Raw genomic sequence first — 72,089 nt, forward strand, 5'->3', positions numbered from 1 at the left:
TATGAAACCTTGGGTGTACCGCTGATAAACAATAGTTAAGTAGGTGTACCATTGATAAAGGCTCAAACCTTGAGTGTACCATTGATAATTTCCCTTTATTTTTTAAGTTTAAATTGATTGGAATAGAAGAGAAAAAAGTGATGGAATCTAAATTAATATTGTGAGAGTAAAATTGTAATCCCATAGACAATTTATTGTATGGAGAAATTTTTGTAAAATGCATCATAATTTAGGAAATTAAGTTATTTTCAAAGATTTTACATGGAAATTGCTCTACAAAATAGGTCTTATTTTGGATGATGATTGATATACATATGCTATTAGTATACAGTAGATTACTCTTGCCTGCTGAATTGTCAAAAAAAAAAAAAATTAAATAAAAAATTGTAAGTCCTGCATTTCAAGGTATAAGCATGATACAAGATAATTATTTCAGGACAGCATGAAGCAAAGAATAGTTTCTATCCAGATCATCAATATACATGAAGTGGTTAGATTTTCACTGCTGAAGCCGCTGGAGCACCATATGGCTGTAAAGTTTGCAGCAAAAAAATTTAATCGACTGCTGTATCAGTGGGAACATCAGCAATTGAGTCCTCTGTGCCTCAGAGTGAAATAATTTCTGCTGCTTGAGGGCAATCGTTTGCCAGTAGTTGCACACACAGGACCTCCAGAGTGTTGCCGAGTTCTTAAAAATTGCAACAGATGAAATGCAAAACGAGCCTACAAAAAAAAAGTATTTTCCTAATTTACGAATATAAAAGAACAAAGGTCTCAAAAGAAAATTGAAATAAAGAAAGTTTTGGGCTCTAAAAGATAGTTACTGATATAGAACCTTCGTTCTGATTGATGCAAACAGTATCAACAATTAATCATTGAGATCCAGCAAGCAAACACACTCGATATGTGGAGTGTGAGGGAACATGTCTACAGGTTGGATGCTCCTTAATTTGTAGCATCCTTTTATTTTCTGCTCCACCTGCAAAGACACCATATATGTAATTCAGGCAGCAGGAAATCAACCCCGGAAACAGATTCCAATTATAGAAGATTAATCAAATACCGAGCCATGACACAGGTAATCAAGGTCGCGAGCGCATGTGGCAGGATTGCAGGAAACATAGACGATTCGAGGAGCTTTCAACTTTAACAGAAACTTGATCAGCTTCATGTGCATTCCAGGACGATTTGGATCTGGAATATTGAAACATCATTTGAAAAATTAGAAACTAGCTAGCTCATACAAAGATTACATCTAACTGATTACTTATATATGTGAAACAAATGGCCAGCAATTGACATCAGGCAAATGACGATATATGCATATATCCTAATAGTAACTCCCTCCATTCCAGTTTATTGTCAAAGTTGACAAATTGTCAAAGTTGACAAAACACGTACACTGAGGTAATAGAACCAATAATTTTCATTTCAGTGGAAGAGTGCCATAAATGCACAGGGTGACAGTAAATATCTTAGAAACATCCTAAAACTGGAATAGTGCCATAAATACACAGGGTGATGATGAAGAACTGGGATAGTCTACTGAAACATCCTAAAACAAGAAGCATCGTAATCAACTTGAACAAGTTGAAATGGGTGAAATACATTTTCCCAGCCTCATAAATTAAGGGAAAAAAATCATAGTTGGGATACAAAAACATGGAATAATTAATAAATAAATACAAAAACATAATTAGGAGAAACAGCACACTGGTGGGAGCAAACTATGAAATTGGATACTTTACCTGATATCACTACATCAGGTCTAGGAAAATTCTTTCCAAAGTTTTCATCAATTTTATTAAGGTCTCCTTGGACAAATGTAGCATTGCAGATTCCATTCAGGTCAGCATTTCGACGAGCATCTGCGATGGCTTGAGGAACTACTTCATAACCATAAACATGTTTGGCCCTGAAATTATAAGACAAATAATGAGTATTACTGCATAGTGTATATTACTCTCTACAATAAAGTCAAAGCTATGATGCCAAGATTGCGAACCTTCTGGCAAGTGTGAGACCAATGGTGCCTGTTCCGCAAAACAGATCCAGCACAATTTCGGAGCCATCACCTCTGAGACCAGCAACATCCTCAATTAGTCCATAAAGAACCTCTGCCTGAAAAAGTACGAAAATTTGGCATTTAGACCAGGAAATAATTAATAATATTACCAGCAAGGTCAGAACTCAGAAGGACTCTACTTGTTAAAATCCAGTCATGCAGAGATTATTAATATCATTGCAAAAAGAAAGAAAGACTATTAATATGAGCACATACCTGCTGTGTATTTGTCTGGAAGAATGAGTTGGCAGAAATCTGAAACGTCAGCCCTCTCAAAACTTCAGCAATAGTAGCTTTCCCATACAATACATGCTCCTTCTCCCCAACTGAAGTGCTCCCCACTGAGGTATTTATGTTGTTCACAATGCTTGTCTATTGATCATGAAAAGGAAACTTAATTATTACTATGTTTACAAGCAAGTAAAACAGTATGAAAGAATAGAAAGCTAGGACTTTCTCCTTCAAAGACGAAAGTGAACGTCACATTATCACAAATATTCAATATAAGAAGTGAAAGAACGGAATGCAAGAAATAAGAAGAGGAAATTTAATACCACACAAATGAAAGAAGAATAATCAACTTTCAGAAATGAAGACCTTAGCAATTGAAATTGCCATTCTTTGTCAAGAAACAACCTATCCCAAAAGCAATCCTAATTTTATTAGCTAACTTTTGCCTTCCCCAAAATTAGAAGCCATGCTTACCACTCATTTCATCTCTCAACCAAAAGGTTCACATCTCACCAACAAAAGTTCTCAAAGTCTCATCAAATGATTGCACATCAAACTACCAATTAAAAAAATAATACATGTACAGAGAACAGCGTATCAACATCACTATTGTTAGGATAAATATTTGTGTATTTGACTTCCTTGAATAGGAACTAAGGCCATAGTGCTGCACACATCTCCTCCAGGAAGTAAGCAGCATAGCTTGATCAACCTTAAAACTGTCAATACCACACAGACAGAAAGAAAAAAAAAAAAATGTATTCCAGCATTTAATCTCCATTACTTCCTTCTGCAAAATGCCTTTACAGATACCACAACTCAACAATCAAGGATCTACAAGTAACTCAGTTTATGCAAATTTACCATATCAAGAGAACACCATTGATCTAATTCGACTCATCTTCTGTGTTTTCTCGCCTGGATCCTCATGACAGGCACTAATATGATTCTATGTTCTCGCACTAACACAGGAATAGTTACTCATTTCATATAATCTGCACTATGCATCACATATTCGCAATGAGATCAAGCGACAAGAAAAAAGCATTTTTTAGCTGCCATCATGTCATTGGAGCATATTGACTTAATTGAAATATATTTAAGAGAGAGTAACCCCTTGACTCTCTTAAGTTTTGTGACCTTTGTTCTGCTACTAGACCACATAATGTCCTATCAATTTCTTGAAACATCCTTGTCAGTACTCTATTTTACAAATTAGCAGGAACAGATTCCATATGTAGCTCCAAGCCTCATTCCCCTGACATTTCCATGGCCAACAATGTAAATTCTAGACCTAGCATAGGTTTATCTGACTTGAAGAAAGGGACAATACAATTAAACCCCCAACACCTTGTGTTATTCAAAGTAAAATAGCCACCTATCCAATCTTGATATTATTTGGTCAAATCTAGTGGCATAAAAAAGCTGAATTAATCCAAACCTGATAATACTTAAACCAAATTGAACCGCAAACCTAGTTGACCTAAAAACTTACTTAAAATAAATAATTACTATAATCTCATGCTTCATATCAAACATAATGCAAATAAACCAATAAGATATTATATGAGTTGTTTATTTTATATTGCATTTCTATAATCTCATGCTTTGTATCAAACATACTGCAAATAAATCATAAAGAAATAATATGAGTTGTTTCATAAAACATCCACAAAATTTAGGTAGTTGATTATGAAGATGAAAGATAAATCCTATTTACAAATTACATGCCTAACCAGGCTGTGATGAATCAGCAACAAGCCCTACAGCCACCACTCAAGGTGTACACAAGGAGAACGAAGAACCGTGACTGGGGTAATGACTTGGCAGGGGACCAACAAGCAAACAAAAGCAATTAACATTCCACTAAGGGGTGTGGGCAACAAGGTGAGAAGGGGAACTGCTCTGCTGTGACTGTGGACAGCCAGTGAAGACAATATAGCAATTAAGGATTGTAGTACTTTTTGTAGTATGTTTATATATATAAAGAAGTAGGGCTTAGCTTTGATGTTCTGTTGAGTATTGAGAACTTTGTGAGAGCTTGGTAGCCTGAAGTTACCTATTGAGATTGATAACCTCAAGTTATCTTGTTAAACCTTTGGCTGGAATTCATGAAAGCTTGAATCTTTCAGCTAATTTCTGTATTTGTGTTCATTTCCTCATACTTGAAAAGTCAGTTCATTACACAGGTACTTTTCCGCCATCAGGGGAGGGTTTGAGAAATTGTTTTGAAAATTTGGTCGGTTTATTTTTATTTTGGGCGAGGGGAGGATTAGTCTACGGCAAATAAAAAGAACGAAATTTTCCAAGGCCTGTTACTGATTAAAGAGGTTTGAGACAGATTAGAGTAGAGCCAAGTTTAATAACTAAAAGTATCCTTCCAAAATTCTTTGAACCTGCACTATCAGGAAGGATGTAGTTCTCCATTCTCACTCTCATCATAGTAAATGGAAACGGAGCCAAGCAGAGGGAGTATTTTGAATTTAGGAGGGTAGGTGGCCCTTCAGATGGAACCCCAATTGACATCAATGCTATTCTTCTTCCAAGCTTTCATCTAGAGATCAGATAGACCATTCCCTGTTACTTATGAAGCAGAGCACCCTATCAGATCCAGACCATCCAGTAAAAGGGATAACGGTGACCCTGATTTTGACGTGTATACGAAAAAGCAAGGGGTAGAAAAGGGGCTGAGGTCCTATTGAAGATAAGAGAGACTAGCTCTCCTCGCCGAATGGAGAGGGAACTGAATGAAATATATTAGAGGATTTATACTCTCCAATGGTCCATCCAAAATGATATCATTTCCATCACCCAGGCACTATTGAGAGTATTTAGCTCAATGATTTGCTTAGGACAGTCTTAGCGATATTTAACCAATTTGGTCAGGTCCAGGCATATCATCTCAAAACCATTACAGTCAAAGTCATCGTGACAAAGTGAATGTACTAAGGAAAATAATTAAGGAAGAAAAAGAAACTAAACCATTTCCCTAATATAAAATAATACAACCTAAATACTCCCTCCGTCTCATAATATAGTGCCTATTTCATTTTGCATGATCTTCATTACATACTCCCTCCGTTTTTAATTACTTGCCCCATTTCTCCATGCGCGGAGTTTTAGGAGAAATTGGAGAAGTAATAAAATATGGAGGTAGTGGGGTTGGTGGAAGAATAAAAAATTATAAAAAGCAAAAGTAGTTGAGAGAATTGGAGGAGAGAATATAAAATTAATAAAATATGATTTATATTGGGTCCACTAGTTGAGAGAAATGAATTAAAAATTATAAAAGCTTTCCAAATAAGGAAATGGAGCAAGTAATTAAAAACGGCCGCAAATGGAAAGTGGAGCAAGTAATCAAAAACTGAGGGAGTACCTTTGACCACAATATATTTGACTACATAATAACAAAAATTATAATTGATACTAACAATATTTCACACAGCTATGTTTTTTGTATATACAAATGAGAATTTTAAATCAAAGTTTTATAAGTAAGACAATAAAAATGAAAATGGGCACTATTTTATGGGACAGGGAGTATTCTACACAGATATGAACATTAATTCTACTTCCTAGCAGAATCTAGGAAGGATAGAAAGGAAGAAACAAATAATATCTTTCATCATCAACAACACAATAAACATAAGAGGTTTGATAGCCCCACATCTTTCTACAAGGCTACAAGCACATACAATTTTTTTTCAGTAGACTTAAATGTTTTTACGAAGTGAGAGCTAAAAATGGCTCACCACTCACTTTACAAGAAAAGAGTAATGATTAAATTTCATAACATAATAATAATGTCTAGAATAGTAACTATAAATATATAAATGCGACTAACCACTTCAGTGATGGCCGAAACTTTCTCAACTAGAGGCTCTAATAGCTCTGGCTTATACGCAGAGGTCACAAAATTGACCATAATTTCAGGCTTACCACTTTGGACATCCCTGCAAAATGAATGACCATCCATAGTAAGATTTAAATATCAATTATCTAACGAACTCCAGCAATTTCGAGTCCAAGCAGAAGGATAACCTTGATTGCTTTTGAATAGAAAGGCACATGTTAGAATGTCACTGACCTTCTAACTCCTATCTATGAAAGCGGCAATGACACAACTGAAAACATACATTTGACACTGCACCCATAAGCCTAGACCCAATTTTTTCACATAGTAGGCTAAATTTACAATTAAAAATATTAACAGCAACTTTCCAGATAAATTTTTATCCAATACCTGCAAATATCAGGACAGCCTTTGTCATCTCTGATATCCAGGTTTGTTTAAGTTCCAGAAAAGGTCAACACTCTCTTAAAATTGACTTTTCTAAGAGTTAGCAATTAAATTTTGGAGACTCGATAAGTGCAATTTACATATGTATATTTATCATTTGGAAGCAAGAGAAATTGGCTAAGTTGAAAGTATTCAAGGTCATTCAGATTTCAGGTTCCAGATATGGATGGAAATAGAAAGAAAATAAGATACCAGAAGTCATGGATCACCAGAGATCCCTTTATCCTCTTAAATTGACATGTCTCCATGGAAAAGGTTTAGGTAAGGATCAGTGGATCACAGCCTAAAGTCAAGCTTCAAATATTACAGTTTAAGAAAGTATAAATCTAATTCTATAAAGCCTACCGCTTTAAGCACTCACAGCCCAGAATTCATGAAGTAATGTTATATTACAATAGCTAGCCCTGCTCTCTTCACCTTATTTTTGCTGGATTGAAATTATTCTTACTAAACTAAAATTATTTTTGCTGACCTTAAATTACTTTTAATGAACTGAAATTATTTTAAGTGTACTTAAATCATTTTTACTAATTTAAACTATTGATTCTCTATTATACTACGTATTTGTTCTTTAAAGTTACTGATTTTTACTGATTAAAAATTATTTTTACTATTTTACTGAACTGAACTAAAATTATATTTACTAAATATTATTATTTTAAGTTGAAGAGAACAGGGCCTAATTGAATATTGACATCTTGTTGTATGCAATAAATAATGCTATCTAGAACAAACAGAGAATACATTGATGGTAACTTAGAAATAAGAAAATCCAGTTACCTGCCAGTTCTTATCACTAGATGCTTGAGAAACCCAGCATGGGTATGAACATTATAAGGAGAGAGGCCTAAGCTCTGATCTCTCCAGCAGTCTTGAACTGCCAAGAGAAACTATTATCAGAAATTCAAATTAACTCTGAAATAGATCATGAACCAAACAACTCTATATCTAACATGATCATGGCATGTGAAGATGACATACAACCCTCAGCATATTAAACATGAAAAGGATGTAAACAAGAATTGATCTTTGCATTAAGGGACTCAAGAAAGTAATGCTTGACATAGGTAGTAGTAGCAAATGTAAATATATAATTCTAATCCAGAAACAAAACTGCATGAAAAAAAGAGCCAAGTGTTCATTATCTAGAGACCAAAGTAAAATTTAACTTACTGCATCGGCAGGCTCACTTTGTAACAAGCACTTGTTGATATTGAGTATCTTGTCAAAAAAGCCTGGGGCATGAAGTCCAAGAGCATAATCGTTCACACTACCTTGTTCTTCTTCCCAAAGTTCTTGAGGTATCCATCTTTGATTGCTAAATGAGAACTCCATCTGTCAAAGAGTAACAATATGTCAATATCCCATTAAGTTTGATATTAAGTAGTGTAAACATTAAGTTTCAGCATAATTAGATTATTAGAAACATTATAGAAGTGTTAAAGGAATAACTTTACAAATAAACAAATCCGCCGGATAATAATATTAGAATGCTAATGCAATTAGAGGATATAAGCATATAAACAAACATATACATCAGTACATATGAGTACATCTAAATTTTACAATGACTTCTCATCATTACCCAGTAAAAGTACTAAATGTACTATAATTACACCTAAAATTTTATATATAAGTAAATGGCTGGTGATCTCGACATAGGACTGGCAGTTATTTATTTATTTTGTTAATTAATGACATACATTCTACTTCCATAGTTCCATCTGTTTTCACCTTTTTTGTTTTCCTCTGTGTGTGTGTGTGTGTGTTTGTTTTTTTTTTTTTTTTTTTTTTTTGGGGGGGGGGGGGGGGTTGAGCTGCTTCAACATATATCACAGTAAAGAGTTGAGGTTTTCTAACCTTGTTTCTGTAATGAAACTGGTTTGCACAAGGAATAATGGGCTTTGTGATGCTGAGAAAATCAGGTTGTGCATCAGAAAACTTCCCAACGTGTAGCATTATTTCCCAAACTTGTTGCTCTTTATATTTTAGTTGGGCTTCATATGACAGACTCTGTGTCTTACAGCCTCCACAATATGAAGCATATTCACAAGGAGCATCCACAGCATCGTGGTGAGGAGATAATGTCTTCACCTTTGCCACCTAGAAACAATTCAAATAAACAAAAGAACTAAAAATAAGTCAATAAATGTCATCACAAAAATATAAAGAGGAAGTTAATAGACTCAAACAAACTTCTTAAGTTCTCAACAATCAAACAGTACAGCATAGCAGCCCCAAAGCAAGAGGCAGAGGATAGAACCAACTCAATTATCCTTTCCTAGTGAAATTGGTTAACTCACACAAAAGGTTGGAACTCAGAACATATGCATACAAATTAAGGGCTGCCAACAGTATCTAAATAACTAGGATGAAATCGCGTTAAAACCAGGTATTCTTAGCTAGTTTCTCTGATTAGCAAGAGAAAAAATATAAAAATTCAGCTTAATTTAGGGATTTATGAACAACATGTTGTATTAATTGATTGGTTGTATCCTAATATTAATTACCAGCTTTTGAGAGGTTGCTCTCTCCCAAGGAGTGATTACAGATTACTTTTCTCAAAGAGTATTACTATCAGCATCCTCCAATATCCATTACATCAGCCTTCCCTACTCTTGCTCACCACTTCAACGTCCCACAAACTCAGTACTGATTTCACTTGCTACCGTTAGTACTATTTCGGTAACAAACTACTAAAATAATGAAATGGAAGCACCATTGAGCATTTCTAATCAGATTTCCTTTATGCTAATATTTCTTGTCAAGCAAAAGTTGACAGCCCTAAACAGGATATCAAAGCCAAGCAGACATGTCGATAGTCCAAGAACAATGAAAGATAAGTAGATAACCACTTGACACAAATTTCAGATAAATGGACATAAACGATCTTCAGAACTTAGCTCATCATTGCATACAGGGGTAACACCCTAAAATGCATTATCCAACTCTTGTACACTAAACTTTGATCTAACTTTCTTCATTATTAATGTAAAGAAAGAAAGGAAAACTGTATCACATGGATAACATCATTCTCAAATGCTCAACATGAAACTCCCACCTAAGCTACTCCACAATTGCAAGGAGACATTTCCAATGATCACCTTGATTGAAGAGGAAAGACACTCACATCCATCTAACCTACTTCAAATTCAAACCTGGCTTGAAGTTCAAAACTCTAAATTTGAAGTATATGGAAATATAAATAAAAAGTAGCATTATAATTCCATATATTCCAAAATCATTGCACAAACACAAAGTTGAGGCTGATTATAACATGTAAGAAGGCTTACCACCCAACTTCATAAGAGTTCACATTTATGTTCCTATCATACTAAGTCGAAATGAACCAATCATACCGTCTTTTACAAGAATTTATCGACAACTCGATTTTCATCCCTTATTACTTCAAATAATTACAACAAGTAAAACACAATATTCCATATCAATTCCAATCAAATAAACTAACTGTTCCAACATTGTAACATAATTAAATTCCAACCAAAAATATAAATAAGAAGTAGCATTATAATTCCATAAACCTCAGCATAGTAAAACACAAATTTCCATATCAATTCCAATCAAATAAACTAATTGTTCCAACATTACAACATAATTAAATCCCAACCAAAAAAATTCAAAAAGTAGTATTATGATTCCATATACCTCAGCATAACTACCCTTTTTACGGGTAACCCGACCCAGAAAGCGTTCACCAGGAAGAGCACGATCACACATAAGAACAAACCCAGTTTCAGGAACTTTACAAACCCCTTTTGCTTTAAACGCCAATGTCTCACAAACTAACTCAAGGGTTTGCCCTCTTTTGGGGTAAAACGATGCGTTTTTGTTGCTGGGTTTTGGAGGGGAGTTTGATGGGGTTGAAGGGTGTTGCTCGGAGTTTTCTTCTTCTTCGGCAGTAGAGATTGAAGCGGCGGAAATGGAGGAGGAGAGAGAAAATGGAGTTGGGGAGAAATGGCGGAGAGTGAGAAGCCATGGACGTGTTCGTGGGTTTATGGTTCGGAGAGTGTGAGTTGTAGGTATGGTTATGGCTGCCATTGCTGAGTTTGGAAGTGTGTTAAGCTTGGTGCTTCAATTTTGGAAGAAGATATGTATCAACTTTTATACTAGTTAATAAAATACAAGTACTTTTGTACTCCGTATATTTTGTGAATTTTTTTTGTTTGACCAGAGAGAACCACAAGAACGAGTCATGATGATCCATCCAAAGATCTCTTTTGAGAATTAAGTATAGAAAAAAAAAAAAAAAAAATTGGGCATCTTAATGTCTTTTTTTTTATGTTACTTTCTTTTAAGAAAAAAGGATAAAAGAAAATTTGTTAAAAAAGACCTTTAAAAAACACCAAAAAAAAAAAAAAAAAAAAATTCATTTTTAGAGTTTTTGGCAAAAGAAAACCTGTTGTAACCCTATAACTCTCCCTTGATCATTTCAAAATTAAATTAAATTATAAATTAAAAAAAAAAAACCCACACCACCAGCCAGCCACCCCCTCCCTTTCCTCCTCCCCAGGCAGCAGCCCCCCTCCCCCAACTAGGAATGACAATGGATTAGATTCGGTTTGGATGGGGCTAAATCCGAATCTGATCCATTCCGTGGACTTGGGTCCGAATCCGAATCCAAATCCGATTGACCCGAGTCCGATTCCGAGCCCGAAACCGACTCACATTTTAAAGGTCCGAATCTGGTTAGTTTATTCAAACATTCGTATTGATCCGAGTATTGTTTGTATTGTCTCTAATAACTTTTATTGCATCATATTAGTGCAAATTTTTTTTTAAAAAAAACCTATAATTTAAAATCTAAACATAACGTATGTAAATTATAAATTAAATTTGTTACTATCAAATAAGAAAACATCTCAAGGTATAAATTGCTACCAGCTTATCGGCTTATCCTCATACAACAACAAAGTAACTTTTAAAATGTCTTTCAATTCGTATTCGGATTCAGGTCGGACTTTAAGCAAGCAGGTCCAAGTTCGATTCGCCTCCTATTCGAATTTGGATCTATTTTGTTGGATTCAGACTTTTAATAATAAAGGTTCGATTTGGAACTTTTTTTCTTCGAATCAGGTTGGATTCGAATTGAACTCGAATTGAATTGTCATCCCTATTCCCAATTGAGCCGCTGCCTAGAACCCCCACCCTAGTGACCCACCTCCATTGCCGGCCGGCCCTCTTAAATTATTGTAATCAAAACATTGGGAAGATAAAGAAATATGTCATTAGTAAGAAGATTCCTAATAAAAAGAATATTTTGAACAACAGAAAATGGATCATTTTTTTGTTTCTTTAGAGATGTTATTTTATTGTTCTTTCTAGAAAATAATACAAGTGTTAAAAAAAAAAAAATATATATATATATATATATATATATATATATATATATATATATATATATATATATATATATAGTATAGTACGCCATTAAGCATACATTTCAACATTTGTTATAACTTAAGAAAATGGGACACTACAATGAATTCTTGATTAATCAATTGAATTTAAAATAGATTAGTCAAATGACCAAACAAGCACTAAGCCCATCTCTTCCCATTTTTGCATACAAGCTGTATTTTTTCTACTGCTTTCTTCCAAATTATCACAACAATTGATTTCAGCAGCAACTTATATTCTTACAAATTGTGAGAAAAAGAGAAACACAGAAAAAATGGCTGAAGGCATTGCTTAGTAGTCTTGGTTCCTCAGCACTGAAGAGCACAACCTCTGCTTGGGGATACAAAGATAATCTAGAAAAACAAACCAACAGCGTCACCATGATCAAAGCTGTGTTAATGGATGTAGAGGAAAGACAAGTACAGGGTACTACTACTCACAGTGTTCGTGACTGGGTGGACAAGCTTAGAGCAATAGAGCTACTGCTAATCAAGCAGACAACTTATTCGATGAGCAACACGGAAACAGGTCATGAGTGGCAGTATGTTGACCAAAGAGGTCTCCAGAAGAATGGCATCAATTAAAGGGGTTATTAAACAATGGAAAATTTGGATGTAGAGTTTTGGTTACAACACGATCAAGGGAGGTAGCTCGGATCATGGGAGAATATTATGGTTTGGGATATCTCTCTGAAGAGGACTCTTGGTCTCTTTTCAGAAAAATGGTATTTGAACCAGGAAAGGAATATAATGATCCTAATCTTGTTCGATTAGGAGAACGTATTGTTAAGAAGTGTGCAAATGTTCCACTTGCTATATGAACTCTTGGAAGCCTTCTAAAGGGAAAGGGGGAAAAGAAATGGCGTTCTTGTATGGATAATGAGCTTGCAAGGATAGATGAAGCTGGCAACATCATGTCCATACTGAAATTTAGTTATCAGCACCTTCGTTCTCCATTGAAGTATCGTTTTGCCTCCTGTGCTTTGCTTCCGAAGGACACTACAATAAACAAGGAGAAATTGATTAAACTTTGGATGGCACACGGGTTTATTGTGCCGTCATATGAAAATCAGAGTTTTAAAGATGTTGGTGAGGAGTATTTCAATCATTTGTTGCAGAGGTGCTTCTTTCAGGACAGTACAAGAGATGAATGGGGTTGCTTCAAGAGCTTTAAAATACATGGCTTTAAAATACATGATCTAATGCATGATTTGGCTAAAGAAGTAGCTGGGGTTGAGTGTGTGGCTGCAACATAGAAATGAAGGATGTCACCAAGAGAGCTTATCATCTATTTTTGGATTGCAGTCTGAATTCACCATGCAAAATTCCGTGTTTCTTGCCAAATGCAATGTGTTTGCGAACATTTCTTCTGCCTGAACATGTAAGTACAGGGTCATACTTCCGCACATCCTTCTGTAAGTTTGTTTCTAGCTTGAGATTCTTGCGGGTGTTGGATCTACATGGACTGGAAATTGAGAGTTTGCCAAAATATATAGGTAAATTAATACATATGAGGTATCTTGACCTCTCCAATTTACCTATAAAAAGACTTCCAAACTCGATCACAAAGCTTCTAAATTTGCATACTTTAAAACTTGATGATTGTCTGCAACTTAAAGAGATTCCTGTAAATATTGAGAAACTTATCAATCTTCGGCATCTTAGTGTGAGCAACTGTGAGTTGGCTTACATGCCTCATGGAATCTGCCAGCTAACCTCACTTCATAGACTAGATTGGTTCCTTGTGAAGCTTGAACCAGTAGCCTACTGTTGTCCATCTTCCAAACCAAGTATGCTTCAGCTCAGTGATTTGAAAGCTCTCAATTACCTCGGTGGACAGTTAAAAATTTCAATACGTGGAATTTCAGCAATTCTTCCATCAGTTTTCGGCAATGGAGGCAAGCTTAACAGGAAAATGTAACCTTTTGGGGTTACATATATAGAAATGGACCTTGATGATGGAAGGAATGATAAAGCAATTTTGGAAGGTCTCCAACCCCATCATAATCTGAGGAAGCTGCTAATCGAAGGTTATGGAGATGATAGCTTTCCAAACTGGGCAAGCCTGGGTGGACTGAGCTTGGCTCTTCCAAACCTTCTTCACATTGAACTAAATAATCTTCCTACATGCCGGCATCTTCCCTCTTTTGGAGAGCTTGCGTTTCTTGAAAAGCTTATTTTATTGATGCTTGAGAAGGTGGAGTACATGGAGACTGGCAAGCTATCTCTACCTCCTTCATCAACTTCTCAACCAGCAACAACATTATGCTTTCCATCCCTTAAGAGGCTTACATTGTTTCGTATGTATGAGTTAAAAGGATGGTTAGAAGCACTGGGTGAAGAGAACCAACATTTATCATGGCCATCATTCCCAAAACTCTCTAAGTTGTCAATAATTAATTGTCCTAAGCTCCAAAGCATGCCATTTTCTCCTTTTTTTTGATGACTTAAGGATTGTTGATGTTGGGTTCAATCTCCCAATGGCAATGCTCAACAGTTCTTGTTAGATTATGTAAATAATCTTGTGTAATTTAGTCTGTAAATTACTATTGTATCCTTAGTCATTAGCTCTAGAATACTCGTGTATATATATTGATCATTAATCAATGAGAAAGGCACGGTGAATATTCTCATATTCTATTATGGTATCACGAGCTTAGGTTTTTCGATCCGAAACCCTAGTTCTCTTTCCGCTCTTCTTCTTCTTCCCCTGTTCTTTTCTTGTTCGGCTGCTACTCCATGGCCGACACTCAGAAGCTTCACCCTGCCACTCTCGTCACTAACATCAAAACCTGCATACCTATTGTACTGGACTATGATGGCACCCAATACAATACTTGGTATACCTTATTCGAACTCCATTGCCGCACGAATTTGGTACTCGATCATATTAATCCCCCTGTTGTTGATGACAAGGACTCTGAAGTTTCTGAGAATGCTCAAACTGCTCAATGGCAGCGACTTGATGACATCGTTCGTCAATGGATTTACAATACTATCTCCACTGACCTTCTTAATTCCATAATCGATCCTGATGAAAAGGTCATTGATGCGTGGAACCGATTGAAGGAGTTTTTCCCCAATAACAAGTCAACTCGGGCATTACATCTTGATGCGCAATTCACCAACACCAAGCTCGATCAATTCGATGGTGTCAAACCCTATTGTACTCGCCTCAAAACCTTGGCTTATAGTTTGAGGAATGTGGGTGACAAAGTCTCAGACAATAGGATGGCGCTTCAACTCTTGAAAGGGCTCTCGGAGGAATACAAGCCCTTTCGCACTTCGGTACGGCATCTCAATCCTCTGCCTTCTTTTGATACCTTGCGTTCGATGCTCGAACTTGAGGAGCAAGGCAATGCCGCTGATATTGCTGTTGACTCCCATGAGGAAGCCCATGTCTCGCAATCACCTTCCATGATTCCAAAATCAGGCGGAGAACAAACCCAATCATCTGGGAACTCTCGGGGTTCTACACCTCGTAATGGTGGTCGTAAAAATAACAAGGGCAAAGGGAGTGGACACGGTAAAGGGAAATCTGCCGCCGCCGGCCACGGTGGTCGAAACGCCCAGCCGCAACAACAACAGCACCACAACGGCAGCAACTCGTCGCAGCAACAGCAGGGGCAAGGATGGATGTTCCCTCCTCAAACACCATATTGGGGATACTGGACTAATCCTCCTTGGCAGACTCCACCCTGCCCGTACCCCAGTCAGGGCCCAGGCCCAATTCCCTGGTCACCAAGGCCGAATCAGCCATATACTCAAGGAGTCCTTGGGCCTCGTCCCCAGCAGGCCTACGCTATGACAGGTCCTCCGTCTTCTTCTTCGGGTTGCACACCGACCAACATCGACCAAGCAATGCATACTATGTCTCTTACTGACCCGAGCTACTATATGGATATAGGAGCAACATCCCATATGTCGAACTCACAAGGTACCTTGTCTTCATACATTCCTTTGAGCAAACATAATAATAATTTTATTATTGTTGGTGATGGTAGCAAAGTTCCAATTCATGGTTATGGTCACGATCATTTACACCAAAACACACTTACCCTAAAAAATGTCCTACACGTGCCCAAACTAGTTAAAAATCTTATTTCTGTTCGAAAATTCACTATTGATAATAATGTTTCCATTGAATTTAATCCGTTTGGGTTTTCTGTGAAGGGTTTGCAGACGGGGAGCAAAATAGTGAGATGTAATAGCAGTGACGATCTCTATCCCTTCTTCACCGATCGTCACCTCATTTCCACTTCACATCCGTCAGCTTTTACGATTGTGTCTCCTAGTGTGTGGCATTCCCGTTTAGGCCATCCGGGAAATGTCATTCTTAGCTCTTTGCGTAGTAATAATCTCATAAATTGTAATAAGGCTTCTAAACATGTTTGTCATTCTTGTCCTTTGGGAAAATTAATGAAATTGCCTTTTTATGATTCTATGTCTCATACTACGATGCCTTTTGATATTGTTCACAGTGATTTATGGACTTCTCCCATTATTAGCTCTCTTGGTCACAAATATTATGTTCTATTTCTTGACAATTACACGAACTTTCTATGGACTTTTCCTATCGCTTCCAAGTCCCAAGTTTACAACTTATTTCTTCGTGTTCGAACATATATTAAAACTCAATTTGAACAGGAAGTAAAGGCCTTCCAATGTGACAATGGAACGGAATTTACTAATACTCCATTTCAAAAATTTTGTGAACAACACGGCATGGCTTTCCGATTCTCTTGTCCATACTCCTCTCCTCAAAATGGCAAAGCTGAAAGAAAAATCAAAACGATCAACAATGTTGTTCGTACTCTTCTTAGTCATGCATCTATGCCTCCTACCTTTTAGCATCATGCCTTAGAAATGGCCACTTTTCTCCACAACATCCTTCCTACAAAGATCCTTGGCTACAAATCTCCGACTCAAATTCTATATCAAAGGCATCCTGATTATTCTCACCTACGGGTCTTCGGATGTCTCTGTTATCCCCTCCTCTAAAATACACAAACTTCAATCTCGTTCTACTCCTTGTGTTTTTCTTGGGTATCCATCTAGTCATCGGGGTTACAAATGTTATGATTTATCGAGTCGTAAGATTATAATATCTAGACATGTTTGGTTTGATGAGTCGGTTTTTCCCTTCTCTACAATTCACACTCCAAACAACCATACATATGATTTTCTAGACGATGATTTCAGCCCTCTCCTACATCCCATATTGCATCAACAGGTTGTACCCAATGCCACGCCTAGGCAACCTGCTGCCCCCTCATCCACACACGCTCCTGCTACGGCTGGAGTGGGGCAGCAATTGGGCACTCCATAGCCCACTGCCACTCACAGGATGGGCGAAGCAGTGCAGCCATCAAACGCACCCTCCTCATCCCACTCCTCTCCTCATCTGGCCTCATCTCAGCCACGCATTTCCCCTCTCTCTTCGCCACACTCACAGCCGCATATCTCCTCTCCCCACTATCAACCACCTATCACTCCTCACCATCCCATGGCTACTCTTAGCAAACATGGCATAGTCAAGCCTAACCCAAAGTACTCAGATCATGCTCTTCATACTACTCCCTCCATCTCCCCTATTCCAAAGAACCTGGTCCATGCCATTCGTGACCATAATTGGAAAATTGCTATGCAGGAGGAATATGATGCTCTCATTGCTAATGGTACTTGGGATTTAGTTCCGAGACCGTCTAATGTCAATGTTATCCTCTCTTTGTGGATTTTTCACTAACAAATTGAATGATTTAGTTATGCTCCCAACAGAAAATTTACAAATGCTCTCTTCTCTCTGCATTCAGTCCACCAAACTTGAGACTTTGTCAAACCTCGAACCATTATGTAAGGGCTTATCTTCTCTTCCATGCTTGGAAATTTGTTGCTTCTCTGTATTGAAATCTTTGCCTCAATGTTTGGAACATCTTACTTCCCTTAATGAGTTATAAATTAAGTTTTTGTGAAAAAATGGACTTGTCCACAGCTGGAATGGAAAGTAATAGACCTTGGATGGCTCTTAAGAATCTTTGTTATTTGACACTAGATGTACTTTCGAAATTATCAGCTCTTCCTGAAGGTCTTCAATACTTGACATTTCTTCGGTCTCTTAAAATCTTGTACTGCAAGAATTTGGTTGAATTACCAGAATGGATAAGCAGCCTTGTGTCTCTTCAGATTCTCAAACTAAGTTATTACCACAACTTAGTCTCGCTGCCAGAAGGGATCAAACTCCTGAACTCCTTGGTACAACTTGATATTGTAGACTGCCCTGGATTATATAGAAGATGTCGTAGTCCTAATGGTGAGGATAGGTTCAAGATCCAGCATATTCCCTTCCTTAGTGTTCGAAGTAGTTTGTAATTTCTGCTTGTTCCTGGGATTCAACCTGCCAACCTATAATTTAATTATGTATGTTTAAAGGTAAACATGTATAAATGTATTAGTTTTCCACTTCTTATCATATTTGAAATGAACTTCTGCTATACTAGGTTTGATTTTATGCAGTATAATATTGCTCACTTTAAGATATTTTGTTTTAGTTGTTGAGCTTCACTAGCTTATTGAACTTCAATTACCATACAGTGATCCAATGGGCATTTGACTTATATAATCAGCTTCTTTTATGGTCTGTAAAATTAGGCACAAGAGCTTAATAAATTTTTTTCTTAGATGAAAAGACATTTATGTAAGAGTTGATCTATTGTTATGGCTGCTTCTAAAGAGACGATCCATTGTTTATGTTTAGATAGGGGATTCTGTCGTAGAGTTGAGCTAAATTTGCATAATCTACTTTTATCTCCAATTTTTAGAGGAATAGCCTTATGATGTACTGCAATCAGATTGTACTTGTTAGAAACAGAATTCGTGGTCTGGGAGCTTATTATAAATATAGGTAAGCTATACGGATTAGACAAAATCCTGAATGGGTAAGGTTCAAAACCAATATGTGATTTCGATGAACTTTATAGGTACGACTAATAGAACTTCAAACCAAAGTGCAAAGTTTATGACTGCAGACTGCCAAATGCCAAAGATGAAGTTTGTTTGGCTCCAAGGTGAAAATTGCTGTTTGTTTGAGATTACAAATATTTTGAAATTTATGGTGCACGATACTGAAAACAAGGCCTAAAAGAAGAAAAGGAGCTAGAGAAATTAATCCTGCTATTAAGAGTAAACAATGAAGTGCCACAGTTGCCACTGCCCTTTTCTGTTTTTTGAAGGAATTTTGTAATTTTCACCTAGGAAAATGAAAATACTACTACTTTGGCTCCAAAGATGTGGGTGATTTTAAGGGAAGGAGATGAAAAACTAGAAAAATGCTTATTAGAGAGATAGTGTTCATAGTATCATAGTGCCCTGTAGGTGCTTAATTAGATCTAGTGATGAATTTGTTAATTGGCATATCTGTCATCTTCTTGCATGAGAAGTATATAACTCTTTTGATGTTCCCTTTGTTCTGGAATGACATTTCATCATTTGACTTCTAACATTCAGATTTGTCACATTTGTACAGTTTGTTCATGTTAGGTTCAGGTTTCCTACACTAAGTTATTGGTCTAGTACTATAGTTGCATTGCTAGTTGGTGGTGTTGATTTCTGTATTCTTCATGTGTTGGAATTGATAGTGCGGAAGTGTAGTGGGTTTGAATAATTTTAGAGGAAATATTGATGTTGAAGATTTTGTGAAATGGAGACTTGTATTATATGAATGAGATTGTTGTGGTTGTTGTGTTACATTGCTCACCAAGAATGCACCCATATTTATACTAGTACTAGGTTGGTGCATACATGTCTCTAGATTATTCTAGCTTGGTCCTTAGTCTAGACTTTTCTAGGATATTTTACTTAAGATATTTTATAGGACATTTCTAGATACATTAGATATTTAAATATTCCTAGAGTTTTCTAGACAAATATATTATATGGTAATCTACAAGATTTTTCTAGATTAATCTTTTTAACACTCCCCTTAATCTGAAAAATCTTGAACGCCAAGTTGTCTTCTGAATTGGAAGAATTTATATTTTGGAAGTGCCTTGGTGAATATATCTGCGAGCTATTCTCCTGTCCTGCAAAATTGTAGCTCGATCTCTTGTTTCTCGACCAATTCACAGATGAAGTGATGTCGTATCTCAATATGCTTCGTGCGACTATGGAAGACTGGATTTTTGGTCATTGCTATGGCTGACATATTATCACAATACATGGTAGTTGGACCTTGCATGCCTTGTTGTAGATCTTGTAGAATTCTCTTTAACCAAACTGCTTCACATGCCGCGCTTGTTGCTGATATGTATTCTGCTTCTGATGATCGATGATAGTGCCACCGTGGCTTGTTTCTTTGATGACCATGAGATAGACTTAGATCCTAGCTGGAACACAGTACATATCCACTTGTACTTCTTCGATCGTCAATGCTTCCAGCCCAGTCGCTGTCTGTGTAGCTTGTGAGCTTATAATCGATTTCGGACTTGTACATGATTCCATGGCTTTTCGTTCCTTTGATATTCCGGAGAATCCTTTTTGCTGCTGCTAAGTGAGTTTTTCTTGGTTCACTCATAAACCTTGAAATGATGCTGACTACATGAGCAATGTCGGGTCTTGTGTTTGTAAGATAAATGAGAGATCCGACCAAACTTCGGTAGAGTGATGCATCCACTTTATCTTTGCCATCATTCTTGGAGAGCTTCTCATTTGTAGCCATTGGTGTAGCCATTGGCTTACAATCTCTCATGTTGAATTTCTTAAGCATATCTTCTGCATATTTCTCTTGTGAGAGAAAAATCCTTCCTTGGCTTTGCTTCACTTGCATGCCTAGGAAGTACTTCATTTCTCCGAGGTCTGTCATTTCAAATTCTGACATCATAGCCTTCTTGAATTCTTCTATTAACCTCGGGTTAGTGCCCATGTAGATGAGATCATCTACATATAGACATAAGATCAGAAAATCTGACCCTTGAGTCTTGATATAGAGTGATGGCTCACTTGGGCTTTTTGTTAACCCAATTTGGAGAAGATAGCCATCAATTTTGCTATTCCATGCTCGAGGAGCCTGCTTGAGCCCATAGAGGGCCTTTTGAAGGCGATACATTTTATCTTCTTTGCTTTCGATTATATATCCTTGTGGTTGTTCAACATATACCTCTTCTTCCAGCTCCCCGTTGAGAAATGCTGACTTGACATCTAATTGATAGACTGGTAACTTGAATTGTGCAGCAAGGGCGAGAACTGACCTGATTGTCTCCATGCGAACAACTGGTGCATATATCTCGTTGAAGTCAATGTCAGGCTGTTGTGAGTAGCCTTTTGCTACGAGACGTGCCTTGTGTTTTTGGATGGAGCCATCTTCATTGAACTTGATCTTATAGACCTACTTGAGGCCTATAACTTCCTTGTCTTGTGGCTTCTCCACGAGCTTCCATGTGTTATTCTTCTCTATCATGTTGATTTCCTCGTTCATGGCGTTGATCCATTTTTCTTCTCTGACAGCTTCTTGAAAGTTTTGTGGTTCGCCTGTGAAGAGTGCCATGATTGCATTGATAGTCTTCTAAGTAGCCTGGGGGACGCCTTTCTCGATGTGATCGTCGTACTTCTGGTGTTGGACTTGATTCTGATGTTGGACTTGAGCTTGATGGTGAACTTGGACTCCTTGATGAAGGTCTTGGACTACTTGGTGATGATGTACTTGATGTTGATTGTGTTGGTGATTGACTTGGGCCTTCACCTTGATCTGGGCTTGTTGGTGGAATGCTTGCTAGAGGAACTTCTGAAGTGTTCTCGTTCCAGTGCCATTGTGCTCTTTCGTCGAAGATGACATCTCTTGAAATGATCAACTTTTTGGATTCGGGCTGATAAAGACGATATCCTTTAGACTCGTCACTGTATCCAATAAAGTTACATTTTTCTCCTTTTCCATCTAACTTATCCCGATTCTCCTTCGGGATGTGGGCATATGCGATGCACCCGAAAACTTTGAGGTGCTCAACTCTTGGCTTTCGTTTGTGCCAAGCTTCATATGGTGTCATGCTTCGTATTGCTTTTGTGGGAGATCTGTTGAGGATGTAGACAGATGTGTAGACTGCTTCGGCCCAAAAATATTTAGGTAGATTTTTTCCTTGCATCATACTTCATGCCATTTCAGCAATTGTCCTGTTTCTCCTTTCCGCAACACCATTTTGTTGTGGTGTGTGTCTGACTATGAGCTCCTTTTTAATTCCTTGTGCTTTACTAAATTTATTGAATTCATTACTTGTGAATTTTCCCCCACGATCGATTCGTAGAACCTTTATTGAATGCCCACTTTGTTTTTCTGTGAGGGCTTTAAATTGCATGAAATGGGATAATGCTTCTGATTTTTTCTCCAAGAAATATACCCATATCATGCGTGAAAAATCATCATCAAGCAACAAAAAATATCTTTTTCCGCCTAAAGACGGATTCTTGGTAGGGCCCCATATATCAGCATGGACAAGTTGTAATAGAGCTCTAGCCCTCCAAGATGTAGTTGGGAATGGTGATCTATGAATTTTGCCATAAATACAACCCTCACAAATTTTCTTTTCATTAGTGATTGGTGGTAGCCCAATCACCATTTCTCTATTTTTTAACAGTTTTAAACTGTCAAAATTTAAATGCCCAAGTCTCAAATGCCACAAGGTGGATTCATCCATTATTGAAATTAGGGCAGTATTAGACTCCAGTTTCATTTTAAGTGGAAATATTTTATTAGGAGCCATTTTGGTAGTAGTGATTAATTGCCCTTTTTTCTTATCATATATGTGGCATTGATTATTGTCAAATTTCACCATATAGCCCTTTTGGACTAATTGGCCCACGCTTAACAGATTTTGTGCAAGTTTAGGGACATAAAAGACATCGGGGATGAATTTAGAGGAGCCATTTTTTGTTTTAACAACAATTGTCCCTTTTCCGGCAACTTCTTGCTTACTACATCACCAAGTGTTATTTGTGATTTTATATTTTCATCAAGATTGACAAATGAATTTTTATTGCCGGTCATGTGGTTGGAACAACCACTATCTATGTATCATAGATCATTTTTCTCTTCTTGAGCATTTAAACATGTATAAAATATTTGATTATTATTTTCTGTGAAATTTGACTCTTCTTTTTGACGAAAATAACAATCTTTTTCAAAATGAGAGTGTCGTGTACATCTTTTGCGTTTTACCACAATCTTTTGTATTATGGTCATCTTTCTTGCATAATATGCTATAAGAATTATTATCTCGGCTCCCTTGATTTTTATAATTTTCTCTCCCTCTACCACGGTTGTTAAAAAATCCTCTTTTAGGTTGAAAATCTTTTCCGTGGCCATTTTTATTTCCTCCATTATTAGTAAATTTTAATTTAGCTTGAAAAGCTTGTTCTAATGGCTGCTCATCAAATCTACGCATCCTTTCTTCATGAGCTAATAGAGAGCCCATTAGCTCAGTCATGGTGAGTGATTTTAAATCTTTATTACACTCTTCTATAGCAGCCACTATGTGATCAAATTTTTTGGTAAGTGTTCTTAATATTTTTCGAATTATTTTCACATCTTCAATTGTGTCTCCATTAGATTGGATTTGGTTAACAATATTTGAGACTCGATCAACATATGTTTGAATTGATTCACTATCTAACATTTGAAGGCTATCAAATTGTCCCCACAAAGATTGAAGTTTAAAGAGTATTACCTTTTCCGAGCCTCTATATTTTGTCTCTAAAATACTCCATGCCTCCTTTGCCGTTGTAGCAGCCATAATCGTAGGTAGTATTGTTTCATCTACGCTACGATAAATTAAGGAAAGGGCATAATGATCCCTTCTTTTGTTTTGTTTGTATTGGGCTTTCTTAGTGTCATCCTAACAAGCCTCTTCATTAGCATCTTTGGGTTTCTCATAACCATCTTCAATAATTTCCCATATATCTTGGGTTATAAAGATGGATTTCATTTAATTTGCATACTCCATTGATAAAATTTCTCCCCCTTAAATGAAGGTACCCAATTAACTTGGGAATTAAAAAGGTTTGTGTTTGTGTTTAGGTTTGTGTGAATTTGGAGTAGGATAGGCCATTTGAATTAATGTTGGGTTTGTATTGATATGGAGTTTGGATGTTGGATGAAAGTTGGAGGCTTTGGATTAACTTTGCTCTTGATACCAAATGTAGGAATTGATAGTGCGGAAGTTGGGTTTGAATAATTTTGGAGGAAATATTGATGTTGAAGATTTTGTGAAATGGAGACTTGTATTATATGAATGAGATTGTTGTGGTTGTTGTGTTACATTGCTCACCAAGAATACACCCATATTTATACTAGTACTAGGTTGGTGCATACATGTCTCTAGATTATTCTAGCTTGGTCCTTAGTCTAGACTTTTCTAGGATATTTTACTTAACATATTTTATAGGACATTTCTAGATACATTAGATACTTAAAGTGAACTGCTATTCGTCGTTCCCAATTTACAGGGTGACGCTCCCATTTTGGAGGAAATGACATTTTTGCCCTTATGTGAATTTGGCCTATATAAGGCTCCACCACCTTGTCACTTGGCTTAAAAAAATCCCGAGCCCACCACTTGGCTTTAAAAAATCACGCGCCCCCAAAAATCCCGAGCCCACCACCAAAAATCTTAAACTGTTTACGGGAAAAAAATAAGCAAGGTGTAGCAACTGGTCTTGGACGATGAACGATGGTGACGATCGTACGCCCGAGGCTTCGTCGGAAGAATTTGTAAGTCGCTGAATTTTTTTTTTTTTTTATAAAGTGGAGATCCGCCCAAATATTCCGGATGTCCTGTGGAGGATCTGCCTGAAATTTCCAGATCCTCCAGAGGAGATCCGGAAATTCTAGGCGGAAGTATACATCCGCCTAGAATTTCCGGATCTCCAGTGGAGGATCTGGAAAATTCAGGCGGATCCTCCACAGGACATCCAGAATATTTGGGCGGATGTTTAATTTTTTTTTTTTTTTTTTTTTTTTTTTTTTGCTTATTGTACGTTATTGCTTATTATTATTATCAGTATTATTATTATTATGATTTTCATGGTTATTATTAACATTATTATTATTATTATTATTATTGTTGTTGTTGTTGTTGTTATTGTTGTTGTTGTTGTTGTTGTTGTTTTGTTGTTGTTGTTCTTATTATCATTATTATTGTTGTTGTTTTTTTTACTATTGTAAAATTATTATGATTATTGTTATTGTTGTTGTTGTTACGATTATTATTATTATTATTATTATTATTACTATTATTTTTATTATTATAATAATAATAATTATTATTATTATTGTTATTATTACTATTATTATTATTGTTATTGTTATTGTTATTATTATTGTTATTATTATTATTATTATATTGTTATTGTTATTATTATTATATTGTTATTGTTATTATTATTATTATTATTATTATTATTATTATTATTAAAATACTAAGCTTGGCGTGTTTTTTGTGTTTGTCATGTATGTTTATAGGATTCGGAGGTTGAAGAAGGCGGTGACGTTGTGAATTACAGTGCAAATTTTGTGACAGACATGGTTTTTTGAACGTTTGAGGATGCAGTTAAATGGGCGGATGCTGTTGCCATAAATCTGGGATTTATTTTGGTGAAATCATCTTTCAACAAAACTAGAGATGGTTGACCATATCGGTATGTGAGATGTGATCGGGGACGCAGGAGTAAGCCGAGAGATCTTGAGAACGCAATTTGGAAGGACACAAAAACCAAAGCCAATGGTTGTCCTTTCTACATCAAGATATACTACGAGTTCATCACCGACAGTTGGATTATCCGGGCGAAAAATGATGAAACTGGGACCCACAACCATCCAATGATTGCGTATCTAGAGGGGCATCGTAAAATCAGTGGGTTGAGCCCGGATGCGAAGCAGGTTGTGCGTGACATGACGAAGTCTAAGGTTGCACCGCGTAACATCATGGCTACTATTGCCGAGCAATTTTCTGATGATCATCCAAACATCAGACACATCTACAACTGCCGGAATGACTTGAGATCGGAGATGTTTGACGGGAGAGGAGTTGTTCAGCAATTTCTACATTTGGCGAGACAGAGTCAGTATCTTTACTGGGTCATGTCTGATGATGATGGCGTTTTACAGCACGCCTTTATGGTGCACCCAGTCACGGTAGAAATCTTTCGGACGTACCCATATGTGATCGGTATGGATTCCACTTACAAGACCAACCGATACGGGATGCCGTTCTTTGAGATAGTTGGTGTGACACCGACAAATCAGAATTTCCTCGTTGCTTACGTGTTCATGCGCAACGAGTGCACGACAAGCTATCGATGGGTTTTGCAAAGATTGAGAGTCTTGATGGGGTATAATAAGGAATCGTCGGTTTTGTTGACAGATCGTGAGCTTGGGCTATGTGCGGCCTTAAGGGAAGTGTTTCCAGGGACCCCGCACTTACTTTGTCGATGGCACATTAACAAAGATGTGGAGGCTCGGGTCTCTGCTATGTTCAAAAATAAGAAGATCGGTGCGACTTTCAAAAATGGGAAATGAAAATGTATCATGGATACTGCAACCAAGGAGGATTATGATGCTGTTGTAGATATAATGAAAGATCGGTGGGCAAGTTATCCAGCGGTGATACAATATGTTGAGAGAACATGGCTTTGTCATAAAACGAAGTGTTCTGTTGATAACCTCCATGGACCGACCCATCCATTGCAATTAAAAAAACAACATATTAAAAAATTACAAGTATTTGTAGTGATAATTATAGTACCAAAAAACACAAGTACTACGTAATCCGTATTAGTTCTCTCAGGCAGTGCACGACTCCCATGTGATGATGCAACTGGAGAAACAAGAGGATGAGAAAATCGGTACAGCCATTGCATGTAACCAGGACCGACCATAGAAGCACCACCACCAAGTCTGCTGAGGGGACCTAACACCACACTGAAAGACGCACCAGGGACAAACCGAGTCCACATCACAGATATCATCTCTGGCGGAAAGTCTACTCGATACATCTTCAAGTTCGTCAGTCTCTTTGCCTTCTCAGGCCTGTTGATGGCTTGTGGAATGTCCTGGACGTATCCAAGTTGTCGAACCACTTGATCAGGCATATTTGGCTCAATGATGCTACGGTACTGGATGCAGCCAATGAATAGAGTAGCAGGCACGCGTCGTGCTGGATCAACTCCGTACGGTAGCCAGTTAATCTCATTGTCAGTCAGATGATCTAACTTAACATGAAAAGCGAGGAGGCTCTCCATGCTCTTGTTGGGGCACCCCGATTCGACATCCCAGGTAGACGCACGAAGAACAGTAAGCTCTCTGGTCAAGGTCCCCTGTTAAGGCCGAAAACACGGAAAGTACTCGTAGATCCACGCCTGCAGAAGCGTAAGAAAACCAGCGATAGAATCAGCATCTTTTCGTGATGCTGTACCCAACTGCCGATACATATATGTTAGCACAGCAGAACCCCAGGAGTACTCACTAATCTGAACATCCTCAACAAAAAGCTCGTTGAGGAAGGAAGGATAAATACAGTTTCCACTCTTGTCCAAAAACAAACATCTGCCAAGTACTAACCACAAGTACGCCCTGTAATGGATACTGAAGGGCCTCTGCGCCTCCAAGTTCGACTCCATTATCCTCTCAGTCAGCACCCCGCTACCCTGCCATACGGTTTTAGTACCGCACTTCTCATTCAGCTCTTCCGCAGTCATATCCATGGTAATCGAGCACACGTCCCGTAAAACGTCCGTGCTAGGAGTAGTGGAAACCATGGAACCATAAACACGAAGCCCTAGAATATGATACACATCATGCAGCATGATCGTGATCTCCCCAAATGGCATGTGAAACGTGTTCGTGTCTGGTTGCCATCTCTCAACAAAAGCAGAAATCAAGGGCCAATCAAATCGCCTGAACATGATCCCGGGTAGGTGAGATAGACCACTGCCATCAATCAGTTCCAGTTGCTCCTGCGCAAGACGACCTCGCCAGTTACCCAATTCAGAACACAATTGTGTCCTGCTCAAACACCGCAGAACATTTCGCTCCTGCCCACCCCATATATATGCAGCTACGTGACCCCCAAAACTAGGAATAACAGTACCATCCTCAGGCCCACCTGGCATCAGCTCCTGTACTACCCATGTCTCTGATGAGCTAGTAGAAGGTTGACCAGGCTCACTACTACCAACAAATCCCCCATGTTGAGCCCTATACACGGTCCTATAATCCTGAGGGTCGTACTCTAAATCTCGATCAACATGACTAGCTCGCTCGCTCGCTCATCGTCCGATGAAGGCACTCTATCCGACGAGTACATGGGGCGCTCCCATCTGACTGATGCTCCCCCGACCAAGTACCAGCAGACCCGTACTGCTGCTCATGATGAAACGGTGCCTCCGAAGGTCCTGCACCACCTAACTCCCTCCTAACTGATGCATTCAAACGTCTTGATCTTGCATGTCGAGCACCCGAACCCTCAATCTACATTAAATAAGTACAAAATCAGATTACATTAATACTTACACACACAACTATGATATCAAAGTTGAATCACTAATATTCAAATTCAAAAATATCATTTCAAAACTATAATAAACCAAATCAAATAAACAATAATAACAACATTACCAAGGATCAATAATAACTAATAATAATTTGACAACAATAACAATAAACCAAACCAAAACAATAATAAACCACAAAATCGGCAACATTACAACACAACAACAACAACAACAACAACAACAACAACAACAACAATAATAACAATGGTAATAACAACAACAATAATAACTTCAATCAATTTTTTATAAAATTTTAATCACGAAAAAATTACATAACAACAATACAAACAATAACAACAAAAACAATATAATTATATTAGTCAAAAAAAAAAATTACATATCAATAATCATGAGGAAAAAAAATTCCAAAATTAATAAAAACCATAATACATAACAATTACACATAACAATAACAATAAAAACAATTAAAATTATATTACTCAAAAAAAATTACATATTAATATTCACGCGGAAAAAAAAATTTCGAAATTAATAAAAAACATATGCATAACAATAACAATAAAATAAATAAAATTATATTACTCAAAAATAAAAATAAAATATTAATCACGAAAAACATGAAAACAAAAAAAAAATTCGGAAAACCCAGACTTCCGCCTGAAAAATCCGGAAGTCTGGGGAAACTTGTGAGAAAATTTGAGAGAGAGAGAGAGAGAATTTTAGAGAGAGAGTGTGTAGGTTGTGAAATGACTTGTGAGTTTCGAAAGTGAGTTTTCCGAGTATTTATAAAGGAGGGGCAAATTAGGAAATTCAAGAAAACAAAGCGAGCGTCACCTTGTAATTTGTGAACGACGTTTAACAACACTCTTAGAGTTTTCTAGACAAATATATTATATGGTAATCTATAAGATTTTTCTAGATTAATCTTTTTAACATCATGATGTGCATTCGGTAGTTGGTTTCCATTTTTGAGTCTGCAAAGGGGATATTGCAATTGGTTTCTTAATTGGGCATGTACAAGGTTTCAAATTTCAGAGTTTTCACCTCAACATCAGAATGGTTGATTGTGTCTGAATTTTTTGCATCCATTATTGTTGCACTACCTTATACGGAATTACGGAGTACGTTGAGTTTATGATTTAGCTTTACTGCTTTAGTCTTCTCATCTTCTGTTCTGTTTCTGTTTTTTTTCATTTATTTTTTTTTTATTTTTTGGGAGGGCTACTTTCTTTACCTTCCACCAAAAAAAGCTCAATACAAAATGCAGTGAGTTACAATATATGGAGTAAGTGAGTAACAGGACAGTGGGAGTTTTTTTTATTTTTGAAGAAAAAAAAAATAATAAAAACAAAAAAAAAAAAAACCCTCAGTAATAAAATTTTATGCAAGCAACTGTATGAGACATTAATCTTCAAGGCAGGACTAAACACTAAAGTAAGGACAATGATCATTACAATTTCAAAATCTTATAAGCAAATACTTCGTACAATACTAGTCATGGAATGGGCCATACACAAGAAAATAAAAAATAAAAAAATCAATCTGATAACAGAAGTTGATTTTTTTTTTTTTAAATCACAAGACAAAAGTCCTATGTTACCCATGCTTTTAATGCGAAAAATGTTCAATTTCAACAAAAAAAGTAACAAAACAAAAGTATTTTTTTATTTTAAAAAATTAAAAGTACTTACAAATGTTAAGATAACACTTGGCAAAGTATAATTCTACCAAAGTGCCATACACATGCTGTCAAGTGTCAACATTCTCCTATCTCTTCCCAATCTTCCGGACAATTCTCTACTCTTCATTATTCTCAAACCCGTTTATCTTCAATTCAATATTTTTTCAGTTTCAAATAAACGTATCATTTAGTTTCAAAACTGATGTAATTTGTGTGATTTATAACAATAATCACATTTAATTACCAAAGCTGTTTTTAAACGTTTTGTTAATCTCTTTGTTGTTTTCCTGTCATACTATACCTCTCTTATTACCTTACCAACTTATAATCACACATGGTATGATCACAACAATATCCTTCTTTTTCTCATCTTGGACACCTCTTGTTATACATTCAATTTTGTCGATTTCGAACTCGTAGTATGATTTGATTGGATTATATTATTAGAAAGATTGTTCCTTTTGGTGGTGGGTTTGATTTGATTGGATTATATTGTTAGAAAGATTGTTCCTTTTAGTGGTGGGTTTGTTATGTTAGTGTGAATCATATTGTTGTACATTATAGGGGACACCCATTTTTAGGTGATCTCATTTTGTGTCGTGTTTGTGTTCGTGTTTTGTTGAGGCTCTGAGGCTCTTATGGATCAAAGGACGGTTTTGATCAATGTGATAGAACCAACTAGTCTATATTCATAAACCCGGATGCCAAAATCCCAAATTTTTGGCCATTTGTTTTGAGGTAAAGATCCAATTATAGGAAAGAGCTTGTTCTGATTAAAATGCAGGTAAGGATAATGAACGGCGATAATGGGAAAGACGCCGTAAGTTGTGCTAGAACTGTCCCAAACAAATCTTGGTCATTCAAGATCTTGTACTTTATTTTGATATTCTTTGTTCTTGGTCTTGGAGTTTGCATATTAAGTATGAATATGATCAGGTATCTTGGGTTGCGAAACATGGTGTTGAGAGAATCGTCGAGGTTAGAACCTTGCGATGATGCTACAAATACTCTAGAATGCTGGAGAAAACCGCCTTCTAATCTTATGCATAACATGAATGATACTGAGTTATTTTGGAGAGCTACATTTGCTCCTCGAATTCAAGAGTATCCTTACAAGAGGGTTCCGAAGGTTGCATTCATGTTTCTGACAAGGGGACCTTTGCCGCTTTCACCTCTTTGGGAGAGGTTTTTTAGAGGCAATGAGGGACTTTATTCCATCTATGTTCATTCACTGCCTGGCTATAGAGCAAATTATTCCCGTTCTTCGGTTTTTTATGGCAGACAGATTCCTAGCCAGGTATACAATACTTTCTCTGAGTTTGTTAGTCCTGTTTATTAATGTGGCATCAATGTTGATTGTTTTAGATGCTTTTGATATCGTCTTATAGTATCGTTGTTCTGATTATCTGAAGGCAACAGCTTAGTATGTTCTGTTTATCTGAAGGCATTAATTTACTTGTTTTAGTTCACAGGCTCAGACTAATGTTATTTGAGTTTCTGGCAGCTATAAGTTGTAATTTACATTTTTAATGCATTAGACAAGGACTTTTAAAGAGGGGCAAAAAAACAGCTTAAATAGCTTTTTGAACCAAAGATGCTTGTAATGTTCTGGATTATTTATTCCTATACTAGGCTACTTTCATTGAAGGGTCCTGTGTTTCGTTATACCATGATTCTGCCTGTACCTGAGAACCTCTCAAAAAGTCGAAAGCAGAAATTCTGCAGTCAATAAAGCTAATGTGAAAGATTGTTCCTGGACAGGAAGAATGATTTATCTAACAGAAACTTTAGTATTAAGTTGGAATGTAATAGTTTCCAGTTTTGACACTTCAGATTTGGGTATAGGACAGTCAGTTTCAACGGAGATTAAGTTCAGTACTTTTTAGGGTCTTACTGAACTAGTCCTCTGTCCAAATTGATGTACAATCTTACTATTTAGGATGTCCGGAAAAAAGCTGTTGTTTTAACTAGAACAACGGTTTATGATTGAATATCCTTCATGATACATCCTCCTTAGTTATGAGAGGTTGGGTTAATGTGACAACTATTTCATATGAAGAGTGTATACTGTTAAAAATGCTCTAAGGCTGAGCAATATCTACCAACACCAGACAAACTATAGTGGAGTAAACAAAAATAGGGGATGTTTTAGGCAAGGATTAGTTTGTTCACTTTGTTGTAACTTACATTTACTTGGACTAATCACTATCATCAACTCGTCAACCAAATTCTGTGGCACTGAAGTGAACATCAAGATCAATTCAACACTAAGTAATGCAGAATTCGTGCAGGGAAAAAAATTTAGGGCTGCATCTTTGAAATAACAGAAATTAAACCTCTGTTCTGCTATTACTTTCAGTTCATTTAGGACTGTTTTTAGTGTGGTTACTAAAAGTCTGTGCTGGTGAACGTCACATTTTAAGTATAAGTGATACAGATTGACAGATGTTACTAGAAGTGCATGCTGTGAAAAGAATTTCTTGAACATGTTGTACAAGCATCTTTCTCATAGGAGTGTTCTGGTTATTGTTTTTTCAGGTCACAGAGTGGGGGAAGATGAGCATGTGTGATGCTGAGAGGAGACTTTTGGCAAATGCGTTGCTCGATCTGTCCAACGAATATTTTGTTCTGCTTTCAGAGGCCTGCATTGCTACCCGTAACTTCACCATTGTTTACCGTTACATTTCAAAATCTCGTTACAGCTTTCTAGGCTCCTATGATGAACATGGACCCTATGGAAGGGGGCGATATGACAAGCGCATGGAGCCTGAGGTCACCCTCGAGCAATGGAGAAAAGGTTCCCAATGGTTTGAGGTTAACCGTGAACTTGCTCTCCGGATTGTAGAGGACAAAGTTTACTATCCAAAGTTCAAGGAATTCTGCAAGCCTGCTTGTTATGTGGATGAGCACTACTTCCCCACAATGCTAACGATCCTAGTTCCACATTTGCTAGCAAACCGAAGCCTTACGTACACAGACTGGTCTAGGGGCGGACCCCACCCAGCTACATACGGCAAGAAGGATATTTCAAAGGAGTTCTTTGACAAGATATTAGGAAGGCGAATGTGCTTCTACAACCATCGCCTCGTCTTTCTATGCCAGCTTTTTGCTCGAAAGTTTGCACCCAGTGCTTTAGAACCCCTTTTGAGCTTGTCATCTGAAGTTTTTGGATACTGAAATAGGGAATAGAGACTGCTGGTACCTAGAAAATGTTACAGTAACATGCTTCTGAACCAACTGTGTTTTGTTACTCCTGTGGATACAAGCTTACCCTTTTTCGGGGAAAAGTGAATATGTAGCAAAACTCTAGATTACACGCTTCAACAGGATGGTTACATACATGTATTTAAACATTTGATGCCTATATATAGAAGAGCCTACATACACTACATCATGAAAAAAATTATTTGTTCTAAAGCTTAATGAGATGGTTAGGGTACAAGTAATAACTTGCCAATCGTTCTTTTCCTGAACTGGATAGATAACAATTAGATAAATGCTGAGCTAAATTTTATTTAAAAGCTGAATTTACTGCAGAATAAGCACCCGCATTGGACCACATTTCATGTGCGTCTCAAAATGGATTACAATTCATCATGACGAGTTCTATCATGTTCGAGGTTTTTTATCCCCTTTTCGAGAAGGTATCTCACAGCCAGTGAGGCGTGAAGAGATGCACCATAAGGAAGCACATTTTCGTTAAGAACAAACAACGGGTTATGCTCTGAGCCTGTTCTGCCTAGCGTCTCATTTTGCAGACCAACAAAGAACAGAAGTCCTGGATTACTTCTTGATAATGTGCAAAATCCTCAGATCCAGTCAGGGGCTTGGCCTCTTTCACATTATGAGAGCCAATCATATCTGTTGCAACGCTACTGAAGAGCTTATGCAAGTTTTCGTCATTAATGGTCGGTGGGTATGTGACTCCAGCATCAAAGAAATCGATAGTTGCAGTGCACCTTTGTACAGCAGCTTGGCTTGTTATAACCTGTAATGTAATGCAAATATTAGATGGGGATGATAGCTTGCAAATTAATTACCATGCATCAGACAATCAGAAAAGCACTGTGCTTAAAAAGTGCAATATACGAATAGATCTTCAATCCTTTCGTGGACTTAAAGAAATACCTGGAATGGTGCCCAACAACTGATGGCATTTATGCAAAAGTCCCAAAATAAAAAAACAAAACAAAACAAAACACAGCCAGACACAGACACGCACACTGGATTAAAGACCGTTTGTATACAATCAACACTAGCAAAGTACCGGAGATGATAAAAAGTATTTTTATTATCTTGTAGAGTGACCCACTCAAGGCAAAAATCAGCATTCACTAACTAAATTGTATTTCAAGAAAGCAAGAATATCAGAACCTGGATACAGTACGTATTAATGTAATAGAATATCATCTAGAGAAGTTCAGGACAGTGTCATGTTATGTTTATAATATTATCTACAAAGTATTAATTACTCTGGCCCTCAAGGTCTGTCTTAGCCATATGAGCACACAAAAATAATATTAAAATAAATAAATAAAAGCTTGTAACGTTATTGTTTAGTTCACTATTATCTTCTGAATACCTTATATGAACGTAAAGGTGCCCGTTGTTCTCAATGATGAAAATGTAGGTCAAAACAAAAAAATGATCCCAAAGAAATTATTATCAACACAGAAAGGCCAATAGAGTATTATACCTCTCCAATTCTTTGTTTAAGTCGTGTAAGGCTTTCCTTTAACAAGGCTCTGAATGTACCACCAATAGTGACAGAATCCGGTATTACATTGAATGCAGCGCCTCCTTGGAACTTCCCTACTGTAACAACCTGCACAAGAAAACCTAATTTTCAAAAATATATGGGAAGAATACTACAGTAGAAGATGATATACCTCCACAGTGAGTATGACAGCAGAAGAAACAGACGGAATAACTTTCAGTTAGAATACCAAAGGAAGACCTCATTTCAATAGCTGATTAACTTTAAACACTTCAATAAAATAATATATTTTCAATGGATAATAAAATAGAAAAAGGAAGAACATCTTGATATTCTGATGCTCATAGTTGAGGGCTAGAGGACTATAAATTATAATTGTCCGAACCACTCATCAATATATGCTAACTAATTATGCCTTCTAATCTCAATTATTCCCACACAAGTTGGTTAGACTGAAAAAGATATAAAAATTTAGCAAATAAGTATATTCTCAAATACTATCTGAAAATTCATAGATCACTATACTAATGGGAAAAGTTATAATTTAAGAAGCAAACACAGGTGATTACCCTGATAACAAAGCCCAATCTAACAATTAAAACTAAGTGGTAGTTAAGAAAACAGATTATTTGAGAATCAAGGGGATCAGTTTTACTAAGAAGCAAATACAGGTGGCTACCTAATAACAAAGCCTAATTTAACAATTGAAACTAAGCGCTAGTTAAGAAAACAGATTACTTGAGAATCGAGGGGATCAGCTTCACGAGAAACAATATGCTGTAAGCTAACAATCACATTCGAAGCTGCCAATATGGGGTCTACTGAGTGATGAGGAATAGCAGCATGACCACCTTTTCCAGTAATTACAGCTTGAAAGAATCCACTTCCGGCCAAGAGTGGACCAGGCCTGGAGGAAACTTGACCAACAGGTAAGCCAGAATTAACATGCAAAGCAAATATGGCTTCAACATTCTCCACTGCTCCTGCCTCGATCATTCTCTGGGCGCCGCCATATCCCTCCTCTCCTGGTTGAAAAACCAAAACAACTGTTCCCTGCAGTTTTATGAAAGGGAGCAAAAGGCATAAGACTTCAGGGAACTAAATAAGTATTAAGATTTAAGAAGACTGCTCTAATTCGTATATCGAAATCTTCATCATTGAAAACAGGTAGCTGCACACCAGTAATAAAATATCAATTAATTACAGTGCTATGTCATTTGATTGCACTGGTCAAAATAGGTTAGCCAATTTCTGCCCCAAATTTATACAGCATTCTCAAGAAAGCACACAAGCAGTACATTTAACATTTTTACAGTCAATTTCGAACAGATGATAGCGAAAGCACCTTTTCACAAGAAGATTCTCAAAAGTTGTCTGTCCAAACAACCGAAAATGATACCAAACTATAGTCAAGTAAGTCAATTCCTCATGCCTATCTAACTGCTTATAGTCAACTCAACTATATGATAGTTTGGACAACTTGGTTCTTGTAATTAGTTAACATGTCATCCAATTAACTTAAGGACAGAACAGATATTTTTTCACAAAAGTAACATGCTATTTTCTGTGGAATTGCTTTTAAAGCTTAGAAGAAAATCCTTAACTGCACAGAAAAAAGAAAGATTTTACTACGTACTATAAATAATTCAATTTACTTTAGGAGCTACTGCATTGCCCTGCCCCTGAAGAGCCATTGAACGCTTCAAATTGGCCACACAATTAGGCCACATAATGGAGATAAATATATGTCATATTGAGCATCAACACATTTATAGCTACATAATTCCACTATTTACAGCATCAAGTCGATAATCCGCATAAAATGAAGCTATTCAATGAGGACGGATGAAACTGCGAGTCACGAAAGCAAATTCAGCAGAAGCAAACCTGTAACTTGTGTCGATTCTCTTGGAGGATCCTTGCAGCACCAAGCAACATGGCAACATGAGCATCATGCCCACATGCATGCATTTTCCCAGGAACTTGACTCTTGTGTTCCCACTCCACCATTTCCTGCAATAAGCATGAGCATAGTAAGATTCAACAATTATTGACTTCCCTCAATCTCCTCTCCCCAAAAATCATCAAACCACATATGTTTTATAAATTAAAATGTAAATCGCATTTTATCATTCATCAGTAAAAAAACACAATTCCAAGAACATCACATTCATTGTTTCAAGAGCTACAAGAGCAATGGTGTGGACGGGATTAGATCACGTGTAGAGGTCACAGACTCACGCCTTTACCAACTAGCGTTTACCAACTAATCTACCACATCTATCCATAAAATATTTTAAATAACATCCATAAACAATTTATTATTCAACACCCATGTCCTACAATTATTACTAATAAACAATGAACATTAATGTTTCGTTCAATAAAAAACAATGAACATTAATGTAAAATTAAAAAGATAAAATATAAATAAATTACACAAAATTTCAATTAAAAATAAACAATCAAACAGTACCTCAATAGGAAGAGCATCCATATCAGCCCTCAAAGCCACAAATGGAGGTTCCCCAGTTCCAATAAACCCAAGAACACCAGTAACAGCAACTGGGTACTTGTAATTTATACCCAATTTATCCAATTCCTCTCTAATAACCCTACTAGTCTCAAATTCCTCAAACCCCAATTCAGGATTTTCATGTAATTTCCTTCTAATACCCACCATCCAATCAAAAACCTCAGATTTCTGGGTTTGATTAAGGAAAAACTTTGGGATCTCTTCAAGCTCATTTGAGGATAAAATTGACTCAGATTGTATGAAATTTACAAGAAAACAGTGAAGATTGAAGATTGCAAAAACCCATTTGGAAAAACCCATGATTTTGGTTTGGTTTTGTTTTGCAAAATGTTTAATGTTTGATCAAATAAATTCTGTATATAACATAACAAAGATTAAATTTTGTTTCTTGAGGTGGAATAGGGGACCAGATTCTATGGAGTTGGCGCACTTTAAACAGTAATTAGAGGAGAATAATAGGCTGAAATTAATAATGGTAGTAGAAAAGTTGATGAGGGATGTTTGATGGAGTTGAATAAATTATGTAGAAGTGGGTCATAGGAGTGGTAGTTTTTGTGAGTTGTGACTCAATTTTTTGATAGACTCTTCGCTATAGTTGCTTGAATTGTAGCATTTTTATCATGTGCTTGAATAAGTTGTTGAGATATTTTTATAAATTCTTTCCGTTTAAAATAATTGACACGTTAGACTTTTTATCATTCTTATGAAATAAGGAAATTTTGATTTTAATAATCCCAACTTTGATTTTCTTTAAATAATCCCAACTTTTGATTATTCTTGAATAATCTTAACTTATATAGGTATCTTCCTAAAATAATCCAAAGTGTTATTTTTTTTACTTTTGTTGATCCCTTTTGGGACTATTATGTAAAACAAAAATAAAACTTCGGATTATTATTAAAAGATACCTATATATGTTGAGATTATTCCAGAATAATCAAAAATTGGGATTATTTAAAGAAAATCAGTCAAAGTTGGGATTATTAAAACCAATTTTTCCCTAAGTTACTCTCTCCGTATTTTATTACTTGTTTAATTTCTTCATACATAGAGTTTTAAGAGAAATAGTAGAATTTTTATTTTATTGTGGAAGTGGGTTGGTCGAATAATAAAAAATATATAAAAAAGCAAAAGTGAGTATAAGTGGAGAAGAGAAAGAATATTAAAATATGATATGATGGGACCACTAGTGGGCAGAAAATAGTAAAATAATAAAAATATAGTTAAAAATTTGGAAAATTTAGTAAAAATAATCTCAACTTTCAAATATTCGCCTTAAATAATTTCAGCTTTGGATTATTTTTAAAAGTTATCGATTACCTGTTGAAGAGGTATTTTTTTTTTAGTAACACGTGTTAGCACGTGATTAGTTGGAAAAAAAAACTAAAACAAAAAAAAACTAAAACAAAAAAACCAGCCTCAACCCACGACAACCCCCACCACCACCCCCCAAATTTTTAGCAGCCTTCTCCCACCACCCAGCTAGGTACCCCCGCCCCAAACAGTCGTGCCCAGCCCCCATCCCCATGCCAGCACCGACGCTTCCCTTCTCCCAACCCCCTAAACCACCAAAACCATCGCACCCACACACCGAAACCGCCAAGAAAACCCTCCCACCCGCCGCAAAAACCCTTGAATCGGCCGTCCCCTACACTCATAACCAAAGTTATTAAAATCGGGATTCTAATTTGAATCGGAAGGGGCTCTCAGAATCGAATAGTAAGATTCTACGGACATGCATAATCAAGGCGTCATATCCAAATTTAATTAAATATATTTAAATTGTTTCGGGTGGTTTTCTGTGTCTTTCAGGAGAGTTACAATTCCAAGACTGGATTCCAGGCGCCTGTACTAGCAAAACGACGGAGACTCCGATTGGGTGGGAGTTCCGCCTCCGACGATCAAGTTAGAACGTGTTCGGATGTAAAAAGTGCGGAATGTAAATGGGATCAGGTTCCTCTTAGGGGAGGAATGATCATCCGGCTATAGCAAACAACCACACTGAATGATCATCCGAGTATAAACTTTCAAGTGTGTTTAATTCTGCAATTAATGCTCTCATTGAATGTTAGTGAATGTTGTTCCCCAGGTGGGAACATCTCCCTTTTATAGGGTCTCGAAGTACGTGCCCAGTCCTAGGTTACGGAAACCTAGGACTGATTGGGCTGCCTAGGAGTTTGGGCCTTGAAGGCAACCATTCCTAGTTAGATATCTGTCTGGCACGTGCCGTGCCCTGATTGGTCCACTTTGGACTCACTAAGTGACACGTGGCAAACTCTAGTTGGTCTATGTGGATGACACGTGGAGGGTCTTTATTGGTCCACGTGGCAGGGTAAAAATCCCCTAATCATTTGCCCCTCACAAGGTGACGTGGCTTGCCACGTGGCGCCTGTGACAGGTGTCACATGCGAATTGGAGGACGGTTTTTTACCATTTTCCTTTTTTTATTTTTTATTTTTTTATTTTTGAATTTCAGGGGTGCCCCTTGAAATTCTTACCCTTTTATATAAGGGTGGCGCCCCAATCATTCGTCGCACCTTCTCAAAATTTTCAGACATAGAATCTCTAGACTTATTAGGAAAGAACTTGTCATTTTCTGAGAGAAACGACTACCGCCTATCCCTGATCGCCTGTTTTTACAGCAGTTCGAGACCTTTTCAAGCATCTTCAGCACTTTTAACCCAAAGGTAACCGCCTGCTTTTCTCTCGTACTTTTACTTTGTTTCTTTCCTTTTTGAAAATGGTTTCCCAAAAGCACATGGCTCGGCCTAAGGTTAGTGATCATCCGGTCACCGGGGACGGCTGAATCTAGAACTAGGAGTGCCGACTTCCCCTTGCTGGACCACACTTTGCGAAATTCTCCGAGTCCGACTGTCTATGTGTCTGTGCAGGACACCATGGCCAGAATTAAGCAAACAGTCAGGCAACAATACACGGACGGCTCCTTTAAGACGCCTCTTAGTGAAATCTTGGATGTGCCGTCTGGCACCCCAAGTACCCCCAATGATTCAATATTAAATGAATCAGGGGATGAGTCACAAAGAGAAATCTCGAGCTCTGTTGGCCAGGCCCCTCAGGCGGACGCTAGGTCCGACAGCTCGGACAGCGAGTCTGAGCCTAGTATTTCGGACAGCGAGAGAGTCCCTTTCTGTGGAAAAGGGGGAGAATTGGGCCGAGCCGTCTGCTACCCGCCGAGTGGATTTTGCCGCTTATTATCATCACGTTCCCACGGGCAGGCGAAAAGCAATGGCTGATAAAATAAGGACTTTTAGAGCTGAACATGTCATAGGACATGGCATTATCTTAGTTGTGCCGGATGCCGAGGACACCGTGGTCTGGACAAAGGTGTCCAGCTACGGGGACGCTTTGGCTGTTATGAAGCGGCCATTCAGGCTGGCCTTAGATTTTCCCTCCATCCGGCCGTGGAACTAATCTTAGATGGATACCAACTGGGTGTCTGGAAACTTGCCCCAAATTCTTGGTTTAATATCCTGGGCTATGTTGCCGCCTGCGAAATGCTGGAAGTAGATCCCAGCTTTGAGGCATTCGCCCACATGCATTACCTCAGCCGAACCCCAAAAACAAGCGGGTCCGACTGGTACACTTTTTCAAGCCACAAGGGCTACATGATGACCATTGGGAAGGAAAACAAATGGAAGGACTGGAGAAACAAGTTCTACATTGTATCCTGCCCTGACAAAGTGAAGAACAAAAAATACAACAGGTGGAATCGGAACCCACCTCTGCTATTAGGCGGATCTGAATTACTGCCTGTTCCAAGAAAAGCCAAGGAGGAGATCTTGGACAAAGGCCTCTTCAAGGTGACCATCCAGCCTAATGAGGAAACCGGAGTGAGAGAGGTCATACCTCAAAGTTATATTCCTCATTATAATTGGCTATTTGAAGGGAACTATTTGGTCGCCTGCGGTCTTAGCGTTGAGAGGTCGAGAGGTAGTTGGCCGAATGCTTTAGTTCTTTAGTAAGACTTTGATTGTTTTATATATCTTACTTAACCATTTAAAATTTCTTGTGCAGAAAAAACAATGGAAAAACTCTCGGCCACCAGGAAGCCAGCCGCCTACTACCGCTACCTTTGGGGCAAGCGGAAGGGCGAGGAGACGCCTGCTACTCAAACGCCTAAGGTGAGCCTTTCTTTAATTTGACTAAGTCTTGATATACTTTTCCCGCCTGCTTCTTACTCATGTTAGTTTATGCGTAGGGAGATTAAGTCAAACCTTCTCTATCTTCACAGCGAAACCCAAAGCTTCAGAAGCAGACGACCGCCGATGTGATGACTCCTGGAAGGTCCAGGAAACATGTGGCGACCCAGAGACTTGGAATGACCCATCCTCCTAAGTCCCTAGCTGCCCCTGAGGCTAGCCGGCCCCAAAAGGAGAAGGAGGTGGCCGAAGGTATTTCAAGCTTTAGTCCTTTGCCTTACCCTTGTAGGGTAAAATTTAATTAGCAGTCGACCAGTACTTCTGAAAGCAGCCGATCTATTGGCCAAATTTACACCAAGCATTCACAAAGTGTTGATTGTGCAGATGCCCCTCAGAGGTCGGATCTTCAACAGCTGGACAAGACCATGCTGAGAGCCATCTCCCATGAGGACAGGGAGTCGGTTGGAGGAGTCGGCACCCTTAACCTTGATGCCATCCTCGCTTTTCTTGCTGAGGTATTTTTGACTTGTAATTTTTTACTTCTTTTTTCTTTACACAACTCTTAGAGCCGCCTGTTACTGATGCTCTCTTTTGCCAAATGCAGTCTATGCTGCGAGTGCACGGTCTTCGCAGGCCCATCAATGAGAAGACCAAAGAGGTAAAAGCTGTGAATGCTCGGGCCGCCTCTTCACTAGATACGGCCATGTTTCAGATTGCTCAAAATGAAATATTGACGACTGACATACTGTATTCACAGGCGACCGCCAACCTGCAAGTCAAGGCTGATTTGGACGCTGCGAAAAGGCGGGTCTCTGAGCTGGAGCAGCAAGTCAGGGACCTCAAGGCTAAGCTTGAGCCCTTCAATGAGGCGGACCAGGAAGCAGCCGGCCTCCGCACCCGGGTGGACAAACTCAAGGCCAAGTTGCAAATCCAGGAGGTCTAACTCGCTAAGAAGTATACCTCAAGGGCTGAGGAGGAGAAAGAGGCCCTAGTCAAACAGATGATGAACGACTGCGACGCCATCATGAAGATGACTTGGGAGGCTCTTTTCTCGGATGCTGGCTATGACGGCTGGAAGCATCAATTCGCCACCTCCTCTTAAGAGTACAATGATAAACTCTTGAATCAAGTTCAAGAGGAAGAGGAAGAAGAGGAGGAGGAGGAGTCTGATTCGGCCGAGGGACCCGGTCAGGAGGAGGAGGAGGATGCTAAAAAGGAACAGGAGCCGACTGGGGAAGAGAAGGATGCGGCTGCTAATACTAAAATGCCTCCTCCAGAAGTTTAAGCCTTGGGTAGTTTTTTCTACGGCCGGATGGCCATGTATTTACTTCTTCGACCTGCGTGCCGTATGTTTCGATGTATCTTTACCGGCCAAGGGGTCGAGTTTAACAATTCCTGCCGGTTGTACCGGTTAACTCTTTTTGTCAGTCATAAGGCCGACTATATTATGAATCATCCGACCATTTGGCCAGTTTCACCAATTCATACTTGCTTTGAATTTTTGCATTCCATAAATTTTTGCTAAGTATAACTTGCTTTTTGTATGAATGCTTTTTTCATTATACCGACTGTTTTTGCCCCTGGGCGGCTGTGCGCCTGGTTTTCAAAGGTAAATTGATTGACATGGAAATTTTTGATATTTTAGGTATTATGACTGATTTCCAAGTCAATCAATCACTATGGTGATTGCCCCAAAACCAGGCGGACGGTCGGCCATTGTAGAGGCGGGTATGTATTATCAGGCCATCGGCCTCATTGTAGTTCTAAGACGAACACGCTTAGCTGCTAAGTTCTTATACTTAGATTATTTTGTTGATTCTAAATTGGCCGTTTGTATTGTTCCTGGTCAATAGCAGAAGTCAAATGGTATATCTAACCAACATAGCGACTGCTTGTTATATTACAGGCGGTAGCTTTTAATATTCTTGGTTTTGTTAACCTAAGTAGGAATAGTGGCCGAATACTGACTGGTGACAATAAGACAAGTGGTTTTGTTCGTACCATTTAGGTTCCTTTTTAGGTTACTCAGACCAACCGACTGTGAGTTAGCCCTTTGGGTTAATCAGTCTTTGTCACTTGATTTTGAGTGTACAGAAGAAGCAGACGGCCAACGACCGCATGTTGATTCGCATGTTTAGATGCTAAGTTTTGGACCTTAGCTTATATCCTCAAATTTAGCTGACTGTGTTGCCTCTAAGCAACAGCAGTCGGTATCCGACCCAGATATTACAGATTGCCGCTTGTTTTTAGAACAGTCGGTAGTCTTTTTATCCTAGTCTAATTTGATCAACTCAAACGGCTGTGAACTTGACAGTCGGTAGGGTCGTTCGTTTTTAAGTTGATAGAGCAATGTTCCACCCAAATTGGAGATGCTCTCTGCGACGAATTCACCCGGATGGATGTCACCGGACGCCTACTCATTTTGGAACAGACGTATATTTTATATTATCTGGCCATTGGCTTCAACAGGTTGTTAAAAGGAATAACGCATAGCTGCTAAGTTTTTAGACTTAGCTTACATCTACTCATGTTGGAGAAGACTTTAAACATATTAATAAGGCCGCCTACATATTGTGCAGACGGTACATAAAGATAAAAAAATGCAACTTTTCATTGATACTTTAAAGTACAAAAAATTACAAGTCTTAGAAGTAGTACTTTTTTAAGTTGTCTACATTCTAAGTTCTGGCTAGTTGCCTGCCGTCTGGTGTTTCCAGGCGGTAGGTGCCGCCTCTTATTTCTTCATAGATCCGGTAGGGGCCTTCCCAATTGGGAGTCAGCTTTCCCTGCTCATTGGCCCTACTAGTTGCCTCTATTTTTCGTAACACAAAGTCCCCTACTTTCAAGGGCCGCTTGTGTACTCTTTTGTTGTAGGCTCTCGTCATTCTTACACGGTAGATCTCATGGCGCAAGACAGCATTGCCCCTACGTTCCGGGAGTGAGTCCAATGCTAGCCACATGGCCTCCCAATTTGCCTCCTCGTCATATAACATGACTCGAAGAGTCGGCTTATAGTGCTAAATAGGCAAGATAACTTCCGCACCATAAACCATGAGAAATGGGGTTTCTCCAGTCGCCCCTTTTTCAGTCGTCCTGATGGCCCATAGAACATGCGACAATTCATCCGCCCACAGGCCGCCAGCGCTTTCGACTTTCTTTTTAATGCCATCTGAGATTAATTTGTTAAAGGCTTCAACCTGACCGTTTTCTTGAGGAAGGACGACTGATGCGAAACAATGAGTGATCCCTTGGTCTCCCAACTAATTATGGAGGGTAGGCGTTTCAAACTAAGGACCATTGTCAAAGACCATAGACATGAGTACCCCAAACCGGGTGATAAAATTTCTCTAGACGAAGGAGATGACATCCTTTGTCTTAATGCCTTTGACATCCTCTGCTTCTACCCATTTAGTGAAGTAGTCAACAGCAACTAGAATATACCTCCGTCCGCCTGTAGCAGGCGTATATGGTCCCAGTATGTCCATGCCCCATTTGGAAAATGGTATTGGGCTATGGATGGCCGTTAGATCAGTGGCCAGACGGTGTATGAGTTTGCCAAACCTTTGACACTTGTTGCATTTTTTCACCATTTCCATGGCGTCTGCTTCTAAGGTAGGCCAGAAGTAACCTTGCCGCCTGGATCTCTTTGCAAGGGTCCTACCACCTATGTGGGAGGCGCAAAAGCTTGAATGCAAGTCTTCTAGAACCTCTCGTCCCCTTTCTGGGGTGACACATTTCAACAAAGGTTGAAAGTAGCCCTTCTTGAAAAGTTTTCCATTATGAATTTCAAAATTGGCTGCATGCTTTTTCATTGTGACCATCTCTGGATAAGTATCCGGCAAGGTGTCATCTGTTAAGTAAGCCCGAATGACATCCATCCAGGTTGAGCTTCGGTCCAGTACTCCAATGGAATCTTCTTCAATACTTCTTTTTTCCATAACTTCTCAAAAGACTAACCTAGGTGCATCATAAGAGGCGGATGATGCCAGCTTAGAGAGAGCACCCGCTTGATTGTTCTCTAACATGGGCACCTGACTTAGATGAAATTCATTAAGTTTCTTAGCTTCTTCCTTGACCGCCTGCAAATATTTGACCATGGCCAGATGGGTGGCCTCATAGTCTTCATGGTATTGACTAACAATCAATTGTGAATCAGAGCAGGCGTTAAGTTTTCTTGCCCTTGCCGCCATGCACATGCGGATGCCGGCTAGTAGGGCTTCATATTCTGCCTCATTATTTGAGGCTTGGAACTTGAATCCTAATGCATAGTCATACTTATCCCCTTCAGGAGATTAACATATGACGCCTGCACCACAACCGTTCATGGTAGAGCTCCCGTCCACATATACCTTCCAAACCTGATTAAGGTTTTCAGGATCAACCGACCTTATCATTTCGACAATGAAGTTGGCAAACGCCTGTCCCTTCACTGCCTTCCTTGGTTCGAAGGAGATTTCTAGGCTTTGAATTTCAATCGCCCATTTGATCATTCGGCCAGATGATTCCATGGTTGTCATAAGCCGCTTGATAGGTTAGTTTGTGTAGACCACAACCGGATGCGCCAAGAAGTAAGGTTTTAACCTTTTGACTGCCATGAAGAGAGCAAGTCCAAACTTTTCAACCATGGGGTACCGTAGTTCTGCATTTCGTAGAACATGACTGATGAAGTAGACCGGGAGCTAGGTGCCGCCTCTTTCAGCAAGGAGAACAGCACTAAGCTTATGGTCTGAGACGGCTAGGTACATGTACAACACTTCCTTTGGCAAAGGGCTAACAAGCCTTGGCAAAGAGTGCAAGTGTTCCTTCAATCTCTAAAAGGCCGCCTCATCATCCGCCCTCCATTCAAACATAGTCTTCTTTTTTATGGCTTGGAAGAAATAGAGGCACTTGTCGCCTAACCGACTGAGAAATCTCCCCAATGCCGCCAGATAACCTGTCAGCTTTTGAACTTCTTTTACAGTGCGGGGCGACTGCATGTCTATGACCGCCTGTATTTTTTCTGGGTTGGCCTCTATCCCCCTATATTTTTCTGCATGTCTAGAAAGTAGCAGCGCATTTTTAAACCAAACGGCATCACAGTATAGCAAAATAACCTCTGATCAGTGACGAATGTCGTCTTCTCTTGATCTTTTCCACAAAGGTATCTGATGGCAACCTGAATAGGCGTTCATGAAACTCATCAAGGCATGACCGGCTGTAGAATCAACCAAACTGTCAATCTTTGGTAGAGGATAACTGTCCTTGGGACATGCCTTGTTAGAATCTGTGTAGTCAACCCACATGCGCCAGGTACCATTCGGCTTCTTGACAAACACAACATTGGCAACCCAATCTGGGAAGTAACTTTGCCAAATGAACCAAGCATCCAGCAGCTTTTTTACCTCGGCGGTTGCCGCCTGACTTCTTTCTTCACCATGGTTCCTTTTCTTTTGCTTAACCGGCTTCTTTTTAGGATCCACAGCAAGTTTATGAACAGCAAGATCCGGACTTATGTCTGGCATCTCTTTGAATTCTTTTAACAGATTGTGCAAGTCTGCACCCAAGCTTGCCAAAGTAGCCGTCCCAACCTTAACAGTTCGCTCTGTGTGTCGTCCAGAGCAATATCAATGTGTTAACCATCCGGCTGGGGACGGAGCTCATCCGACCATTCCCCGATCAGTGATTGCTATTGTTTTTCATTTTTAATGGCCACCAACTGGTCGACCTTTCTCTTTTTGGCCCCTGTTGTGGGAGCAGGCGCAGCTTCTTTGACCTTATCTAGGTCTACTGGTTTGTCACCCTGGTCGGATGCGGCCATAGTGGGCTTTACATTAGAGAGATAACATTCTCTAGCCGTCTTCTGGTCCCCATTCAGGGAGCCGACAAATCCGTCATCTTTCTCAAATTTAAGGAGCATAAAGGAAGGAATTATAACAACCTTGGATTCATTTAGAGTAGGACGACCCAATATCAAGTTATAGGCCTTCAGCACTCAACGACCAAGAAACGGACAACCATGTGGAGTCCTTCTCCCTTTTCCCCTAGTTGGATGGGTAAATCTATCCGGCCTACCGGATGCACAACTCCACCTCCAAAATCAACTAAGGGGTGAGATACCTTGTGCATGCTTTTAGGCTTGTACTTGAGCTTTGCCAAGCACTTGTGGCTAATGAGATTAGAGGAACTGCCAGTGTATATGAGGATTCGGCCTACCTTTTGGTTGGCCACTTTGCACTCGATGACAATGGGGTCAAAATGCGGCCTCCTAACCTTGCCCCTATCTTTCTTAGTGATGATAACTTTAGGGAAAGTGTCCTTCGATGCCTGCCCCTCATCAACTAAGCTGACATCCAGCCGCCTGATGTAGTCCTTGGTACCCGGATGGTTGGGACGCCTCCAGCAAAGCCGCCTGCTATTGTATAGATTGGTTCTTCATCAGTGTCCGAACTATTAGCAGATTGAGGCTTCTTTTTGGATGACTGCCCATGGTTAGTTTGTAGAGTAACCTTGGACCTCAGAATATAAGACTTAAGCACCCCTTTTTTCAGCCAGACGGTCCAACGACCGCTTGAGACTATATCAGTCGTTGGTGTCATGGCCAATGTCCTCATGGAAATGACAATATTTATTTTTGTTCCGGTTTTTGGCGGAACCTTTCATAGCAGCCGACTTCTCAATGGTCACCCGGTCTTAGATCTCCATGAGGATGGAGTAACAATCTTTGTTAAACTCATACTTGGGGTTGTATGGTTTAGATTCTTTCTTTTTCTTCTAGGACGGCTGCTCAGAGCTGTCGGCCGCTCAAACTTCTTTTCTCTTTTTATTCTCTTCTTTCCTAGCCGGCTGTGGTGACCGACTCTCTTTTTTGTCAGACCGCTTTAAGTCCGACTGCTTACTGATGCTGCAGAGTTCGGTCGCCTGTATATAGGCGTCCGCCTCCATCAGTGCCTCTTGAAAGGTAGCAACCCTCTTTCTGACGAGGTCGAACTTAAAGGCCGACCCGTCTTTCAGACCTTTGAAAAAGTCTGTATAGGCCACTTCATCAGACAGCCCTTGAATCTGAATTCTCATCAGATTGAACCGCCTGATATATGACTGAAGCCCTTCTCTATCTCCCTATTGAATGGCACCCAAGTCAAGACTTGTTATTTTAGCAGGGATGTTCATAGAGAAGTTGGACGCAAACAAGTACACGAGCGTCTTCAAATTGTTGATGCATCTGGCTGGCAAGTTGCCGAACCATCGTTGGGCAACGCCCTTCAATGTGGCCGGGAAGCATCGACACCAAACAACATCATCCAAACCTTGTAAATACATGAGGTTGGTGTAGGCTATGAGGTGATCTGCTGGATTGGTGGTACCATCATAAGTACCTACCATAACAATTTAACCTTGGCCGGCTGTGCCGCCTCGGTTATCTCCTTGGAGAACGCTGAAGGTTGTTCCCCAAGATTTAGCAGAAAAAGCTGTCAGTCCAAAGGTTGGACGTTTTGTGCCGCCTGCACCCCAAAGAGTGTCGGTTGCATGTAAGGTTGTCCATACGACATGTATGGCTGCTGAGGCACATACGGAGCCGAATGGATTATCTAAGGGCCAGAGTGGACGGACAGGCCTGACTGACCCTCTCGGTTTGATTGTGAATACCTTATTGAGGTATTCTGAAAGCTGTCTGGACAACTCGATGTTGAAGCCGACTCAGACAGCTGTTGGCTCTTCTTTTGCTAGATTAACATCCGAGCATCAGAATAAGTCTTCTTTGTGCCATCCGACTGGACTTGCCGAATGACCTTCCTCGTCCCTGTCTCAGGGAATCGGATCTTTGTAAGATCGATCAAGGGCCGCTTCCCTTCCTTTGATTTAGGATGCGGAGTGGGTTCTCGGTCCTTGATAGATGTTAGGTTTTCAGTGAATTCAATAAGAAAAACACTTAAAATTTGTGTGGGAACAAAACCTAGATTATATGATTACAATATAAATTGTAAATATCAAATACAACACAATGTATTTCAATCAAGTATTATAAAGAACTAAGAAATTAAAGAAATTTCTAAAGACTACACTAGTGTGAAGAAATTAAACTTGTCTTTCCTCCAAGCCGACAACACAAAGCATGAACATGAGAATACCGATGACCATGTGAGTCTCAAACCTTGATACACTGTCAAAGGCGTGTATACACTTTCCTAAAGAGGTTTATTTCCCCCACACGGTGCTTGGGTTAAACCGAAAATCCTCTTTGAGATACAATTGACAGCCAATTTGGTTCTTTGCACTAGAAACGAAATACGATGAACAATTCACAAAGTTGGCTAAATTTCAAGAATTTTTCTCACAAAAGTTTGCAAGAAGTTTGAGAGAAAATGTGGAGAATAATGATGGGAAGAAATTCGTAATCTGAAAAAACTCTATATCCTTTCGATAAAACGAAAGATATTAAAAGCTAAGAAAATAACCACAAAAACCGCAGACAAAGGAAGCAGCGCGGGCGCGAATCAAAGAGGTGAGGGCACGCCTATCCATTTCTTCCAAAATTTTGCATCTTTCCGGAGACTTGGCGCGATTTTGACGTGATTTTATCGTGGGCCGCGCCAACCTTGCGCGGGCGCGCTGAACAATGGCACGAGCGCTCTACTCTGACACTCTAAATCATCCGAAATAAATCAAATGATCACAATTCTCTCATACACTCTAAATCATCTAACAATCCTCCCCCATTTAGAGTGTATACCTTTTAAAACATTCTCCACTTCAATTCACATAGCCACATCTCATGCATCAATGTTAATGTCCCTTCGGATTGAATTAACACCTAGTACAACACACTTAACGATGATCATATCCTATGATTTCCATATGGATTGAATCACACGGATATATCCAACCATTCGAAGGTGAAGTACACACAAGACAAATCGAATTAATCATCACTTGACACTTTTAAACAGCCATGTGTCCGTATCTTTCATAAGTTCATCAAAGTCTATATGTCCATCTAGACTTTTTGAAGCAACTAAACTTTGAACTTATATAGGTAGGTTCTGATATACGTAATAGTGCCCTTGTGATAAGACACCTTCATTTAGAGCTTCTCAACTCTAAATCTTTGAGAACTTTAAATTAGACGCTACCTTTCACATCACAAGTACCATAGCAATGTGGGTCATCAAACATTGCTAACAAACAACAAAAATGTAATTCAACCACATTGAATCTAAGACTTGATGTTTCTTCAAGTGTTAGATTGGGTTTCACAAATTCGTGTTTTTGGACATAAACCCATTCCATTCATAGCAAATATGATGGAATGCCTTGGCATTGCTTTAGTAAAATAATCCGCCAAATTTAATTTTGTTGGAACATAATCAAGACTTATGACCCCATCATTGATAAGCTCTTTCACTAGGACATGCCTTAATGAAATATGCCGAGACTTACCATTGTACACTTGATTATAAGCCTTTATCAACGCCGAATTCGAATCACAATGGATTGCCACCGGTGGCATTGGCTTTGGCAATAAAGGCAATTCTATCATGAGATTCCTCAACCACTCAGCTTCCTTACTAGCTGAAGCAAGAGCTATAAACTCCGCTGCCATAGTGCAATCCGCAATGCAAGTTTGTTTCTTGGAAGACCATGAAATGACACCTCCCCCAAACATGAATACCCAACCACTAACAGAAGAGTCATCCTCTTTGTAAGTGATCCAACTAGCATTAGAAAACCCTTCTAAAATCGAAGGAAATCCACTATAAATCAGACCATAGTCTAACGTACCCTTAAGGTACCTCAAGACCCTCTGAATCGCAAACCAATGATGTACACCCGGGTTACTAGTAAATCTACTAAGTTTCCCTACAGCCAATGCAATATCCGGACTTGTACTAGTCATGGCATACATCAAAGATCCTATTATCCTTGAATATTCCAATTGGGAAACCGTTTTCCCTGAATTCTTAACCAATTTAACATTAGATTCCATGGGGGTGTTCACAGGACACTTATCAAACATATTAAACCGTTTGATCATCTTCTCAATATAATGAGATTGACTTAGAATAAGTCTTCCATTGTCCCTAATAATCTTGATGCCCAAAATGACATCCGCCTCCCCCAAATCCTTCATCTGAAAAGATGAGGATAAGAATTCCTTGGTCAATTCTACTTGTTGTAGACTTGTACCAAAGATAAGCATATCATCAACATATAGACAAATGATGACACCATGACCTTTGTCATCAAATTTTCTATACATACACTTATCAGCTTTGATTCACTTTGAATCCAAAGGACAAAATCGTGTCATCAAATTTCCGATGCCACTGTTTTGGTGCTTGTTTAAGTCCATACAATGACTTAACCAATTTGCATACCTTATCTTCCTGTCCTTCCAAAACAAACCCTTCGGGTTGTTTCATATACACTTATTCCTCTAGATCTCCATAAAAGAATGCCGTTTTGACATACATTTGATGAATCACTAGATTATATACCGAAGCCATTGCAATCAATAACCTTATGGAGGTAATTCTTGCAACCGGTAAATAGGTATCGAAATAATCAACACCATGCTATTGCCTAAAGCCTTGGATAACCAATCTGGCTTTAAATTTCACTATGGAGCCATCCGGTCTCCTTATTCTAATGAAAATCCACTTGCAACCCAGAGGTTTGCAACCGGGAGGTAAATCCTCTAAGACCCAAGTATTATTTCCCATGATAGAGTCCATCTCATCATTTATAGCTTCCTTCCAAAATGCACTATCTTGACTAGATATTGCCTCGCTATAAGTCTTTGGGTCACTATCCACATTAAAACAATATGGAGTAGTATTACTAAGGATATCCTAGAACCTTCAACTAAATAAATTATAAAGTCATTAAGAGGGTTCCTAGGTCTTCTTTCCCTAGTACTTCTCCTAACTTGAGGAGTTTCAACATTCTCATCATCGAACGTATCTTCATGAGGTTCAAGTTGATCATCCAACTCTACTATCTCCCTATCATTGGCACTAATTTGTAGATCTTTTGGGCTACTCATTGATGAAAACCGATTTTCATCAAAAATTGCATCTCTTGACTCAATAACCGAATGAATTGATATATAGTCATTTTGTTCTATTATATAGAACCTATAGGTTTTGCTATGCTTAGCATAACCTATAAATATGCAATCCAAGCCCCTTTCACCGAGCTTTCTTTTCTTGTTGCCAGGCACTCTTACGATTGCCCTACAACCCCAAACCTTGAGATACTTCAAGTTTGGCTTTCTTTTGTACCATAGTTCATAAGGAGTAGATTGTTTTCCCTTAGTGGGAACCCGGTTAAGAATGTGACCAGCTGTCAACATTGCTTCACCCCAAAACCCTTCACTCAAACCAGAGTAAGATAACATGGAATTATCCATTCCTTCAAGAGTTCTGTTTTTCCTTTTAGCTACACCATTTTATTGTGGTGCATAACCCGCTGTAGTCTCATGAATTATACCCAAAGATTAGAAATAATCTGGATCATAATATTCTCCTCCCTTATCAGTTCTTATTCTCTTAATCAATGATTCTACTTGCAGTTCTACTTCCCTTTTATAAATATTAAACTTTGTTAAAGCTTTATCTTTGGAATGCAACAGATACACATAACAAAACCTAGAATAATCATCTATAAATGTAATCATGTATCTTTTGTTCCCCAAAGAAGGAGTACTATGAAAATCACACAAGTCACTATGGATCAGTTCTAAAATATTAGAACTTCTCTCAACTCTCTTAGAAGGAGTTCTAGTGATCTTGTTCAATATGCAAGTAGAACATTTATTAGGAGAAATATCACAAGAATGTATCAATTCTTGTTTTGACATGAAAAGCATTTTATTATAATTCACATGTCCTAATCTAGAATGACATAAGTCAAACATACTAAAATCAACATGATTATCATTGACATCAACATTCAAACAAATATCATCATCAAATACATACTTGTCTCTCAAAGAGAGTTTAAACAAACCATTATCCAAATAACAATGACCAATAAACGTTACACCCCTAGTAAAAATGCATCTATTAGCTTCAAATACAAGTTTATAGCCAAGACTATTCAGGGTAGACCCAGATACAAGATTCCTACTAATTTCCGGAGCATACAAAACATTCCTAAGAATAATTGTAGTCCCCGAACTAAACACAAGCTCAACTTGTCCTCTTCCAAGAACCTTGATGGTAGAGTTGTTCCCCATGAAGAGGTCTTCTCCATTAACAACCTTTTGAAAGGTTTTGAACCAATGTTTACTCTAGCACACGTGCCTCGAAGCCCCCGAATCAATTCACCATGAGTCATCATCTTGCACCATAAAAATGTTAGGATCCGTTGCATTTAAATCCAAACCAGAATTAAATTCAACCTCATGAAACGGATTACCTTTGGTGGGTGGGTCCTTTCTTTCGGTAGCACGGCCCTCCTTGGCTTTCTCCATTCTTTTCTTAAAAGAAAAACAGTCCTTCTTGCGGTGACCAACTTTACCGCATTCCTAACAAGTAAACTTTTTACCTGTCATTTTCTTTTTGGACTTATTCTTGAAAGAATTATCATTCTTTCTCTTTCCACTAGTAGATGCACTAGCTTTTCCTTCATCTACCATGTTAACGGTAGATGTGCTAGGATTTCCATCCTTTGCACCTTCCATGGCACAAATCCCTTCTTCAATTTGAAGATGGGTGGCCAAACTGGACAATGTCATGTCCTCCTTCTTATGTTTCAAATCATGCTTAACATTCTTCCAACTAGGAAGTAACTTGTCTATAATGCTAGAAACAACAAACAAGTCATTCATGGCTATTCCATGTTGTTCCAAGCTACCATAGATACGTCGCAATTCATGAAATTGATCCATTATGGACCGACCATCAACAAATTTAAAGTTATTAAAATTGCTAACTAAAAATTTCTTACTTGAAGCGTCTTCCGCCATGTACTTGCTCTCCAAGGACTCCCAAAGCTCCTTGGCCGATTCTACATTTTGGTAGACGTCAAAAAGATCATCCTCCATCCCATTCAAAATGTGACCACGACATATGAAATCGTCGTTGTCCCACTTCGATCTTTCCCGAGCGTTCTCCAAGGTTTCATTCTCATGTTCACCCGCCTTGGAGTACTTATAACATATGCAACATTCAAAGATGTAAGAAGAAAATACATATTCTTCTTCCACCTTCGAAATTCAACACCATCAAACTTTTTAAATTTGACAAAGTTCGTAGTTAATTCCTTCCCACTAGACATACTTGATTTCAATTCTAATTAAACCTCTTTAGATTGTTAGGTTTTCAGTGAATTCAATAAGAAAAACACTTAAAATTTGTGTGGGAACAAAACCTAGATTATATGATTACAATATAAATTGTAAATATCAAATACAACACAATGTATTTTAATCAAGGTTTATAAAGAACTAAGAAATTAAAGAAATTTCTAAAGACTACACTAGTGTGAAGAAATTAAACTTGCCTTTCCTCCAAGCCGACAACACAAAGCATGAACATGAGAATACCGATGACCACGTGAGTCTCAAACCTTGATACATTGTCAAAGGCGTGTATACACTTTCCTAAAGAGGTTTATTTCCCCCACATAGTGCTTGGGTTAAACCAGAAATCCTCTTTGAGATACAATTGACAGCTAATTTTGTTCTTAGCACTAGAAACGAAATACGATGAACAATTCACAAAGTTGGCTAAATTTCAAGAATTTTTCTCACAAAAGTTTGCAAGAAGTTTGAGAGAAAATGTGGAGAATAATGATGGGAAGAAATCTGTAATCTGAAAAAACTCTATATCCTTTCGATAAAACGAAAGATATTAAAAGCCGAGAAAATAACCGCAAAAACCGCAGACAAAGAAAGCAGCGCGGGCGCGCCACCAGGCCGCGCGGACGCGCCTACCCAATTCTGTTAAAATTTTGCATTTTTCCAGAGACTTGGCGCGATTTTGACGCGCTTTTAACGCGGGCCGCGCCAACCTTGCGCGGGCGCGCTGAACAATGGCGCGATCGCTCCACTCTGACACTCTAAATCATCCGAAATAAATCAAATGATCACAATTCTCTCATACACTCTAAATCATCTAACAATATACTTGTTCCTCCCAGAATGGGAAGGCTTCTTGGCCGACTACTCCTTGTCGGAGATAGTCGTTTGCTTGTTGATCAAGTCTTTAATTTTCCCTTTGAAGCTGGTCATAAATTCCATGAGCTCGTTTCTGGTCACTAGAGCTGCGCCTTCGGCCGCCTGGTTTTATCCAGTCGGCTGTACAGTTGGATCACTTGGACCAGCTTGATCATTGCCCCTTCCTTTATTTCCAAGGGACGGGTGTGCCTGGTTCTGAGTGAACCATCAGCAGCTACATAGGTGTCGACGTCAAAGTCGTCACCGCTGTCTTGGTCTGAGTAGACCTGGACTTCGGCCGAGGGCCGCTTCTCATTAGGAGGTGGTACAGACTCATGCGAAGCCATCTCAGAAGTAGTCTCCCCACAGACGCCGCCAAATATTTCGGGGTTTTCTGTGTCCTTCTGAAGAGTTACAATTCTCAGACTGGATTCTAGGCGCTTGTACCTGTAAAACAACGGAGTCTCCGGTTGGGTGGGAGTTTCGCCTCCGACGATCAAGTTAGAACGTGTTCAGATGTAAAAAGTGCGGGATGTAAAGATCAGGTTCCTCTTAGGGGAGGAATGATCATCCGGCTATAGCAAATAGCCTCAATATCCGAGTATAAACTTTCAAGTGTGTTTAATTCTGCAATTAATGCTCTCACTGAATGTTTGTGAATGTTGTTCCCCAGGTGAGAACATCTCCCTTTTATAGGGTCTCGAAGTATGTGCCCAGTCCTAGGTTACGGAAACCTAGGACTGATTGGGCTGCCTAGGAGTTTGGGCTTTGAAGGCAGCCATTCCTAGTTAGATATCTTTCTGCCACGTGCCTTGCCCTGATTGGTCCACTTTGGACTCTTCACTGAGTGACACGTGGCGGACTCTGGTTGGTCCACGTGGATGACACGTAGAGGGTCTTGATTGGTCCACGTGGCGGGGTAAAAATCCCCCAATCATAAACTATGAGTTTGAAACCTAATTATTGATAGATTAGAGTTGTTTACCCATTATGCAACCAATGATTAACATTATATATTTATAGATAATCTTGTAGGCATGTTTTAAACTTGTAAGAATTTCGCTAGTCTAGAGAAAAATGTAAAATCGGGTAGAACCGTAAATCGAATCGTATGACATACGTAAACCGTAAAATTGTAAGATTCTAAGATTTAAATCGGGATTTTAATAACAATGCTCGTAACCCTAGCGCTAGGGTTCTGATGATGGGGGGAGGGGCAGTTGGGGGTTTTATGCGGCGGGAGGTCATTTTGAGAGATTGTAAGGGTTTTAGACTTTTAGGTTGGTGGGTTTGGTTGTTTTGGGGGAAGGAGCGTCGGGAAGGGGAGCTGACAAGGAGGCAAGAGGAGCTACCGGCACGGGGAAGGGGGTTTTGACCGGCCCATGGATGGGAGCTACCGGCGCGGGGGAGGGGGTTCTGGCCGCTGCAGTGGTGGTGGGGAAGGTGGTTTGTGGGTGGAGGCTAGGCAGTTTTTTTTAAAAAAAGCTTTTAAGTTTTCCTTTGTTTTTTTTCAAATTTTGTAAGTTTTTCTTCTTTTTTTTCAACCAATCACATGGTGACACGTGTCACCTTAACTTGTTATAACAGGTTGGGTGATCGGTTGGGATCACTTTGAACGAATGACCCCCAAAATTCGGGTTATTTAAAAATAATTCAAATTTGAGATTATTTAAAGCGAATACGTGAAAGTTGTGATTATTTTTACCAATTTTAGTTTTCATAAAAAAAAACTTAAGCAAGTAATAAAATACGACTGCAAAAGGAAAGTGGAGCAAGTATTAATATACAGAGGGAAGATTGAATTACTTGCTTCATTTTCATTTTCATTTTTGAAACCTTTAATTAATAATATTATAACTACTTTTCTACTCGCTAGTGGTCTCTGATATTATATTTTAGTATTTTTCGTATTCTCTTTCCTCCCCAACTACACTCATTTTTGCTTTTTCAATTTTTTTTAACCTTTCAACCACACCATTTCAATCATAAAATAGTATTTTCTATGGGTTTTTCACCATAAATCCTACAGTAATTTTTTTTATTCACCATATTACATATATCCAAAGAAATTTTCAAATTCACCATATATCCACGAGCTTCACAAAAATGTCAGCAAATGCCCTTAATGACTAACGGCGGTTAACTCCGTTAGTCATTAAAGTTCATAATGCCACGTGGCAACATTGGATTGGTTATTTTCAAAATTAGTTAATTAATTATTAAAAAAAAATTCAAAAGTTTTCTTTTCAAAAAATTAAACCCACCACCCCTCCTCCCACTAGCCCAACCTCCCCCAATCAGCAGGTTGTCTACACCCAGACCCATCCCTCCATGTTGGTACCGGCGCCCACCCCCTATGTCGCCGGTGAGCCTAACCCCTTCCCTTTGCCCCCACCATGACACCTTACCCTCCTCCTTTTCCCCACTCGACACCACCCCTGCCTTTTCCCCCTAAAAACTGTGTCCCTAGTACTTTAAAAATATCCTGCAAGAATTTACTCATGAATATTTTATCCCGATCCGACACTTTGGAACTCAGAAATCCATGCAACCTCACCACCTCCCTCACAAAAGTGGTCCGCCACCTTCAAGACGGGGAAAGGGTGGCGTAACCCAATAAAATGACCATACTTTGACAAACGATCCACCACGACCAAAACACAATTAATTAACCCCTTTGGATGAGGGCAATCCCTCTACAAAATCCATGGTCACATCTTTCCATATTACTTCCGGCACCGACATGGGTTGCAAGAGGCCCAATGGTTTACTCGGGGATGCCTTTCTTCGCTGACAAGTGTCACACTCCCTCACAAAGTTACTCACATACTTCCTCATTCCAACCCAAAACCAATCCGCCGCCACCTTGAGATAGGTCTTAGTCTCACCGTCATGACCGCCTACTGGAGAGCTGTGATATTCGTTAAGGAGAGGTAGGACAAATTGAGGACCCTTTGGCAAAACGATCTCCCATTGTACATAATTGTATCTCCTTCTAAAGTGTAATGTTTGGGCCCATCTAATTTCCCTTCCTTGAAGCTCACCCTAATTTCCTGTAGCAAAGGATCTCTTTCTATCTATTCATTTAACAAGGCCCAATCCACTCCTTGAATTAAAATCAGCCAACTCAACTGGCAGTGAGTGGAGTTCCCTTCCAATATCGATCCCCCTTTCTTCCTCGACAATGCATCTTCCACTCTATTCGAAGCTCACGCCTTGTAATTTATCTCAAAAATCGAACCTCATAAGCTTCCTCAGTCATGTTTGATAGTCACCTCGAACTTCCTTTGTTGTGTAAGGAACCCAAGCTTTGTTGATCGGTCTTGATTACGACGACCAAGCAAGTAATGCTTCCATTTTATGACCGCCAACGTGATTGCCATCAATTCCTTCTCATAAATCGATTTCCTCTTGATCTCACCACCAATGTCTTGCTGAAGTAGGTTATTCATGTTGCATCCAAACGACGCCTAACCCATAACCCGAGGCGTCGGCTTCTAGTATGAACCCTTCTTTGAAATTAGGCATTGCTAGTACGGGAGCCGAAACCATAGCTTGTTTGAGCTGCTGGAATGTCGTGGTTGCTTTTTCCGACCACCCAAAGTTATCCTTCTTAAATTGAGAAGTCAATGGCACGACTATTTTGGCAAATCCTGCCACAAACTTTCGATAGTAACTCGTTAGCCCTAAAAATCATCTTAATTCCCTAAAATTATTAAGAATTTCCCACTCCAAGATTACTTGAATTTTTTCCCATCCATTGCCACACCCTATCTTGAAATTATGTGCCCCAAGTATGCAATCTCACTCTTACCAATTAATCTCGCACTTCTTGAGATTAGCGTACAATTAATTTCCTTGCAATTTTGTAACACTAACCCTATATGCTCTCTATGCTTATTCTCTTCTCTATTATATATGAGTATATCGTCAAAGAATACTAGCACGAACTTCTATAACTAAAGTAAAAAAACCCCGTTCATTAATGATTGAAAAGTTGCCGGAGCATTTGTCAACCCGAAAGGCATCACAAAAAACTCAGAATGCCCCTCATGTGTTCGGAATGTCGTTTTATGAGTGTCTTGGGCACGAACACAAATTTGGTGGTAGCCGGATTCCAAATCTAACTTTGAGAAATCCGAAGCTTCATGTAGCTCATCTAGGTTCTCATCAATAACTTGAATCTGAAATTTTTCGAGTACGATCTCCTTTTTTAGGGCATGATAGTCTCCAAAAACCCTCCATGACCCATCAATATTCTTGACTATCAAGTTTATATGTAATTTTATGTAATTTGTTAATTTATAAATAATTTTAATATAATTTGTTTCATGTTGGTTGAACCAACCTATGAAAAAAATATAGATTCGACACTGTTTAAAAATCCAAGTGCTAGTTTATTCCTGTTAGAACTCTGTGTATGGAGAAATTGAGGTGATAATATATTAAAATTCTGTGATAGTCATTTTATATGTAATTTTATGTAATTTGTTAATTTATAAATAATTTTAACATAATTTGTTTCATTTTGGTTGAACCAACCTATGAAAAAAATATAGATTCGACCCTGTTTAAAAATCTAAGTGTTAGTTTATTCCTGTTAGAACTATGTGTATGGAGAAATTGAGGTGATAAAATATTATAATTCTACTATGGTCATGTTTAAAATGACCATCACTATTCTTAAATCCTATTGGTTGATTTTTCCTTTATTTTAAATGTTTGGTCAAACCTCTTTTTTAATTTTTTTTTAATTCATTTTTTTAAATCGATTTTTGATTTTTTGAAATTCTTTTTTTTTTTAATTTTCATAATTATTTTATTAAAATCACATTTTAATAAAATCCAAAAATAAGATTAAATTAAAATCAAAAAAAATTTCTTCAACATTCTTCAAGGAGACAATGAAATGAAGCACCAAATCATGATCTTTATATCTTAAATTCACTCCCGCATCAATAGAAAATGAACACATGCCCCGATCTACACACCATATGCAATTTTTTTTTTTTTTTTAATATTCGAAAATCGGGGTTCGTGCGAATTTGGGTTGTTTCTTAATCCTAAAATAATACATTTTAATTGGACAATTTCAATCAAGGGATGCGGAATCGACTATTACATGTATTCAAAAATCTTAAATTTTCACTTTTTCGATCGATGATCTGGGTTTGTGGAGCAAATCTTGGAAAAATCTGTAAAATATTTTCTTCAAAACCTTGTTTGATCCAAAAAATAAATGACAAATTTTAAATTTTGTTTTTGTATTAGGTATTCACCAATATACTAATAGGACATTATCTATAACAAACAATTTTATTGTTTATTGGTCTACGACCATAAAGTGTTTTGTAATCATATTGAATGCTATGATTATGACTTTTGTGATTATATTTATATTATCATTAAGCACTTTTCATTAAATTATCAATGCAAATTCAATTTAACTATTAATAATTGATTTGAATTACATTGAAGACTTACATGTTTATTATCAACAGAAGGTTATGACCGTATACATTATATGTCATTACATTATAAAACGATATATGTCAAGTTCATGTCATGAATTATTTATATAGAAATGTGATTAACAATGGCCTATAAATTTTTCATTTAATCTAGCACTAGCGTGATTTTTGCGAATTAAAAAAAATAATACTATAATATTGTTTTCCGAAAAAAAGTAGCTAATCAACAATTATACTTCCTCCGTTTTTCTTTTATTGCACCATAAAGACTTTTACACTATTCACTTAATCTTCTTTGACCATCATTTGTGATTTATCCATGAGGAAAAACATAGCCATATAGGATCTAATTAGATTCGTCTCAAAATCTACTTTTCAAATATCAATTTTTTATAATTTTTACAAAAGTATAATTGAAGATATTAATAGCTAAAGTAATGCATTGGCAAGCGTAAAATCCTTCATGGTGCAATAAAATAAAAAAACAGAGGAAGTATATAAAGTTAAATTAACAATTGATGAAGTCTAAATGCCTTTTAATATTTGACAAAAGATTGTCAAGCCAAACTTATGCTATAAATCTTACAATATGCCAATTTAAAAACTCGTGCCTTCAATAAATCGAGTTATTATAGTTAATTACTTATCATCATAAATTGTATTTCATATATTGATACCACCACTATATTGTTTTCCAAAAAAAAAAAAAAAAAAAAATAATCAACAATCTAATATATATATATATATAAAGGAGAGTTTTTTCCCGAGTTTTTAGAGCGCCACGTAGGATTTTAATTTTAAAAAAACTTATTAGAAAGTTACTTAGGATTAATATTTTTAAAACGCTGCAATTGGATTATGCCACGTAAGATTAGTTTTTTTAAAGCGCTACGTATGATTATAATAAAAAAGCGCCACGTAGGATTAATAATTTTAAAACGCAACAATAGGATTATGCCACATAAGATTAATTTTAGAGCATCACATAGGAAAATGTTATATTTTAGCCAATGAAAAAAAAAGAAGAATTGCAATTTATTTTAGATCAAAAATTTTATATTAATTTTAAAATAAAATCAGCGCGTTTTTTGTGTGGTATATATATAAAGGGGAGTTTTTTTCCTGAGTTTTAGAGCACAACGTAGGATTTTAATTTTAAAAAAATTATTAGAGCGCCACTTAGGATTAATATTTTTAAAACACTACAATTGGATTATGCCACGTAAAATTAGTTTTTTAAAAGAGCTTTGTAGGATTATAATAAAAAAGCGCCCACGTAGGATTAATAATTTTAAAACGCTACAATAGGATTATGCCACGTAAGGTTAATTTTAGAACGTCACATAGGATAAATGTTATATTATAGCCAATGAAAAAAAAAGGAATTGTGTTATGAAATATTGTGTGGATATCCATTATCCTCCTTCTATCATTCTGGAATATTCTAGATCTAGGGTTTATTGTTATCTAAGCAAACCCTTGTTATATTGTATGTATATATATATATATCCTCCACTCTATGGAATAAGATAGACTGATTTATTCTCTCCCCAATTTCTCTCATATCTCTCTTTATTTCTCTTCCATATTTAATACGTTATCTGCACCATTGCTGACTAATAAGCAGACGTATGAAGGAATTCAGTTATAATAAAGCAACAAGCCAAGACAAGGCTAAGCTATGATATTCTTTCGCCATCACCTTCATAAAGGCCTTAAGACTGAGTATTTGACTATATTAAAGACTCACAAGTCATTTGGAGTAATCTAAAGGAGATGTATGACCACCATATTACTGTGATATTTAATACGTTTAAGATTGCATGAAACCTGTTTAACCTTCTTGTTACTTGTTATTTAAATGCTATCGTCATAACTTGTTTGATGCTCATACATTCATTTGGTTTGATTTTATAAATGAGATGAGAGTCTATACATATGAGCACGACTAATATTTGTTACATATGAGCAAGACTATTATTATAATTAATTTATTCTCTCCTTAACGCCATGAGAAAGAATATATAAAAGGCTAGACTTTGAATAATATTCTAGACGACACCGAACCCTGGGTGGATGTGAGTTGGTAAATCATAAATTACTAGATTTACTCACTCCCTGAAGCAAATGAGAAATTGAGATTGAAAGGATAACAAACATGTTTGCATGACGTTTTCTTAATTATGATTCATTAAATAAGAATTGCAAAAACAAGATGTACGAACATGAAGTTCCCTAGATTCATAAAGAGTACTCACACACGTAGATTTAAAGTTTCTTGAACTTATAAAGCCCAAAACCCTTAAGAATAATACAAAAGTTTAGAAAAGTTGACTGAGTATTAATGATTCATTGATTACTAGATTCTTGATTAAGATGATACATGCATGTTTTCGTGATGAATATAATTCATGTAAAATTATACGATCTGCAAATTAAACATGATTGCACAATATTTATTTGAGCAAGAGATAGATGACATTGTGAAAAACTTGTAAAAATATATTTAATATTCCCATTCTTATAGAGATTATATAATTGGGCCAGAGTTATAGGTTAGAGTTTATAAGGATAATTTTATTATGCTTGATACATGCATTGCTAAAAGAACTTATGTCTTAAAGGTGAAAGAGATTTAAAGGTTGTTGGATTCATTTCATGTCCCACATGCAAGGATTAGGGGGAGATTGTATTTATTTCATTATTTTATGTAATCCTTGCACATAAATAATAAAATATATTTATGGTCAGTTTGGTACATACATTAACTTAAATATTAACGTTTTATTTAATAAAAGTGGCCACATGTTAATTAATATATTTCAAAATGATACCATCCTGAAGATGGATATGAATAGATGTCATTAGCTATATACCAACTGTAAATGCTCTAATTAAAATTGATGTCCCAAAAGGACAACATTAGTTGCTAATGAACCTAAAGCACGCCTGAAGCGTGGTAGCCGTAGCCGAGCCCAATATATTTTACAAAGATAAGAATATTCAAACAGGAAAAGAGCAATTATTGACAATAGCAAATTTGAGGAAGTGATACATTTTGATAAACCTTTATAAGAGATTATATTTAGTAAAATGGATATGTACCGTGATTATATAGATACTCTAGAAGAGTACAGAATGCTTAACAAGCTTAGCATGTATCAAGATTATAGTCAAAACTCTAGCAGAGTATAAAATTTTGGATCAAGTATTAGTTGATTGTCTTGCCAATTATATAATGAAACACATGTTGGTGTTCTAATATCACATCATATTCATGGCCATGCATAAAGTAAGTTTAATAAAGTTATCACTAGTGTTGGAAAACTGACTAGAGTTCAATTTCAGAGATGTGATTGGATGTGATAATTAAATTAGGCCATTCGGGTTCAATAAATACCCGTTATGGAAACCTGAAGTTTCATTTGATAATGTGCTGACACTCTCTCAATGTTAGATATATGAAATAAATTGAATGGCAAGACATAACATTGAGATTGAGCTATAATAATTTGTGTTAATGAAAATTTCAAGAGTTAATAGGTTTTGATTTTCATAAATACGAAAGAGCAATAGGTGACCAGAAGTTCACCAGAATAACTTATATATTATTGTCAAGTATTAGGTGACCAGAAGCTCACCAAATACACTATTTAAGTCTTCAAAGATTGATTTACGCTTGTATACCAATTCTTTTGTGATTGGGGCCATTATATGTCAGCACATAAGAAATTGAAAAGGAATGAAAAACGTACAATTGCACAACACATGTCTCCCCATTGACATTGATCTCCAGAAGAGTAAATATTATGGAAAATGTAATAATAAATACACATGATATGTAAAGTTAATGAATAATTGATTATTCATTGAAATTGTTCTCCAGAAGAGATAAATCTTGTTTAATACAAATCTTCTGAGAGATAAATTTTGATTGTGATCCTCCCAATGAAATGAATTTTAATGCAAATTTATATACTAAGTTGGTATAGAATTAGACGCCCCTATAAAAGAGATATTTTACCAACTTAGGGGGAGAAGAAACAGCAAAAATTGGAAAAAAATCGAATAAAAAGAATTTTTTTTTTTTTTTATGATCCCTATAATGGTAGTTTGAAATATTATATGCCAACTTTTGTCTATATACTATCAAGATATGTTGCACATATATGATTTGATTTGTATTCAGTTATGACTCATGTTGCATAGCGTTGAAGATACATTTTGGTCATATTATGTGTATACATTGAGATAAAATCTTGCCAATTATACTTGAATCACTACACCTGAAGTGTAGGTTGTATGATCGGTTCCAAAATAAATATATGTCTAGTAGATATGATATATGGCAAGATAGTGCAGTTAACACTAATAGCGTAATAGTATATAAACACCATAGTGTATGAAATACCCTAAAAGTGGTATAGATATCTGAATTATTACAATAGATGGCCTATGATGTAAGAAAATTATGATGGTACCAATAAGAAATGTATTCAGATATCATAGTAAAATAGTATGCGAAATGTACTTTAAAGGAATTTTTATAATACTTGTATACTATGGAACCGATAAATAATATGCATATGCATGATAGAATGGACTAGTGAATAAGGGATCTGAAATATATATTTCTATTTTAATGTCGACAAAATGATAATAATTAAAAGTTTATCATGGACCAGAAGTCCAATGAAATATGGATTTTTAAATCCACACTGTACAGTGTCTTGCATTATTTTGAGTCCTATGTATGTTCATATGCATGTATGAGTCATAGATTAATGGATTGTTCATTGCATATGTCAGTAGTTGTTAGATGCATTACTTATTGTATATTTTGCTTAATATGTTATCATGTTTTATATATCTCATATTGCATGCATTAGTTTCTATACAATAATTGTAGTGTATATGAATGTTCATTCAAAGTATAGTAAGACATATTTACAACTTTGATGGAAAATTAAAAGGAGATATTTATACTCCAATGGGTTTATAATTATAATGAAATTATATATGATGTTGATTTAATATTATTTATGAATCATGTAAGAAAAGTTTCTGAAGAACTTATATGCAACGTATTTATAGCCCTACAAATTTTATATTTTGAATATTATAATTCATATGAGATTGAAGAACAACATTAATAATATCATGTGTTGCCATACAATTATTAAAGAATGATTGATCAAATATTGATCATCAATTTCTATTATTCACGACCTCCAGAAGAAGGTATAAGTGTAATGGTTAAGGCAACTTTAAACAGAGATTTCGAATGAAATGTGGAAAAACACAGGTATTATTGTTATAGGTATGGTGAAATGAAGACACTTCACATGTTCACGTGAAGACTTGAAGATGCAATTTCAGTTTAGGAGGATCGAAGATCAACGAATGACATTTTACTACATATGAGAAGATATCCAACCATATTGGATTCATTGTTGCGGCACTAGAAAATCTCAAGTTATGTATTTACCAGGGAGAAAAAATACGCGCTGCACTCTTTTTCTCTTAACCATGGTTTTTTCCCACATTGGGTTTTCCTAGTAAGGTTTTAATGAGGCGGCATTTCAAGCGTATTACGAAGAATGTTGTACTCTTTTTCCTTCATTAGGTTTTTATCCCACTGGGTTTTTCTAATAAGGTTTTAACGAGGCACACTCTTCGATAATGGACATCCAAGGGGGAGTGTTATGAAATATTGTGTGGATATCCATTATCCTCCTTCTATCATTCTGGAAAATTCTAGATCTAGGGTTTATTGTTATCTAAGCAAACCCTTGTTATATTGTATGTATATATATATATATCCTCCACTCTATGGAATAAGATAGACTGATTTATTCTCTCCCCAATTTCTCTCATATCTCTCTTTATTTCTCTTCCATATTCAACAAATTGCAATATATGATCTAGATCAAAAATTTTATATTAATTAAAACAAATAAAATTAGCGCGTTCTTTGTGTGGCTGGCCATATTGCGTGGCCGGCTAAGACACACCCAAACACTGACCGAATAACCCCTGACCGTCCGAGTAACCCCTGGTCGATTGAGTAACCCTTGACCAACCAATTAACTCCTGACCAAGTAATCCCGACCACACGGTGTGACTAGCCACATATGAAACTTTGTGAAATAAAATATTATGTTTTTATATTACAAATTTTAACTAAATATGAGAAACAAAGTAAATAATTCATTTTATAATAAAAAATTCAAGTAATAAGCAAGCAAATATCACAAAGTTTATTAGATAAATATATATTTAGTAAAATACTAGTATAGATACCGTGCAATTGCACGGTTTTATAAAGTTTAAATATTTTATCACAATCCTCATTATCATATTTGCAATTCATTATTTAAATAAATACATTGAAACAAAGATATGAATATATACGTTCAATTTCATTTAACATATAATAATTTTAAATCAAAACTCTTTATGAAAATATAAAAAAAACTTCAATATTTTTTATTTTGACGACGGAGAAGCTTCAGTATAATTACCTTGTGCAAATAATGATATCTTTTGAACCAAACATATATATATATATATATATATATATATATATATATATATATATATATATATATATATATATATATATATATATATATATATATATGTTAATAAAAATATTCCCTCAATTCCAATTTGATAATCCCAATTTGACTTTGCACGGTCTTTAAGATGTACATTTGACCATCAATATTTTTAAATATATATATTAACAAAAATTATAAAAATTTGATGTATATCATTAAACTACACATTGATACGAACCCAACAATATATAAAATTTTAGGTTAGTATCCATATGACCATACATTACACTCTTACATTATTCATCCTTATTTTCTTGACACAATTTGATTGGTACACTTTGTTTAAAAAAATCAAAAAAAAATTTAATGGTACACCATATTTTGCAAATTTGATTTTGTTATGAGCAACGGTTTTCTTTTTTTTTTTTTTTTTTAAAAAAAAATAATGATTTATGAGTAGTATATTATGAAATATGATTGATGTAATAACAATTGCTCTATTGTTTATAAGTTAACGTAAACACTATATTATATTGAATTATAGAAGAAAAAACTTGTAAAAAAAGTAGGGAATAAAAATTGTATTTCTAACAAATTGCAATCTTTTGCTTCAATAGCTAGGATAATGTATTTGTATTGTTATTACATCAACTTTTGTGTGGGTGACCACACCGGCCAGCTAACACACGAGTAAACCCTAACCAGGTAATCCTTGATCGACCGAGTAACCCCTGACCAAGTAAACCCTGATCGAGTAACCCCTGACCGATCGAGTTTCCCCTGATCAACCGAGTAACCTCTGACCGACCGAGAAACCCCTAACCAAGTAACTCCTAATTAACTGAATAACCCCTAACTGAGTGAGTAACCTTTGACCGAGTGAGTAACCCCTGACCAATTAAGTAACCCCTAACAAAGATATTATTCTATAAAATATTCCAATAATAATTACAAGATATTTATAAAAATTTCTTTATTTAGGAGTTTGTAAATGGGCAGGAAAATACTGATTGATAGAGTAACATGTGTCTTTATTGCATCTAGGTGCCCTCTGTTTTAGCCACATATAAAAGTTTGTGTTATTATTATTATGGTTTGATTAAAAAAAATTGATAGGAAATTTTGTACAAAACGTGATATTATCATATTTTGAGTAGTATTGGCAAGGGAGAGAGAATTAATTAAGATATTTTCCACCCAATACTCCTCAATGGAAGAAAGTAAGTATACTATGGGGGGCATAAAAGGGTAATATGGGAAACTGTCATTTTTTTAATAGGAAAGCCTGATTAAAAAAACACATATGAAAACAAATTATTGAAAAAAAAAAAGAGTGAGTAGTATCTCATACGTAGTACTTTGTATATGTTAATACTATTTTAAAAATTATCTAACATATAAAAAATATGTAAAAAAAAAAATTCTATTTGATTGTATATGGATTAAATGTTACAGTCAAAATGGAATGATAATATTTTAAAAAATACTTCTTACATATAATATTTCAATATTTGACAAAAATAGTTAAATTAAATCAAATTAAATAAATAAAAAAGGAATAAAAGGCGTAGATTTTTTAAATTAGACATAATCGTACTTACCGAAATGAGTCAAAAGATGTGATGAAAGATATTATTCTATGAAATATTGCAATAATAATTAAAAGATATTTAAAAATTTCATGCTTAAGAATGTCACTAATAATGAAAACAAAGCTTGACTTTTCATGCTTCCCCTGCTTCAGATAAGAGTAGATTTTACTACAGTCCGTTTCTAGCACAACTAAAATTGCGTAGGCCAGCTTCATATCTTAGATACTTAAATTTTCGTAACACTTTTTTTATTCATAAATAAAAAAATTTTAAAAATAAAAATAACACTTAAATATTTGGATGCCTACCTAATTAATATGGCAAACAAATTAAAGAGTACACTAAAATCGTAAAAAGTTAGAGTTATTATTACATTATGAATACACCGGTATAATTATTACTCCAAAGATCAGATAAACTACATTACGAGATTATTTTTCATAATCAATCAAGATTCTTAAAAATTGCAATGTTGCAAACGTGGATTAATATTGAAATTCGTCCTATATATGATTTTTAAATATATAGTTTGAGAATAAAATGATATGCATATTTTATATAATAAAAATTTATGCATTTTTTATAAAATAATACTATATATGCATCTTATGTATTTTAGAATTAATATTGTATCTATTAATAATTGATATTGCTATCATAATTATACTAAGATAAATCCATTCAATAAGTTAACTAAATAAGAATGATATAAATTTTGTTTCACGGCAAGAATATCCCAATGATCAATTTGTGATGTTATAATTTCTATAAACCAAGTTCAACAACAAAAAAAAAAAAAAAAAATGTATATTTATGTCTAGCAAATTAATATTGATTTCGTTAGACTTATAATTGGAATATTAATATCACAATAAGATGTAATTGATGTATTTAGAGGTGGTAAAATGAGCGGGAAAAGTTTTAACTATAGAGCGACACGTGTCAAGCTGTAACTTGAGTGTCCTCTGTTTTAGTATAATTATAGATAGATTTTGTTTGAAAAAAAAACAAACAAATCGTGCAATCGCACGAGCTTCGTCTAGTTATATATATGGTTAACTTAACAATTAAAGTCTAAATGCCTTTTAATATTTGGCAAAAAATTGTCTGACCAAACTTATGTTATAAATCTTTCAATATGCCAATTTTAAAAATCATGCCTTCAATAAATCGAGTTATTATAGTTAATTACTTATCATCATAAATTGTATTCCATATATAAACCACCACTTTATTAGAAAAGGGAGAGGGTGGTGACTGGTGAGGCTGGGGGAGGGGTGATTTTTTTTACAAAAACCATTTAATTATTATTAAACTAACCATGGTTAGCTATTTTAATTAAAATAACTATTATATATGGTAATAAAAAATTCATAATAAGTTTTTTTTTTTGCGATTCACCAAAGAGAAAAATAAAAAATTGAATATTACCAAAGAGAATTTCCCTTTTTTTATTTTCTCTCCTACTAACCCCACTTACATTACTTACTCATTATTTCTCTCCCCCTCCCCCAATTGTACTTTATATTATACTTTCCTTAATTGTACTTTATATTATTTCCATCTAAACAATACTCTCTCCGTCCCCATATATAGTTCCTATTTGTATTTTTTCACGGTATTTAAGAAATAGGGGAGAAAGTGGATGAATTACATTAAAAAAAATTACAATGAATAAAATTAAAAGAAAAGAGGGTAAAATGGTCTTTACGCACTATCCAAAAATAGAAACACAAACAATTACATTAAAAAAAGTACAATGAATAAAATTAAAAGAAAAGAGGGTAAAATGGTCTTTACGCACTATCCAAAAATAGAAACACAAACAATATTTTGGATCTCCAAAATAGGAAAAGAGGAATTATAATGGGGGACAGAGGGAGTACTTTATATCATAAAAAAAAGGAAAATTTGAATTTTAGTACCTCAAAATTGGGGGTAATTGAATTTTAGTACCCATCTAATTTTTTTTTTTTAAATTAGTACCTCCAAACTGACAAAAGTATAGGTTTCAGTACCTCCGTTACTATTCCGTCTGATTTGCCGTTTGTGGGCCCCATGTCAACGGCTAGTTTGTTACTTCCCTTTTTTTAAACCACGATTTTCTTCGTTTTTTTCCCATTTTTGCTGCTGTTTATAGTGAAGAATCAAAATTTGTGGGATAGAAATTCAATTAGACTTAGGGTTCTTGTTAATTGCTTAATTGCGAAGATGTTGGGAGGATTGTTCACGCATTTGCTGAAGATTTGGTTGGCTGAAAAAAAAAGGTCAGTTTGTTCATAATTTTGTATACGAATTGTTATATTTGAAGTTGATTTGAGTAGAATTGTGTTGTATTTGTGGTTCATATGATATTGACATTGTAGTTTGTACTGCCAATTGTGTGTTTATTTGAATAATGTTGATGTAATTTGTATTTTGATGCTGTAGAAAAGTTAGGGTTCTTTAATTTGGTTAAATTGGGGATTTTTGGTGTTATTGAAATTAATGTTGCATGTGTGTCATATTTCTAAAATTGGGGTTTTTTGTTGCATATGTGTATTTTTATTTGCAGAATGGCTGAGGATAGAGTGGTTTTCAGATATAAGTTCTTGAGTGTAGTGATTGACATTGAAGTAGAAATAGATAAAGACAACTTGATAGATAAATGCTTAGAGTGGGAAGATCG

At 36.9% G+C, this 72,089-nt stretch overlaps 6 protein-coding genes and 1 pseudogene across 7 annotated transcripts; 3 read left to right on the forward strand and 4 right to left on the reverse strand.

The window, feature by feature from the left end:
- Positions 1–236: 236 nt before the first annotated feature.
- Positions 237–10,900, reverse strand: LOC110699562 (uncharacterized RNA methyltransferase CT0009-like). The gene is made up of 11 exons (XM_021877060.1): positions 10,263–10,900; positions 8,457–8,699; positions 7,770–7,931; positions 7,377–7,486; positions 6,141–6,249; positions 2,282–2,437; positions 2,006–2,121; positions 1,749–1,915; positions 1,064–1,194; positions 836–979; positions 237–723 (listed from the first exon to the last, which is right to left on the reverse strand). The coding sequence occupies exons 1-10, from the start codon at positions 10,653–10,655 to the stop codon at positions 869–871; spliced, it is 1,698 nt and encodes a 565-aa protein (XP_021732752.1). The 5' UTR covers positions 10,656–10,900; the 3' UTR covers positions 237–723; positions 836–868.
- A 3,691-nt stretch (positions 10,901–14,591) lies between these two features.
- On the forward strand, positions 14,592–16,483 carry LOC110699804. 2 transcript variants are annotated; one of them, XM_021877317.1, is made up of 2 exons: positions 14,592–15,950; positions 16,187–16,483. In XM_021877317.1, exons 1-2 carry the CDS (start codon positions 14,753–14,755, stop codon positions 16,219–16,221), a joined length of 1,233 nt encoding a protein of 410 aa, XP_021733009.1. In that variant the 5' UTR covers positions 14,592–14,752; the 3' UTR covers positions 16,222–16,483. The 2 variants fall into 2 exon arrangements, with proteins under 2 accessions (XP_021733009.1, XP_021733010.1); XM_021877318.1 differs by having other exon boundaries at positions 16,196–16,483.
- A 9,460-nt stretch (positions 16,484–25,943) lies between these two features.
- LOC110699755 (protein FAR1-RELATED SEQUENCE 5-like) lies at positions 25,944–26,570 on the forward strand. The gene has a single exon (XM_021877273.1). The coding sequence runs from the start codon at positions 25,944–25,946 to the stop codon at positions 26,568–26,570; it is 627 nt and encodes a 208-aa protein (XP_021732965.1).
- Positions 26,571–27,370: 800 nt separating this feature from the next.
- LOC110699756 (protein MAIN-LIKE 1-like) lies at positions 27,371–29,653 on the reverse strand. Its single transcript, XM_021877274.1, has 3 exons — positions 29,609–29,653; positions 28,397–28,520; positions 27,371–28,281 (listed from the first exon to the last, which is right to left on the reverse strand). The coding sequence occupies exons 1-3, from the start codon at positions 29,651–29,653 to the stop codon at positions 27,371–27,373; spliced, it is 1,080 nt and encodes a 359-aa protein (XP_021732966.1).
- Positions 29,196–33,439, forward strand: LOC110699564. The gene is made up of 2 exons (XM_021877061.1): positions 29,196–31,542; positions 32,784–33,439. Exons 1-2 carry the CDS (start codon positions 31,024–31,026, stop codon positions 33,420–33,422), a joined length of 1,158 nt encoding a protein of 385 aa, XP_021732753.1. The 5' UTR covers positions 29,196–31,023; the 3' UTR covers positions 33,423–33,439.
- A 100-nt stretch (positions 33,440–33,539) lies between these two features.
- On the reverse strand, positions 33,540–38,088 carry LOC110699563 (annotated as a pseudogene).
- A 16,075-nt stretch (positions 38,089–54,163) lies between these two features.
- LOC110699757 lies at positions 54,164–56,142 on the reverse strand. Its single transcript, XM_021877275.1, has 2 exons — positions 55,954–56,142; positions 54,164–54,844 (listed from the first exon to the last, which is right to left on the reverse strand). The coding sequence occupies exons 1-2, from the start codon at positions 56,140–56,142 to the stop codon at positions 54,164–54,166; spliced, it is 870 nt and encodes a 289-aa protein (XP_021732967.1).
- Between the last annotated feature and the right edge of the window lie 15,947 nt (positions 56,143–72,089).

This window comes from Chenopodium quinoa, unplaced genomic scaffold (genome assembly GCF_001683475.1).
Source record: "Chenopodium quinoa cultivar QQ74 unplaced genomic scaffold, ASM168347v1, whole genome shotgun sequence".
Classification (NCBI taxonomy): Eukaryota; Viridiplantae; Streptophyta; class Magnoliopsida; order Caryophyllales; family Amaranthaceae; genus Chenopodium; species Chenopodium quinoa.

Coding starts and splice junctions, on each gene's coding strand:
- LOC110699562 (XM_021877060.1), bottom strand. CDS start 10,655: ATGGCAGCCATAACCATACCTACAACTCACACTCTCCGAACCATAAAC. Junction 6,250..7,376: donor CTAGTGATAAGAACTGGCAG/GTAACTGGATTT, acceptor TTCATTTTGCAG/GGATGTCCAAAGTGGTAAGC. Junction 1,916..2,005: donor GGTCTCACACTTGCCAGAAG/GTTCGCAATCTT, acceptor TTATAATTTCAG/GGCCAAACATGTTTATGGTT.
- LOC110699804 (XM_021877317.1), top strand. CDS start 14,753: ATGGCCGACACTCAGAAGCTTCACCCTGCCACTCTCGTCACTAACATC. Junction 15,951..16,186: donor CCATATGTCGAACTCACAAG/GTACCTTGTCTT, acceptor TTTTCTGTGAAG/GGTTTGCAGACGGGGAGCAA.
- LOC110699755 (XM_021877273.1), top strand. CDS start 25,944: ATGACGAAGTCTAAGGTTGCACCGCGTAACATCATGGCTACTATTGCC.
- LOC110699756 (XM_021877274.1), bottom strand. CDS start 29,653: ATGGATGCAAAAAATTCAGACACAATCAACCATTCTGATGTTGAG. Junction 28,521..29,608: donor TCAACCATTCTGATGTTGAG/GTGAAAACTCTG, acceptor TATTTAATGTAG/ATTGAGGGTTCGGGTGCTCG. Junction 28,282..28,396: donor GCAGCAGTACGGGTCTGCTG/GTACTTGGTCGG, acceptor ATCGAGATTTAG/AGTACGACCCTCAGGATTAT.
- LOC110699564 (XM_021877061.1), top strand. CDS start 31,024: ATGCAGGTAAGGATAATGAACGGCGATAATGGGAAAGACGCCGTAAGT. Junction 31,543..32,783: donor GCAGACAGATTCCTAGCCAG/GTATACAATACT, acceptor TTGTTTTTTCAG/GTCACAGAGTGGGGGAAGAT.
- LOC110699757 (XM_021877275.1), bottom strand. CDS start 56,142: ATGGCTTCGCATGAGTCTGTACCACCTCCTAATGAGAAGCGGCCCTCG. Junction 54,845..55,953: donor CAATGATCAAGCTGGTCCAA/GTGATCCAACTG, acceptor TGAATTTCGAAG/GTGGAAGAAGAATATGTATT.